Consider the following 60,765-nt stretch of genomic DNA (forward strand, 5'->3'; position numbering starts at 1 on the left):
TTAGGCGGCCTGCATAATCTAGTCGTTTCACTGAGTCCGACAGTTTAAAGGGCGTGTCGCCTGATCGTGTTCTGTGATTTCGCCAGATAATGAGGTACGTCAGCGGGCCTGCAACCAGACGATTAGCACGTATCATCAGTTCAGTCGTGCTGGGCTGTGAAGCTGGGACCTGTGTGTCAGTTCAGTCAGTCAGCAGCAGCAGCAGCAGCAGCAGCAACCACCGTATCATGATAACTGAAGCGACATCAAATTGAGTCAACTGTTATTTGTATAGTTACTTGAAACTGACTGCAACGATACTACAGTCATGATGACTCGACGTACGTTTGACGCAAACGACCGGGTTCGACGGGGGAAAGAAAAGTAGAGCCCGGGGAAAAAAAAGAAAGAAAAGAGAGAGAGAGAGAGCCAGAGGGCGGGAGGGGGGACGGGGCGGGGGCGGGGGGTGCCAGTGGAAGAGAGAGAAGAAACAATTAATAATAGTAACACCAACCGGCACTGTCACCGTGTCAGAGCTGCATCAGCAATGACAGACGCGACTTTATGAGGATAATAATAATAATGACGATGATAACTATAATAATAATAATAAAGGCACATTCAGGCCTGTGTACATCAGTGCTGACATTTCTGACTGAGCCTGAACCAGTTAAAAATAATGCCAGTGGACTGTGGCAGTGTGTGTGTGTGTGTGTGTGTGTGTGTGTGTGTGTGTGTGTGTGTGTGTGTGTGTGTGTGTGTGTGTGTGTGTGTGTGTGTGTGTGTGTGTGTGTGTGTGTGTGTGAGAGAGAGAGAGAGAGAGAGAGAGAGAGAGAGAGACTGAGTGTGTGTGTCAGTGTGTGTGTGTGAGACGGAGATTGAAAGAGTCTGTGTGTGTGTGTGTGTGTGTGTGTGTGTGTGTGTCGTGCGAGCGCGCGTCCGTCAGTACGTGCTTGCGTGCGTCGGTGGCAATCCGACAGCGGTGCTTGTACCCTTTCGATGGCATCGTGTTTCTCAGTGATATACCCAGGTCATTCTCGAGTCTTTCAGCCGACGGAACCGTGACCCATGAGTCAGTGTATGCCGGTGTCTGTGACTGAAGTGTGTGTGTGTGTGTGTGTGTGTGTGTGTGTGTGTGTGTCAGTGTGTGTGTGTGTGTGCGTGTACGTGCGTGTGAGTATGTGCGTGTGCCAGTGTGTGTATAGTGTATGTGCGGGCGCGCACTTGCGACGGCGTTTGTTTCTATAGTCAGTTTTGCCAGGCGCACGCACCCAGCCGGCGCGCGTGTACACCCACCGCGCACACACACACATTGACCGGCACACACACACACACGGACACACACACCGTGACACTGTCACACACACCGTCAGTGGCACGCACACACACACACTTACCCCACCCCCACCCCACAGACACATCACACACACGTACACACTCACACTCACACACACCCCGGCGGTGCACACATCTCACGTCAGTGGCACACGAACACACAGACACGTTGCCTAGGCGTGCGCACCTGCACCTCAGTTCAAGTTCCTCCGTCCCCCTCCCAGAGCGGCCTCCTCATACACATCGACACACACATCATTTTATCATGCAGGCTAGCATTTACTGCTACCGCTGGTTACTGACAACTGATGATGATCATTGATGCGGTGATGGTGATGATGATGATGCAGTGCATGACGACCGTAACAGCAGCAACAACGTCTGAACCACATCAGTCTCACTGAAAAGGCTGTGACGATCAAGGCTTGAATATATATATATATATATATATATATATATGGGATCAGTCAGGTTTTCGTTGCTTCGTATTTTCCCACTTGTTCTATTTCTTATGCATGTTTTTTTTTTTTTTTTTTAATGTTTTTGTTGATTGTTGCCTGTTTTATTTTATTTTTGTTTTTGTTGATTGTTTTTATTCTATTTTATTTCATTTGTTATTTGGTTTTGTGAGTTCGGTTGCATTGAAACAACTGAATCGATCCGAGAGCGAATTACACTGTGAATGATTTTAGGTTTCCCGCGGAACTCAAAAAATTTCAGCTATATATAGACTGCAGGAGTCTTGTGTCACAGAACCCGACTTGAAACGAGTTGTTTGAGTTGGTGAAATATCATTCACGACTGCGTGACACTGACGACCTGACTGCAAGTCTTTTCCCACGACCCCAACGTTCACAGCAAAATGACGTCAGCCCGCCGTCTGCTTTTCCCGGACGTGACGACATGTCTTCATTTACATGGAGAAAATGCTCACAGGCAGATCGCAGTCGACACATTGTTTTGTGACGTTTGAGGATGTTTGAATTAATGTATTCCTCTCAGAATGGCTAGCGAAGGAGCAAGGAGAAATGGACCCATGAAAATTCGGCTTACAGGTGAGTGGGATAGTCTTTTAATAGAACACAATCTTGACGTGGAAAGACGAACATTTTCAAACAAGCACTTGCACAGTTGCATCTCAACATGGCTGCCAAATAGTCGATCGATGGGCCAAGGCTTTTCATAGTGACACACAGATCTGTTTCTTAGAGTCGTTTTCTTAATTGTCGTGTGGTAGACTGCTTTACATGTTGAATTGTTTCGCTACTTTGTCTGAAGAGGACGGAACTTACCGACTAGATCGCGTGTAATCAATCATGTCAGTGAGAAAGTTGAGCGTGTTCGTTCACACGTCTGCTAGAATTGCCAGAATCTGAGAAAGCAAGTTAGCAACACCAAGGAATGTTTGAGGAGAACAGATAGCATATCCGTCTGGTATAGTATAACTTGTACAGAAACAAAGTAACTACTTTTCCTGCCCACCACCCAGGGCGGAGTGCTGATGAATGCCTTCAGCTTGACACCCCCTTCCTGACAAAACTAAAAATACATGCACACTCACAAACACACACACACACGCGCGCGCGCGCGCACGCACACACACACACACACACACACACACACACACACACACACACACACACACACACACACACATGCCCTTTTATTCACGTATACACACACACATACACACTCAAAGATAAGGTGTCATACACTCTTTCATAAGTATATTGTGTACTCATGTAGATGCGCACACACACACACACACACACACACACACACACACATTCACACACAGACTGACAGAGATATGGTGTCAAACAATGTACACTATCTCTTTCATGCATATTGTGTACTCGTGTACACACACACACACACACACACACACACACACTGACAGAGATATGGTGTCAAACAGTGTACCCTGTCTCTTTCATGCTTCTTGTGTACTTGTGTAGATGCGTGCGCGCGTGCACACACACACACACACACATACACACACACACACACACACACACACATACACATGGTGTCATACTATGTAGACCGTCTCTTTTATACACTTATTGTGTACTCCTGTAGATCTATAAATACACACACACACACACACACACACACACACACACACACACATACACATGTGTGTGCAGATTTGAAAGATATATATGTGTGTGTGTGTGTGTGTGTTGCTAAAAACATGTAAATAATGTACTTATGTAGACTCATGAATTTGACACATGAATGAATGACACACAAAGAGATGTCAAACATAAAAGTATGTATTGATGCATGCAATATATTCGTGGTGAAACATGCATGAACTCTCTTTTTGCTGGAGCTTTAGTATGTCCACAGTTTTTGTCTGCTTACACAGTCTCATTTTTGTCTGAATTTAAATGGGGAAACCTCTGATGAAGCTGAAAAGGATATTTGCAGCTGTATGTGAATCACAAGATCCTGAATTTTTCAAGCAGAATTATAGCTGGAGTGCCAGTTCTGAAGTCTCCCCTTTGTTGGTTATTCAGCTTTGACCATGCTCCTTGTTGTTAAACATGTTATACTTATATATTAATACAATAATAGTGCAAGTAATAGTTAATTCTGTCAGGGAATTCAGTATACCCGCGCATCAGTTCCCATATTGTTTCAGAATATGTTCTCACTGTTCCATCAAACATAATTATTTGAATTTGGAATAACTGATATATAATAGTGATCATAACAAATGAATTTTAGAATAATAGAAACAATTTAAAGTTTATGTGTTATTTTTTATTTGAATGATATATTCATGCTGAATATTTATTTTATTGAGATAGATTAGCAGAATGGAATTGTGTATTTAACTATTTTGTAGTAAAAGAGTAAATTCAGTGACACACACATGCACCCGACAAGCAAATACACCTCACACACTCTCTCTCTCTCACACACACACACACACACACACACACACACACACACACACATACACACACACAAACACACACAAACACACGGAGTGATGCACAGTCTTATCGCAGTACATTTGTCCGCATGTGCATTTATAGAAAATGTTACTTTTTTTCCTATGCTCTTGTGCAAATGCTGAGATAGCCAGTGATTTGTACACCCATGTATACCCATGTATACATGTACACATCTTTGTATATTATTTTTTATTTCAATCATATTCATGAAGCAGTCTGTTAGACCAAGCTGACAAATTTATCATTTTATGCATTCAGTAAAATAATGACATTAACAGTCCAAAGAAGGTGAAAAGATTAAATAAAGGAAACCAAAAATTGGTCTTCCATACTCATACAGTCATAATCATAACCAGTTGTTTGTATGCACATGCTGTCACATACTCAACACACATGTGTATAGAAACACATTGTGACTCAAACAAATTACATATATTTGCATATACTTTATGGAAAATGACTACAGAAGTCTAGTATTGGAAGTCTATATCAGAACATGTGTATGATTTGGTAATACATGTATATCATGTGTGTGTGTAAGTGTGTGTGTGTGTGATCACACTTTTGTTTAGAATAAGATGTGGCAGTCTGATCTGTTGGGAAAAGGGAAGAGAATAGAAGAAAATATTTTGAAAATATGTCAGAGTGAAGACTTGGAATGAGAGACTTGGAGAGAGAGAGAGAGAGAGGGGGGGGGGGGGGGGGGGAGAGAGAGAGAGTACTGTCTACAAAATTTATCATGTGGAACCAGTTTTGGGTCCACAATGGCTGGTCTTTTCACAAACAAGTCATTACCTCCTGGTTGATAAATCAAACGGGTACATAACCACCTAGCCAGTCTGCTTGAACATGATCAAAGGAGCAGTCACAGTTTGCAAGGCTTTTTGTTTGGAGGGGAAAGCCAGCTAATACCTGAGAGGGATCTGTGTATGTCTGTGCTCTGTCTGACCCTGTTTGAGTGTATGTTGAAGGGTTTCCCATAATCTGGTGACCGGCAGCCTGCAGAACTTTATGTTCACTGTGTATTACTGGAAAGGTCAGGATAGATACCACACATAGACTGGCTGTTGTTCTGTTTGCTACTTGGTTAGTACTGCATATGTTTGAGTTTTTGTGGGAACAGCATAGGATAGATCAGACAGTATAATCATTATGAAGCTAAAGGTATGTGACTGCACGCATGTACATGTGCTTGATGAGCAGTCTTGAAATGCTACACATATGTTGATACATTTGCACCAGTGCATGTGTGAGCGCATCCACACATCAGTTTGGTTTTCTGAAATCTTCAAGTTGATCAGTATCCTTAGTCAAGTTTAAAGTCTGTTTTTTGTTGTTGTTGCTGTTGTTTTTCTTCTTTTGTTTTTATTATGTTATTTTAGGGATGGTTGAAGCATGAGGGGTGGTGGTGGAAGCACCGATTCATTGACAATGACAAATATATGCATGTAGTGTCAACTGATCAAGTGTCCCGAAACTTTCACACATAAATCATTCAGTGTCAGATGAGATTGAAGACCAAGTAGACCCTGTGTCCAAGTACCAGTACAAAAGACTCTGGTCTGTCTCAAAGCCAGGTGGAAGTTTGTTACAGGTTTCCTTTTATGCTAGGATTTGCTGGGTCACTGGGAGGCTTGTTGAAGTGTTGTGTAGGGATTCAATATGAGAGTCCCTTGGAATGAGGAGATGGCAAACAAGTGTCTGCAGTACTTCAACTTGTTGTAGGAGTGTGGTGGACTTGCATAAGCAAACACTGTCCAAGGCACTTGTAATAAAATATTGTCATGTTGACCTCCACCCTTTCATTTTGTAGAGCACTTGGTTTTGTCAGGTAAAATGTCAGTTTTGATGTTCTGTCACATTGTTAAAAAAAAAAAAAAAAAGAAAGAAAGAAAGAAAAAAAGTTACGTCTTGATTAATCACAAGAATTATCAAATATGATCAGAATTGGACTGCATTGTCAGCGTATTTTGGGACACAAGTTGTGTGGTTTACTGTTATCAGCCACTTGTACTCCAGAAGCCTTTTCTGGAGGTCTTAGTAATGTGAAGCTATGATTAAAGCATTATCTTAAAGTGCATTATTGCCACTAAATACCAGTGAGTAGAAATATAGAACATGTCCATTGACTAAATCAATGTAGGATCAGAAAATGATTATGCTGAACAATGCTTTTAACTAAATTAGTGTAAGAAAAAATTAACTTGCGAATAATGTTGTCTGAACAGTCTTGAAAACAGTGTTCTCTAAAGAGTCTTTCGTCAATCTCACATTTTCCCAAAGCATAAGAATAAAAAAAAAAAAAAAACATAATCAGAAACAATGTGTAATATTTTTCCTGTAATTTACTAATTATCTGTAGGACAACTGACAAATTTTAAGGGATTTCCATTAATTTTGTTCCAGCCTTTTGCATAATATACTGTGTATAAAGTTACATGCACAGATTTGTGCAATTACAAAGTTCTAATACAGTCCTAGACTCTCTCTCTCTCTCTCTCTCTCTCTCTCTCTCTCTCTCTCGTTGTGTCACACATAGGCACATTCTCTCTCTCTCTCTCTCTCTCTCTCTCTCTCTCTCTCTCTCTCTCTCTCTCTCTCACACACACACACACACACATACACACCTCTGATATATTTTAAAAAAATTTAATTTGTTCATGTTGTCAAACTTGTCTTATGGCTGTGCCATGTATTGATGTAATTTATTTTTTAAACAAGACTGTTTAAATCAAATCATTACATGCTACGCATTAAGATTTTCTGCTGAAATACCATGTGTTATGTATTTATGAAAATTATATGAGAACTACTCAACTAGAAAGATTTGCATGTCAAAAGCTTAGGCTTATTTTTTTAGTGTTGCCAGTGTATTGTAACAGACAATCACCAAAATTTGTGTTCAGGTTAGCACTTCTAATAATAGCCATAATAAAGGTAATGTTCGCAATTTTCTGTCTTGATATCAATTTGAACCCAAATTGTTTCATGCCCTTTGAATTTTGAATTGTGTGTTGCATTGTGAAATCTGTGTATGAGGCAGACTGGAAAGTTTTGAACAACAGTGAGAAACACAATGAGTTCTACCTGCAACCTGAGACAAACACAGGAACTATGATACAGAGTCTGTCATTCTATGATGTTGTTGTATGAGGACAGATGTATTGTACTTGCACAGACTGACAGAGGCATTTGTAAACATGTGCATCTGCTCAAACATACACACATACTGATACAGAGAACATGATAGGAAAACAAATGTTTGTTCGTTCTTTAGTTTAACGTCTTTTCACTGTAAGTGATATTAGAGGAGGGTAGGAAAAAAATCGAGTGGGTGGAGGGGGTGGGGAAATTACTGTGTACGAAAGTGTGTGTTACATATAGAAAATGATTGATTTAAGTTTTGTTAAAAAAAAAGCAAAAAAAAAGCATAACAGTATAACATATTTCTAATGAAAACTAACAACTATATAACAGTGAACCAACTGAAAACAGAAATGTCAAATTTATCAGATCACATAGAAAAGATTGATATATTTGTCAGAAAGTTGCATAACAAGAGACATGTTCAAATGACCAAGAATGAAATTAATCATGAGGGCAGGTCAGGCATGCTCAGGGTTTTTCCAGGGCTTTAGACAGACAGTCTCTTCCTCTGTTCCCAGCAGAAGCAAGCTGATTGACACAGGAATGCAGACAGGTAGCTCCACATTGTCTGGACTGTTGTGGCTTATCAGCCACAGGGCCCAGGGTGGGTGATCAATTTTGATCAGTGGGATAGCTGACTACAGTAAAGTCGATGGAAAGTCGCTGTCTCAGTATCTATCACTATCGTATCAGCATGTCATCTTCACATTTATTCAAGCTCTTGTTTCTGTGTGTTTGTGTGTTATAGTGTGAGAATATGTGTGTGTGTATGTGTGTGTTTGCATATGCATGCTTGAGCACAAGAATGTGTGAGACGATGTAGTTGGCAAGTGCATTTGAATGCATGACTCTGTGTGTGTGTGTGTGTGTGTGTGTGTGTGTGTGTATGGGTGCTCATGCATTTCCTGTAGCATGGTGCATTTATAGTTACAAGTGTTCATGTGTGCTTTAGTGTGTGTATACATGTCCAAATTATAAGAAATGGGAGATGGAGATCATCTAGTAGAAGCCAGTAGAACTAGAATTCTGACTTTATTTCAGTGTTTATGCATTGGTCAGGCATCTGCTTTCAAATGCACTCATTTTATAAAGAAAGATTTTTAAAAGAAAGTATGGTGTAGCTTATATTTGGATCAGTGTGCACTTGGATGCCTCCTTGAATTGAAACTGAAACTGACGTTGAATTGTACAAAGTGAATGTACTTCCACCCACCAGATACTAGCTTATTGAATGCCAGTGCATCAAAGGTTTTGGCTGCATTGCTGTCCAGTGTTGGCTTTATTATAGCCTGGAGGAAAATATTCAGTCACATTGATCTCCACATTCCACAGCTGTGACTGAGACCCAGACTGTTGGTGGAGTTGACATGCAGTGGGTTGTCTTGCAATTGACAGCCTACACTAGTTACAGGCACATGATATATTTTTTATCACATATACATCATATGTAATATATATCATGATTTTTTTTTTGTAATTTTAATCAATGTTGAAATCATGACCTGCCAGTTTTCAGTGAAGGTGCAGGCCTTGATTTATTGTAGAGTGGGAAAGAAAGGGGGAAAAAATGGGTGTGCTTGTAAAATGTCAGTGTACTCACGCATGTACACAAGCACCCCGACAATTCCCCTGCTTCGCACGCGTGCGCGCGCGCGCACACACACACACACACACACACACACACACACACACATTTCCATTTCCATTTCCATGGTACTAATTATTTTCTTAATTTCTTTTTCTTTTTTTTTCTTTTTGTTCCTCTCACTTAACCATGCATGTGAATGCAAGGTGTCATGCTTGTTCGCCGCTTTACCTTGTGAGCACAGGGGATTGGCATTCGAAGCATGGAGCGGAGGAGGTCTATGTAAATTAATTCTATCCAATGATGTGTGAGCTGGATTTGAAAAGGCATTGCTAAGTAGACCCCACTAGTACTTCAAAAGGATCAGTTGAAATTGTTTAAACATGCAAGAGACATGTTGGTGGGGGTAATTTAATTTTTTTAAGAGGGAGTTGGTAGAGTTACTTGGTTTTCATGTCAGTAAAAGATGAACAGTTTCCAGATTCAAGAATGGTTCTTTGGTTTTATATATATATATATATATATATATATATATATATATATATATTCCCCCCCACCCCCACCCCCCCAGTGTTCTCTGTCCCATCCTTGTTTGCTCATCTGTGTGGGTGTGAATGTCACTGGATATTTGATTACTTGTAACCTTTGACAAAGCTTGACTGTTGCCATGTTGGCAGAATATGCTCTGAATTATAGAGTGATAATGCCATTTTGTGGACATTTCTCCCTGAGTATGACTGTGACTATGGCTATGACTCATAATGAGAACTCTTTAAAGGCATTCCATGATGCTGGCTGTCAATGACTGAATGAGTGTGGTTTTTATGACTGTATTGGCTATAATCTATTACCAATAAAACCTGTCTTATCTTCAGATTACCTCTTTAAGTCTTTATTTCAAGGGGGTAAAAAGAGAAGAGAAATTGTCAGCACTTCATTCACTTGGAATTTCAAAAGAAAACAGAGTAAATATCAAAAGAAACATGGAGGTTTAATATTTATGGTTAAGACATGACAACATGAGTGTTTAAATGTACTTGTTGCCAATGTTGTGGCAGTGGTTGCAAAATTTCCCTGTGTTTAAAAAAAAAGATATCATAGACCATCATAGACCATGTTTCAGTGTACTTGTCGCCAAAGTTGCGGCAGTGGTTACAAATTTCGCTGTGTTCAGTTTGACAGATCTGATTAATTGGTGTGGGCAGGAAACGAAGAAAGTGGGAGATGAGTTCAGGATGAGGAAGGGTAGGGGGAGGAGTGACTCTGTTTGTGTTCAGTCATAAAACAAAGTTGGGGACAGGATTAGCATTGAAGAGGGGAAGAAAGGTGGAGAAAATAGTGTACAGTGAAAGACACTGACTTCTTTTAACACATGAGTCCAAAAAGATCTGCATAATGACAGTAAGAGACAGTTTGAAGTTTTGAGTTTCCAGACTTGAATATTATGCAAAGTTAACGGAAGTTATTTAAACAATTTTTTTTTCTATTTTAACTGCTGCTTAAGTTGAGGACCACTGACGAATTTCCAGAGTTGTTTTTGTTTTTGTTTTTTTCTTGGGAGCATGGTGAAATAATGCTGAATTTCCAGCAAACAGTGGTGTTGTGCAATGTAATGACCACAAATCAAAACCAGAAGTGCATTCTTGCATGTGCAGAACTTTGCAGTGAAAAAACAGTTACTGTTTATAAGCCACTTCGAATAACTGTCAGTTTTTGTATAAAACATAGGGTTTTTTTTCAGACACATTTTTGAAGCTGTTTCAGTGTTTGTGGTGCACTCATACCTTGAACAGTCGTTTGTGTATTCGATGAGAGGACACTGATACAGCATGTCCAGCCTGCATTATTTCAATTATATCTCAATGTTTTAACATCTTTTGGCAACAGAGTTTACATACTTTTATGAAGTGATCCTTTATTTTTTGTGAAGTCTGTATTTTTATGTTCAGAATTTAGTATTCACTGTAAACTACCTTGTAAGCGCTCACCCTTTCTTTGCACAAATCTCACCCTGATGTAAGGGGTGGGTGGGTGCAGGGAACGTTACCCTTTGTGTGAGCCCTTACTTTAGTTCAGGTGTCCTATTTTTTATTTCTATATCATATGATCAATGATATTTACCTCTGCACCCCTATGTAAAGCAACGTAATAGCAGCAAACTGAATTATCATTAGTTCATGATTTGTTTTGGGAGGAGGGGATCTTTTTTTTTTTTCTTTTCTCTTTTAAATGGTGGGTGGGCATTTACAAGGTATTTGCCACATAGGTTTTAGCCCAAAATAGGGTGTGGGCTTTTACCTTATACTGGGAGTTTACAAGGTGCTAGATAGATTGCAGTACTTTCAAATTCAACCCTTTCTGCAATGAGAGAACTGAGTACACACACCCACACACACACACCCACACACACACACACACACACACACACACACACACACACACACACACACACACACACATTTTGATGAACAAATATGTTGCCAAATCCACTGAAATGAAAAATATCACAAACACATGCAAAGGTATTTATAACTAAAGCTGAAGTTCAAGTTGAAGCTGAGGACCCCATTTAATCTGACTTATTAGAACAATGATTAGTTATGGCCAGATCATGTTGATAATTATATATTTTAAACTTCCTGTGTTGGATTTAAATGGACATCACACATGATATACAATGGGCTTGTCTCCACTTTTTTTCTTCGTCTGTATGCTTTTTATTGTAAATATGGTTTGATATTGATGTTTTTTGTTATTTTTGTTATAAATACGTTGATATATATATATATATATATATGCTTTTGTATTTTGCAGTTTTGTGTGCCAAGAACATTGCCAAGAAGGACTTTTTTCGTAAGTATTTTTGTATCCTGTATTTCAAATTTTAGTTGGGTGTATCTAGTGTTATATGATGGCTCTGTTGAGAATGATCAGTTTAACAGAAAATAGTCTGAATGGCAGTGGTGTGTGTGTGTGTGTGTGTGTCTGTATCCATGCATGGCTCTACATCCCATACTTGTGTTTTCAGTGGCAGCATCTTAGATACCAGTCAGTGCATATTATCTCCTGTCTGGACTGCATTCCTTTCTCAGTGCTGCCTGCTTTTCATTACCACATGAAGGGCGAGGAATGTTAACTGCTTTTGCTGTGTCTCTCTGCAGTGCCCATACAAGAAATAAACAGTGGTCACTGTGTGTATGGGAGGTGTGTGTGTGTAATGTGTGTGTGTGTGTGTGTGTGTGTTCACATGCACATTTATGTGGGTGGGTGTGGTTTGACTGAGGAGGGAGGAGGAGGTGGGAATGTTAGTTTGCATTTGCTGCATATAAATGTTTACATCATTAATTGCATCTTTATCTTGTCTACCAAATTAAATTCATGGTGGTATTTTAAATTTTATTTGCTGTTCTGCCACTTCAGTATAAAAATTCTCTGTGTTTGTGTGTGTGTGTGTGTGTGTGTGTGTTTTGCTTTCTGTATAGGTTTGCCTGATCCATTTGCCAAGATCAGTGTTGATGGTTCTGGTCAGTGCCATTCCACAGAAACCTGCAAGAATACCCTTGATCCAAAATGGAATCAGCATTACGATCTGTAAGTAATACCACTTTACTGAAAACACAGTGCAGCTTAGAATGACCTCGTATTGAGCTGTTGCAAGATAGAACCTTATTTTGAATGTGGTCAGAATGATTAAGTTAATATTTTATTTGTGTTTCTACCTAACTTAGAAATGACAAAATTTGTTATAGGCACAATATGACTATAACATATGAATGCTTGTTTGTTTTTAATGTATGTTAAATATATGGTTGAAAACCACTCTGCAAAATCTTATGCTATAATACATGTTTATATATACATTACAGTTTCCATGCTCAGTTGATATCAAAAGGCTACAGCAATAACATATTGTTTTAAACATTTTATTGATTTGGAATGAAATATTTGGTATTAAACTTAAGTGGACTGCTTTCAGTGAGTATATTCTTGAACAGTCAATACATATAATTTTTATTTATAACTCTTCTTGAAATTCACACTAATCGTTTGTCACCAAGAAGTATTTCTGAGAAATTGTCATGCATACACACACAGTGCTACATGCACATACTTGCACACTTGCTCATACACACACACAATGCTGTGCAATGCAACACATTGCATTGAGACACAGAGAGACCCAAACATGAAAAGGAATGCAGACTCAGACCACCAAAGGAAAGGAAAAACAGGGAAGAGGGGTGGGGGGTACCTGGGTATATGCAGAGCAGGAAAAAGAGACAGGAAAAGCTATCCAGTATAGAGAGGCTGTAGGGATTGGTTTGCTTTCGGGGTTGTTTTTTCTTTTTTTTTTTCATGCATACCAGAGCAATGTTATCTGAAACTGATGCGTCTTTCATGAAAGAAGAGGTGTTCTGTTTTTCTGTTGTTCTTGTCTGAAGCTACTTGTCAGCAGAGCATGCTTGTTTTGTCTGCTGTGTGTCTGCAGTGCCCTTCCAGTTTTGTCCAGGACTGGGAAGAGGGGTTGCTTGTTTTGAGCCTTATGTGAATGTGTGTGTGTGTGTGTTTGGTGTTTTTTGTTGTCATTGTTTGTTTTTGTTTTCAGACTGTTATATCATTTGTTGCATTTCATTTGATGATTACTGTGAATTTGATTAATCAAGGATAGATTGATTTTGATTGATATCGTTAACGGTATGGCACTGAATCATTCATCATTATTAAGAATTTAACTGTTTGCAGCTGCAGTATTGGCATGATTATCACAGAGGCCCCTCTGCAAATTTAAAAAAAAAATTTTTTTTAAGTCGAAATAATTTAGGCATGGTACAGTTGCAGACACGCAGACAGATACAGGTACATTGGAAGTACCGGCATTCATAGCGTTCATTGACAGACAGATGGATAGATAAACAGACAGAATGAATGCTGTTGACCCCTTTTATGAACAGAGCATGCTTTAAACATTTGAGGAAGGACCACTGCCATCACCAAAGATAGGCTGAAGTGTTTTGGTTAAGAAGTAGACATGTAACTTGACAGGACAGCTCATAGCAGTGTCTTTTGTGTTAGACAGGCTGATGGTGATGCGTTTCATCAACATATCCAGTTACAGGGTGTGACTGTAGATAAACAGTTTCGAGAACCAGTGGTGTGTTGTCAGCGGTAGAGTAATAAATATGTGGGGGGTTGTAAGGAGCATGGATACAAGTTTATAGAAGGACTAATGTGCCCACACACGTAACTTGTCATACATGCACATGTACATTTTGCTCACCCACGCACACACATGCATGCATGTGTGCACATGCATACCTGCACACATCATTGTGTAAAATGGGCATTTTTTCACTGTTTGGATTCTCCCTCTGCCGCCATCCACTTGCACACTTACAAAGCAAACTGACGAAGCATGTGCATTAGTGTACTCTCTGTGACCTGTCCACCAATAAGTATGTAATATGTTTTCTTGAAGGAAAGTAAATGGAGAATATAATTATCATTAGTTCAATGTTGACAGGATGAGAAAACATCCAATCAGGGGAAGATAACTCAGATTTTAATACAACAACAACAATCAAACAAAACAAAACTTTTTTGAAAAAAAAAATCAAAGTTTGTTTATTTTATGGGTGGAAATGGTGCTAAAACATTAGCAAATGTATTAGACAAAACAACCAAGTGCAATTATGTTGTTTTCCTCCATCATGTTGTTTTAAACATAAACACTATACATAAACTCTAACATACATACACCCTCCCACCCAAACACTCACAAACGCTATCACACAATATTACTACACAAAAGCTCACTGTAAAGTGTAAGCAATATTTCTGTTTGAAGTTTTCATCTGGAGGGTTTCATAGTAAATGAAAACCCTAAAATGAAGGTTTCAAGCTAAAATATTTGTTTTTTATATACCCAGTTCTAATACGACCCTGCCTCCTTCATGTTGAAGTACCATATAGCATGTTATCATCATCAGGATAACCAGAATCACTTCTGTTGACCAAGAACAACATTACTTTCATTTTCTTTCACATTTTTGGTGTTGCTGTTGTCGATGTTGTGAGGAAAATCAACTACCTTTTCTGTACCATATGTCTTGGAATCCTACTCAACAGCTCTTCACTTTACAAGACACAATTTTTTGACAATAAAACCCACGAACAAACAAAAAACGCAACAAAATTGAGCCAAATTGAGCCAAAACTTGCTGAGATAATGCTTTTAACATATATCAAGGCAGGTAGCCACAATTTCAAGGAAGTAAGCATATTCAAATGACCGACTGGATTGTTGATAATGCAGTTACCCTTAAACCATATTATATCTGCAGTCAGAAGTGAAAGGCTTAAATGGCATGAATAGATTCATTGCTCTGAAAGTTTTGAGGAAAGGTTGGGAGGTTAGAGACATTATTTCGTGTCCATGTTGGGGCTTGCCCAGTAATGATAATCCTGGTGTTGGAAGGGTTTTCGTTTTTGGTTGTGTCAAATCTTAGCTGGCAGATAATATAATGATATTGTTGCATGCAGTGAGTGGACTGCATGGATTTGCAGAGTAATTTCAGAATCCTGTAGTGATGTACCACAGTTTCTCTAATATTGTCTCTATACATCAGTGACTCAACAGTAAAACTATTGGATATCTTCAGATCTGGGTATAAATACCAAGAGAGTAAAGCATATGAATATAAGGTCACACCAGAGATCTCCTCCATGTAAACGGACAAGACAATCCAATCTGGAAAGAGATATTGTTCTGCCCGATTAGACTCTCCCAAAAGACTCAGTATCATGGAGGAAAAGAATATTTAACATGATGAAGGAAAAGAATATTGAACAGTTCATCTGTACAGTGCCCCAGTGACACAGATTTGAGGGAGAAGAAGAAAGCACTTCAAAATGAAAGTTAATTTCTAGAATAGTGAAGATATGCTGTGATTGTGCAGTTGTGTAATTAAGCATTTTGTCATGGACTGTGAATGGTTTGAAATCTTGTCCTTGCACTGTGATTTTCCATGCTCATGTGTCTAGAATTTTGTTGTGTGTTTCAGTACTGAAATATATATATAATATAGGCTTCAGTTATTGGTTTCACAGAAATGTTGAGAGATAAGAGTTACACATGTATTGCAACAATTCTTTACCCAGCCATGTTAGGTTGTGGGTGGCAGTTCAGTTTGTAGTGGAAGGGAAACAACCCCATCAGAGCAAGTTTTTTGACCTGGAGAGACTTGCTTGTCTGTGAAAGGAAGGACAACTCATCAAGGAATATTGCTTCATGGTACTGTGCTTATTCCCCTTACTGGCCTAAGCATAAACAGTATTGATCCATTCTGCATTCCAGAATCACATTTGAAAAAGGTTAAAGAAGTATTTGAACACTGATATATTTTTCTTTTTTGAAGAGCCTTTTACACACACACACACACACATACACATACACATACACACACACACACACACACACACACACACACACACACACACACACACAGAGTTAACACTTTCAGAGATAAACAATTTTTTTTTTTACATAATGTGACCCAAATTCTCATACATACACATTATTTCCACAGCATATGCACACACACCTCAGATGCAGATTCACAGCATATGCACACACACACACACACATACACACACACACACACACACACACACACACACTGAGTAACATGTATTTATGATTCATTATAAAATCATTCTCTTGGACTCATGTTGCAGAGAGTCAAACAACACCAGCTTAGAAAAGCAAGAGCATTGTCACCCCTTCCCGCCACACATATGTGCGAAACTTCCATAGTCTGCATGTTATTCATTTCCACACCCACACGAATTGAGTAATTCACCGTTATACTTTTAGAAACTACCGCATGATAACAGCTAGATGCCATCTGTAAATAGCGTTCGATATTTTTACAGCTTGATCACTGTCTGCACAAAATCCTGTATTGTACTTTAGGTCAGTAGGTTTATAAAGTGTACAGAAAATGAAAAGAGTTGAAAGCAAGACATTATTACCATTGATCATGTTGATGTGTTAGTATTGTACCAGAAAATGAGGCAGTGCCATATTCTGAACTTTGTGGTATTGCTGAATGGTTATAGGTGTTCCTGTGTTGTATTGTAATTTGATAGATATGTGTATTGTATATTTTTTGTATTTAGAAAGAGTGCCTGAAAGTTTTTTGTTACATGTTTTCCCAGTTTAGTTGTTTTGTTGTTGTTGTTTAATTTTCAGCCAAATGTTTAGCCATTATATACTTGAAAACTCTCTTTACAACCAAAAAAGAACAAGATCCTTGTTCTCTCTCTCCCTATTACTCCCGTATTACATATGCACACACATATGTGTTCGCACACACTCACACACACACACGCGCGCATGCGCATGCGTACACATACAACACACACACGCACACACACTCACACACACACACACACACACACACACACACACACACATGCGCATGCGTACACACACAACACGCACACACACACACACACACATATTCATGGGCATAACTGCCATAAGCCTTTTGTCTCTTAATATATTTCACATTTACCTTTAACCCTTTCACCGCCAGTCAGTTTAGAGTGCAAATTAACCTTGTGCAGGAACCACAGAAAAGATGGTGTCTAAGAATAGTTGGGGATTCCCCTGTGATGTGTAGAAAAAAAATGGCCAATCCTACCACTGAAAATTAAGAGCATTAGGTTAATGCACAAAAGGCCCATCATCTGGTTGCATTTCAGTAACATGGGTGGTTTACCTAGCTGGTGCCGAAATGCGACCATGGTGGTGAAAGGAATAAAGTTGTGTATTTTCCTTGCTAATGGTGTCAACATGTATACATGTTATTATTATTATTATTATTATTATTATTATTATTATATTATGTAAAAATGTGTACACAGATAGTGAAATACACAAACAGTTAAGCTTATGCATGCAAACAACTAACTATATGCATGACACACTGACACTCTCACTTTACTGTCTCTTTCACTCAGAAAATAAGTGCACCTGAACCTGTTTTGTAGCTTTTATATTGTCTAGCTAGTCGTGTAATTCTCTAGAGACACTCAAAGCCAATCAAGAAATTGAGACTTTTCTCAGCTTTTTTTTTTCTATTTTCTTTTTTTTTTTCTTTCCTTTTTTTTTTTTTTTTTTTTTTTTTTTTTTGTCACTCCAGCCAGTGTTCCATATTATAATATTTTTGTGGTTGCAGTTATGTTGGGCACAAGGACTCCATCACCATCAGTGTGTGGAACCACAAGAAAATCCACAAGAAGCAAGGGGCTGGCTTTCTGGGATGTGTGCGCATCATGTCCAATGCCATCCAACAGCTGAAAGACACAGGATGTGAGTAGTCACTGTTTTTTCTTCTTTTTTCGAATTTGTAGATCTGTGTTAAAGAAGATGGAGATGATCTAACACCAGCTCTGAGTGAACTCTCGTGTGACTGTGGATATCTGAACTCTGCATTACTTTTGGTTGTCTTTTCAACAGAATTTGTTGCTTGAATCCCATTGAAAGTCTTATTTCGTCAACAACAAAGAAATGAAAATGAAGATAAAACAACAAAAACAAAACAAACAAAAAAACACCATGCAGAGTTCAGACATCCAAAGAAAACAGAAGTCAAATGAGAGTTCACTCAGAGCTGATGGAAGCAGGTAGAGGGGGGAAGTCAACAAGGAAAGGCAGGAACAGTAAAGCTAAACATACACTATGAAAAAAAAAAATTAACATGATGATGACACAAAGCAGACTGCCTGCATGGATGTGGGGCACTTTTTGCTGCTGTTTTGGGTGGTGGTTCTTTTTTTTAAATTCAAACAAAGCAAACAACATGGCATGCTTTGGCATGTTTTGGTTGTAATTAAACATCGTACCACTCTTGTGGAGGATCAAAGGGCATGTTGAGCACTCTTTGGAATTGTTAAGGTTTTGTTCCAGTTCCTCTTTTGTTAGAACTGCTTTTCTTCCTTTTTTTTTTTTGTCATTTCATAGTGGTTTGCTTTTTCAGTTCTATTTTCTGTGTGTGTATTTGACTGTTATTGTTCAGTGGTTGAGGGGACTGTGGTATGTGTCAGTGGCTGGTGGGAGTTGCTGGGGCAGACTCCACAGGAGATAAATTATGTCACCATATCAGCCATATCATTGGATGATTTTTTCTGACTACTTAAAAAAAACTCAGTTGACTTCAAGGGTGTTACTGTTATTGAGGCCATCAGCACAGGACTGCATAAAATTCCACACCTTCCTGTCAGTAGGAATACACTGACTTGTCTGTTTCTATATCACACCTGAGGCACTGATAAAGTGTGAAATAGTCAGTGAGACAAAAGTGTTTGAGATATTATCTAGTTAATGGTGTAGGCACTAGCATTTCACTTATTGTATTTAACAGACAATACAGCGATACTTTTTTCCCCGTCTTCAGCCATGTTTCTTTTATATAGGCATCAAATGTTCAACTAAAATCTGTCAGAATGAAGTTTTGAATCAGATTCACATCACAACGAGGTTGATGTCTGAACTGGAAGTATGCGAGCAAATATCACAGAGTGAGTCGAAGAAGCTGACAGAAGTTTAAACTCAATTCTAGCAATTATCTTCGGTAGAGCAACAAAGTTTCTCCAGTCACTGGATTTAGTATATATCTGTCAACCGATGCTTGCAAGTCACACCTGCAGCATTTGTGGGAGCAGTGAGTATCTGAAGAAGACTATTATTTCACAAAAAAAGGAAGACTTCACTGGGCATCACTGTATGAAGTGGTTAAAGTCTGTCAGGGGTTTTATCAGCCTGTCAACAATTTTTCCTGAAAACAATCAAGAATAGATTCAAGAAGACTGAGATTGACTGAACTGACAAGCCAGTATATGACACAAATGAAGTAAAAGTTATGATGATGATGTCAGAACCTCATTATCAACCATTGTTGAAGACAAAAACTTGGTGGACATAAACATCAACCCATCACTGTAAGAGTTAGGCGTTCGGGAAGCATAAGACTGTGAGGAATTTTTAGCAGCTGATAGTGTCATGTAATATATATATGAGTGTGTGTTCCCAGTAATGGCAAAGTGCTGGTGGCAGTGTTTACATTTACATTACCTTAGGCTATCTGTTGGGTACAGCTGCCATGTACCACTGCCTGGTAAGATCTGAAGGACTACAAAAGTGTTTTTCTTGGTTATACAAAAATAGATATAATTATGGTCTCACTTGGCAGTTGGTAAGAAATGACAGAAAGTAGAAAACGACTGGAAATGACAGTAAGTAGAAACCAGCAACAAAGATAATACGAATTATGAGAACAGAGCAAGCAACAGAAAAGAGGTATTTTTTAGTGCAGGAAAGTGGTTTTTGTTTATAATTGATTTATGCCCCCAGCGTCACCTCATTCAGTGAGCCATGTTGTTTTTGAATAGTCCAGATTGGAGAAAGTGCATTAAAAATTACCATCTCTGAACTAGACTGTGAGACTTATACAGCAATAAAGATCTGTATCCCTAAAGTTGACCTTCCTATTTGACTCCAGAGTCATAAGTGGTACCAGATTTTTATCATATTAACCATTTTTTCAGATTAATTAGCATAACCTGTGAAGAAGTTTCAGGTTGACTGGAGTGATGGCCTAGAGGTAACATGTCTGCCTAGGAAGTCAGAGAATTGAGCACACTGGTTTGAATCCCAGCACAGTCGCCAGTATTTTCTCCCCGTCCACTAGACCTTGAGTGGTGGTCTGGATGCTAGTCATTCAGATGAAATGATAAACCGAGGCCCCATGTGCAGCATGGACTTAGCGCATGTAAAAAGAATCCGTAGCAACAAAAGGGTTGTCCCTGGCAAAATTCTGTAGAAAAATCCACTTTGATAGGAAAACTAATAAAATTGCAGGCAAAAAAAAAAAGTACAAAAAAATGGGTGGCGCTCTGAGTGTAGCGACGTGCTTTCCCTGAGCAGAGCAGCCCAAATTTCACACAGAGAAATCTGTTGTGACAAAAAAGAGTAATACAATACAATAATTGTAGCATATCAATGAGATGCAATTTTTCTGTGACTGTCTTTTTGGCTCACATGTGTAAACAAAGAGTCTGTGATACAACCCTGATTCAGTTCTGTATGTGTGTATTGTATACATGTATGAGTGTGTAGCCGTAGTAAAATTTAACAAATTCATTTCCTTTAGAAATGCTTTGTCAACCCCAAATTTGAATGAATCAGAAAAAAAAGAAAAAGGAAAAAACAAACAAAACCAAAAACAGCAACCAAAAAACACACACATACAAATTAAAGGGATGTGGTTCTTCCAGATTAAACCATTTTTTGGATCATGAAAACTTATTTTGTTCAGCCTGTAGATCTGCAAAATTTTCTGTGGTTGTTTCTAGTTTGTTGCTTGATTAGCGAAAATCTCACTTAGCATGTGAGTTGTTTCTTGTCTACATTAAAAAGAAAAGAAAACAGATTTGTGGATTGACCACACAGAATGACATATGTTTGGACATATATAAAATACAACTATGAATTGTTTGGATATTAGTGAAGTGTTGATCATCGAAGCTAGACATGTTTAAATAATAAATGTGTACTCTTCATAATTTCCAAACGTTTACTGACATGGCATTTGGCAGCAAGGCTTGGACCTGAAGTGTTGAGTCTGGCATCAGGAGTGTTTCTTTGGTAATATACAACAGAGTGGCTATTTATGATACAGGCCTGGAGTACATGGCCAAGCAGCCTTGTATCAAACCCAGGTAAAGGTGGAAGGGAAGAGCAACAAGCTATACTGTTTATACAGTTCTATAACAGTGCATAGCACAGTGGGGCAGTCTTTGCAGCAGTCAGTGGTTGCTGCCTTTTGCTCCCAAGTCATTGACTGGGAAGCATGAAAAGTTCACTGCCTGGGTAACCAGCCTTACTAATGCTCTGGGGTGAGGAGCAGGCTGCTGTCTGAAACAATTTGTTAAGAGTGCTGGTAATGAGTGCAAAGGTGCTGAGCATGCACCTTTTACTATTCCTATATTTTTCACTTCACCACGTTTCACCGACCTATTCCCTTCATCCTTTCTTTGGGCTACCTTTCATTATGCAAGTGTAAACTTTTTGACTTCCTTTATGGGGAGATACAGCTAGCAGCATGTATGTTGTTTTCTTCGTTGCACATGCAGTGAAGGGGAAAATCCTTTTGGTAAGATTTAGTGAGTGTGCACCTGGTTGCTCAGTCAGTAACCTACAACACTACAGGAAAAAAACACAAGTGTATCACAGATGTGCTGACTGTGCATTTACACATTTGCTTTGTGAATGGTAACATTTATGCTGTTCTGTGTGCTTGTGCATGAAAGTAAGTGCACACTCGCACGTTTCCGTGTGCACTGCTTCCACGTGCGCAAACTCATCTGTACAGCTTCTCCTCCCTGATCTGTTTATCTTGTTGATGGCAACATTTTTTTCTTTCACTCCTTCACTCTTGTTCATTCTTTCTTTCTTTTTTTTGCTTGTACTTTTGTTTGTTATTTCATTGTGCACAGCCTCTCTTTCTTTCTTTCTCTCTCTCTCTCTCTCTCTCTCTCTCTCTGTTACTTCTGTTCTTTTCATCTTTTTTTTTTCATCTTCCCCTTCCCTGCCCTTATCCTGTTCTTTGTTTTATTATTCTCACCTAGTCTAGCTCCCTACCTGAGAAGTAGAGTGACATGGAAGTAGTAAGAGCAACACTGAACACTGTCTGGAACATGAAATTGGAGCTTGCAGGAGGGAAAGGATGAGGGGAGTATGGGATGTGTAGGGTGGAGGGAGGACAGAGCTTAATTGTTTCCAGGTCTGGGACTGTTGGCGCCCTCCTGTACGTATATTTTGGCAGCCTCCAGTGTTACCCCCTCACAGGCTTACACACTGGTGGGCTGCTTGTAAGGTTGGGTTTTTTTTTTTCTCCCTCTAGTCCCAGGCTTCCCCACCTTTTCTGCTGTTCACCACCTCCTGCTTCATTCTGATTTGGCCTGCTGTTGTGGAGTCTGCACTTCTCACGCAGTGGGCCACTGCCGTACTACTACTACACCTCCATCAGGAGGTGCCAACAGACAGAGCTGTTTTCAAACCAGTCTGGCTGGCATTCCAGCCTGCTGTGAAAATCTCACAGGGTGATGTTTTTTTTGTTGTTTTTTTCTGTCAGCCATCCAAAGTGTGGGCTTTTGTAACTGCACATGAGTCAATCACGTTTGATTATGGCTCAAAGCACTTCTACATACAGACAGCAGCACACGTGTGAGAGATGTGTGGCATCATACTATTATTGCTGATAGGCAGCTGTGTTTGTGATTGTGGTGTGGGAAAATCTGTAGTCTGAGTTCAAGGTCAGTCAGATAAGTTCAGATGCCTTCCCAATACACACCGGTGATGTTTGAATTTTAAAATTGTGGCAGCCCGGTTTTTTTATTTTATTTTGTGGCAAACAGAGAAACTTGCATTTGTTGAGAGAGACGGTTTTGTTTGAAAGCATGGCATATTGCTGACAAAGCATCTCCCAAGCCAGAGAAACAGAAGATAATTGGACAAGACCAGCCTATCCTGTCAGATGCTCTTTGTGTCTGTTTGGAAACTTGAGTGTTTGTTTTCCTTTTTCTTTTCTTTTTAATTCGTCGAGTGGAGTACTTCTTGCCTTTCCAGAATGTATTGCTTTCTTAAAGTCATTGTGCCAAAGTGGACACAAATCAGCCCATTCTGTTCTTGATTGTATCATGCTGTTATCATAGAGTGGAACAGCCAGTGATGACAGTGAAATTGGACATTGTTTATTGAACTCTGAAAACATTGGGACATTGTTTATTGAACTCTGAAAACATTGAAACCAACAGATTGATTTATGTTAGATTTGGCTGTAAATCTGTATAGATTATATCAGCATTTCAACAGCCCTGTCTCTCCAAACTGAGAAGTTTACATTAAAAGATACATTCCATGACATAGAACTGCAACATGCGGTTTAGTTTGTGTCTTTTCTGAGAACACACATACTTGAGACAGAATGAAACCGCCTTAACCTTCAGTGAAGCCAAGACATGTGACTGAGTAGAGCAGCCAGACGTCAGTTTCAAGGCTTGACTCCCCACCAGTACATTGACTGCAGGAGCTGGCCGTTGGGTGCAGCAGTCCCTGTAAATGAATGGTGCTGGAAATCTCCACCCGCTGTGTCAAAGGAGGACCCAGCATGGCAGTCATCAAGTTTCAGCGTCGCTTGAGTGTGCCGCAACTGTCTGTTTCAGTCCAACGGCTGGACCTGCAGCGTCAAAGCTCCGATGACACAGAGACGGTGCGTGGGCAGATTGTTATCTCCCTCATCTCCAGGGATCGAGGTGGATCTGGCCCAATGGTCACCGATGCAACTGGGATATCTCATGCCATTCCATATGACCCCAATGAGCTACCTGATGGGTAAGTCTTGCTGATCGAACTTCATTTGTTTATATCATCTTTTTCGCCTGTTGTCCATGGACATCTTCCCTGCGTTTATTGCCATCATTTGTGTTATCATTGAGTGTTCCCCTCTGCTGCACAGGAAGGAGTTAGAGAAAACAGATAAAAGATCTTGCAGTCGCCATTAGATGAATAAAGGAAGAAAGAGGTAGAAAAACGCTGTACATACAGTTGAAGGAGCAATTTTATTTTAGCATGTTGCACACAGATGCAGTTAATACTATGCAGACTTCCTATTTCTTATCAATAAACTGACTCACTGTCTGTCAAGTCTGTCTCTTTTTCTTTGCTTACCAACCCTGTTCCCCTTGGACTTCAGCAGTCATTGTGTGTCAGTCAGTCAAAATGTTTCTTTTTCTTTGTTTACCAAGTTTGTCCCCATTGCACTTCAGTTCTCTGTCAGTCCATGTATTTCTTTCACTGTCAGACTCTCTCCCTCTCTGAGTGAATGCACACACACACACACACACACACACACACACACAGATAAAGTATCCCACACCTTGATCCACGTTCACCACTTTGCCTCTACAACTGGTTGTATGAGTGGTTTTTTTTGTGTTTTTATATGTTATGTATGTGGTTGATTTAAATGAAAATCTTACATAAGACACTTCAGTTTTAGCTTATCCTCTACTCCATTTATATTCATCTAAAACATTTGATCTACACAGAAAGATGATGATGGTACTCAGTGTTTCTGCTACCCTCTTTCTTTATGTTCTGTCTGGGATTTGAACATGCATGTCTGTGTGTGTATCTGTTCACATCTCTAAGTGTTATCTTTGAATTTGAGTAATTTTTGTTGTTGTTTTTATTTTTTTATTTTTTTTTAGTTTGTTTTTCAGGAAACTTGGTTTGATGTTGTTTTTTTAATGTCAGTTATGAAATATCAGCACTTCAGATGCTTGTAAATTTTGGATGATATTTTCCACTGTTTAAATTGTATATTAAATTATTATATATTCACAGTCTTCTCTGTTTGTTTGTTTGTTGTTGTTTTTTTGTTGTTTGTTTTTTTTAATTTGATTTTAAAAAGAAATAACAATATAGAACATTATAAATGTGACCATTAACTTTTTTCTTTTTGTTTCATTTCCCTATTATTTATTTATTCATTATCATATTAGATTTCTGACCCAATTTTGCTTCCAGTCTGCTATTAACTGTGATAGGTTCCTAAATCAAAGTGAGATGATAGGTTTAAAAATAGTTCTTTGACTTTAAGGCTTGTGGGGAATAATTAATACCACAAAGGGTGTGGAAGGGGGGGAATGCAGGACCCCCCCAACCCCCTCCACCCACACTAAAAACAGGCATATTAGAGACCACCCTGATAACAAACATCTGATTAAGTGCAGGCACATGCATTGCACATTTACTGGTTCAGAATAAGGTTACCAGAGCAAAGGAGAAAACCGTATGCGGGTGTGAGAATGAATAGAAGTTCAAGATGATTATACTGGATTTTAGGAAAATAACAGAAAACAAAACAAAAAGATCTCTGTCTGTCTCTCTCTCTCTCTCTAAAGGTCTATCCACCCCTCTTATCCTTTCAGCAAAAACTCATGAACCAAGCTCTGCACTGAATTGTTCACCACACACAAGCACCCCCACATCCTCTTAACCTTTCAGCAAAAACACATGAAGCAAGCATTGCACTGAATCAGTTAACCACACACTAACACCACACCACAGGATGTTGTTAGATTATTCAACATACTGTAACCATTTACTACCTTTTTAGTAATTTTGCTTAATGGTAATTCACAGCATTTGGTTAAATCATAGCATGAGGGTGGCATGTCACATTATATATTGATATCCACATACAGCTTTGTCATGTACATAATGCACAGTCACATGCCACATATACGATGCTCTTGCACACACACACACACACACACAGACATACACACAAACATACACACCCACACGCACACACTCACACACACATATGTGCTTGCTCGTGCACTCTCTCTCTCTCTCAGCTAAAATTAAGCACCCCCCTTTTAACTTTTTACCCTATTTCCATCATTGCCTCTCTACCAACCCACCACCACACCTGTACCCCTTTACCTTCCTTCCCTCCACACAAACATACAGGCACACTGTATGTCCTTTGCTAAACATATCCATTTCCTCTACTTTAACCTGAAATCACTCGACCCCCACCTTTTACCTTTATTCCCTCCTTCCACACCCAAACACACACTTTCTCTTTTTCCATATGCTTCCCTCAGATGTTTTTTTTATTTTATTTTTATTTGAAAATCAAAATCAAGTGGAGAAACATGTTGAAGTGTTTTAGCGTGACCAATCATCTAAACAGAGTGTCAAAGCAGCAATCTTACTTGGGTTTCCTATGTGTAGAGCAATTGTCAGGCAAGCAAGATGTGTGAACATGATATGCTAAAAAAAAAGTGAGATTTATTTGGGCTGGAATTGAGTGTTGGCTATGGCTGCTTGTGTTGAGGAAAGTGTTAGAGCAGCAAGCACTCAGGTGCCCCTGATGGTGCAAAAACATCTGAGATGTTGCATGTCAGATAAACCTCGTTCCACAATGCCCGGCATTGTTGATAGGATACACTGGCCTGAAAGCAGTAAATGTCAGAGAAAACAGCCTGCTGATGGCGTCAGGGCGATAGACAAAAACAGTTCCCCCCTTCAGCTGAATGCCTTGCTTTCAGGGGGAAAGTTTGGTATCAACTTTGGTGAAAATTTGTATATGATCTGGGATCAGCGTGGACTAGTGTTGCATGAGACTGCCATTGTCTGAAGCCAGCATTCGCCTCCTCTCATCAAGGCTGGCAGACATGATTTCATCTGACTCCAGTATTTCCTTTCAGAGCCTGGAGAAGGGGTTGCATTCAGTATCACTTGTATAAGATGGGGCGTTTAAGTGTTATGATTTGGGGAACAGGGGATGAATAGGCCTTTCAGAAGTCATACATAAGTTGGATTGATTCTATACCTGTTTCTTAAGTTTCAGGTCATGTATTCTGAAACCTGAAGGTTCCCCTCACTCACACCTCCTTCCATTTTGTTTTGTTATTTTCCCATGTTTTACATTGCAGCCAGTACTCAGTGCGAGAGTGAAACATTTGTATATATAAAAAAAATAAAAAAAAAAAAAGGTTGAATTTGATATGTTTTCGTTTTCTTTTGCAGACACTTTTTCCAGCCAACAATTAAGAACAGTTCAAATTTTGCAATTAACTGTAACTAAGGCTGCCTGCCTGGGTATTCTGCTCATGAAATTCAGAGTGCAACCTTCATCATGTATTATCTACATGCATTTTTGTCATATTTCTAAAGGCAGGTTTGCTAGTGAGCAATAATTGTATACACCAATAATTGATGTCGGTCTGTCTCTCAGAGACAGGTGTGCCCCCTTAGGCTTGTAATACATTATTTATGTGTTACATTTGCTGCATCTGTATGATATTTGCTGAATGTTCTGCACAGAAGCCCATATCAGCTGTGGCATCTCCATCCAGAAAATGTAACTGCATTTTTCTTGACTGTCAGCTTCAAATTGTGTGTGTGTGTGTGTGTGTATTTATGCCTGCATATGTTTGTGTGTGTGTGTGTGTGTGTGTGTGTGTGTGTGTGTGTGTGTGTATGCCTGTATGTGTGTGTGTGTGTGTGTGTACATATGTGTGGATGTGAATGCATGTGTGTGCAAATGGATGTCAATTTTTTTCCAGAATCACACTGATTTACCCCTTGAAATCTTAACATTGGAGGCAGGCTTCCCTTTAAAAAAAAATGGTGTTTAGAATACTCTGAGAACAAATTTTTAAAAGCTTACGTTAGAAGCCCAAATAAAAAGAAACTGAAATATATTAGGCCTTTCACTTCTGACTGCAGATATTCCCGTGCTTTAGAGGTAACTGCGTTATCAACAGTCCAGCCAGTCATTTGAATATGCTTACTTCCTTGTAAATGGTGACTGCCTTGATGCTTGTTTGAAGCAATATCTCAGCAAAGTTCACAGTTATTAAAGAAACAACAGCCGCAGGCTCTTCTTCAGGCAAATGAATAAGTCTTGTCACTAACTCATTTCATTTGCCTGAAGACCTTGTGGCTTGATACATCGCTTCTTTTATCTCATGTAAGTCAACTTGTACCAAGATTCTTTTAGTCTACCTCTTACAATATCTCAGCAAGTTTAGGCTCAGTTTGGATGCAGTTTTTTTGTTTTTTTAAATTAAAAAAAAAAAGAAAAAAAAGAAGAAAAGTTGTTGAGGGTATTAACATGGCTTCCAGGGCATATGGCACAGAAGAGATGGCTAGAATTGTATTTGATTTTCCTTGCTGCTTATGGGAAGGATGAACACTCCTAGGCCACTCATATTAATTCAGTCTTGCAGTAAGCTGTGTGAAGCTGAGCTTTTCCATATGATCAGTTTCCCCATGACCAAGTTTTTGTTGTGCAGGTGGGAAGAGAGGCGCTCAGCTAGTGGCAGGGTACACTATGTGAATCATGTCACAAGGACCACACAGTGGGAAAGGCCCACCAGGTAAGATTCAGCAAAACAAACCCATCTCATGATGGTGGTCAAGGTGTAAAGTGGGTTTTTTTTTTAATTTAAATTTGGTTGGTTGGTTGATGTATATTTTTTTAATCAGCTTTTCTGAGTAAAACATTTAAAAAAAAAAAGTATTACCTCAACGAGAGTCACTCAGAAGGGCCATAATTAACTGCATTGAAATTTTTTTTGTAGATAAGATGCCTAATATGTCTTTGACCTTTGGCAAAAGTGACATGGAATTTTCATGTTTTGAGATTTCTTAGTTGTATATTTATAGTTTTATCAATGTTCAAAGTCAGTCTGACTGTTCAGAGAATGGCAGATTTTCTAGCTGCAATGTGACCTGTAACATTTGATTTCAGGCAGTTAGCACTAAATTGATACTTCTGTGTCAAAAGGGCCAGAGTATTTGTGTGTTAGGAAGTATCTCTGTGTGTTGTATGCATGTGTGGGGGTAGGGGTAAAGTAAATGTTTACTCTGTAAAAGATGTATTATGTTTCCATGATAGATTTTAAGTTGACCACCCTCTGCTGTCCCACTTATTTTTGTGTGTATATGTATGCCTTTGGAATTCTTTGGAGGATATGGTGTTTTTGTTTTTGTCGTTTCTTTTTTCTGGTGGAGATAGAGGTAAAACTGAAAAACTAACATTTTCTTTATTTACATAGTTATATTCAGTCACCCCAGCTTTGATTGTGTCCGTGCAATAACCACCAATCCTGGATTCATTTTCATCAAGCTGTAAGCACCAGCTGTTGCAGCGAGCTGTTAGTATCAATTGACAGTGAGATCATGTAGCAGAGTAGACTTGGCATTTCTGTGGGGCCACTTTGTCACAGATCACTTCGGTTTTTCTACCCTTCTCACAGTTTACTGAAGCACGTTTGCTGTATTTTTTCAAGGTCTGTTTTAATGAAAGCAATTAAGTTGTTCCAGTTTGGAGGTAAGACTGAACTTGATGTTCTTCATACATCTCCATATCTCACCCCAACTCAGTATTTAAAGTGAAGAGCGGTTTTGGTATCTTATCTGTTACATTTAGTAATAGGGATAATTTAATGCAAACAGTTAAAGTTTATCTGTTATGGTTAGTATTATAGATAAGTTAGGTTAGTAAATGTTGACATCTTATTTTCTTGTGTTTTTCTTCTTTTTTTTTTTTTTTGTTTGTTATATTTTGCATGTCTTGCTTCTTTGTTTGTCTTGAAGACAGTGGTTGTTAACCATTTTCAGGCCTGCTTCTGAGTGCCCCCGACCACAGAGCATGGTGAGTCCTCGGTCAGACAGCAGTCTCATGTCCCCCTCCTCCCCCAGCAGTGAGAGCAGCTCTCGTATGCAAGGCAGCAGTAGCAGTAGTCTGGCCAACAGCAGTTCAGCACCTTCCATGGGTAGCACAAGTGGTGGTGGCTCATCCAGCATGGCAGCGCATCAGTTTGTTCGGCGGAGGTCCACGCGACATCGGAACTACCTCAGTCGAGCCCAGTTGCATGACATGATGGAGCTACCTGACGGCTATGGTGAGTGGGGCTTTGTTGCATTTTGGAAATTTGTGATTTGGATGGGTGGCGAAATTTGTGATTTGGATGGACAGTTCTTCATCTTTTGCTTTGTGTGTGCATATATTTGTGCATGTGTGTGTGTTTTCTTCTGTTTTTGAATGTGTGTGTGTGTGTGTGTGTGTTTACATGTGGGCATGTGAGAGACTGATACATTCTGAATTTCATAATTTGAATCTTGTCTCGCATGAAATGGTTTTCATTTGTAAATTTCACAGGACATACCAATTTGTTTGAGGTGCTCTATTATCAAGTTTCGGACTGTAGTGCATGACTTACTTTGATTTATTTTGTTACTTGTTTTTTCATGTATTTATTTATTATTTCTGATATTTGCTTATTGCATCTCATGAATTATGAAATTCTTTCGTGTAATGTATAGAAGGATTTAGTTGAAATGTTCCACTAAAAGCCATTGTGTTTGTTTTCCCAGAGCAACGCACAACACAACAGGGCCAAATTTATTTCCTGCACACGCGAACCGGGGTCAGCACGTGGCATGATCCAAGAGTACCAAGGTCTGTATCACTGATTTGTGTTCTGTGAAAACGCACTTTCTCTCTTCCTTTAGTGCACTCAGAGTTCTGCATTTCTTTATGTGGTTTTGACTGTTCAGTTCTTCCTCTTTATTGGCATTTTCCTTCCAGCAGAACTTCCTGTTTGTGAATCTGCGAGTTCTGCTCAAAGAAAAGCTTGAAATTGAATTGTTAATGTTTTGTTGTTTATTTTCCCTTTTCTACTTGCAGTCATGCTGGTCTTAATTTATTTTGTGGTTGTGATCAATATCTGTCCCCCACCCCTTTCTTTTTCTCTTAAAATTTGGAAAAAAAGATTGTAAAAAGGGATCCCTGACACATGTTTGTGTCTTTGTCTCGGTGTGCTTGTATGCATGCATATATCTGTATGTGACAGCACTTTTGTGCAAGCAAACTGATGGTTTTATTCAGCTGGGACAGAAGGGCATATCTTTTGAACATTACATTGATGAACTTTTGTCATTCAACCTTGACAGTGGTTCAAGGTCAAGAACATGGTTTTTACACTTTCTTATTTCAGAACTGTTTGAAACTTGACAGACAAAGCACTAAAAGGTATGCCCAGACCTTTCCAATCACCTCATTTTTATGTCAGGATCATAGAATGTATATTTTTTATCTTCATATTGTATAATGATCTTTTCCTGCAGTTTTAAACAGTCACTTTCAACTTGGTTCACACTGATGTATCAGAAGTCTCTATTTCTGTCAGAAATGATCCACTGTTTTGACCTTGTTTCAAGGTCACAGATAAATTTCAAACAGAATAGCAAAAATGTGAAGAGTTTTGTTTTTGTATCACTGTGTCATGATTTCCATTAAAAAATTTTTTTTAAATCCCAGCAATCATGCACATAGGTCACAATCTTATTGCCTTGGGGTCTCTCACCCAGTGAGCTATAATCACATTTGTGTTTATAACTGTTTTACACATGGCTCAGTGAAACATCAAGGACATGCATATCCACTTGTCATGTATACCCGCACACCTCTGCACCACACACATACACAGATATACACGTGTGCACACATGTTTTGTGTGCACTTGTATGCACACACAGACATGGAAAAGTGAATCTTGCCCTCTAAACCTAAACTTTGCTGTACACACTTATTCCAAACCTGTTGCCCCTCTTCATTCCAGCCTGTATGCCCTATGCACATGATTTTTTGTTGTTGTTGTTTACAGAGAAAATTAAGACCAAACTCAGTGTTTTGATATGCTTTACCATCTAAACATGGTGACTTAGCATATGTTTGATATAGGCTTCTGATATCACAGTCAATAGGAAAGCAAAATGTGTAAGCATGATGGACGTAAATAAGTGAGATATCATATATTTTGGCTGGAAAAACAGTGTTGGGTTTTGGTTTTCGCATTCAGGTTGTTGGAAACTAGCTCTTGTGTGCTCTTAAAGGTACAAAAACACTCCAGAACGTGAATATTTGATAAACTCTTCAGAACCATTGAAACATAAAGAAATGATTGTTTTAAGCTGTCAGTATTTGCATATTTTCAAATGTCTGTCTCTGTAAAGATAGTGATCCAGACTGTATCAGTGTATGTTTGCATGTTTTAAAATGTCAGTTTTTTTGGGTTTTTTTGTTTTTTTTTTAAAGATTATGATCCAGAGAGTGAAACTTACTTGGGGAAAAGGGTATGATGAAATTGTACTCTCTCTCTCTCTCTCTCTCTCTGTGTGTGTGTGTGTGTGTGTGTGTGTGTGTGTGTGTGTGTGTGTTTTATATGTTGAGATTTCTTTGGCAGACTTATATTTCAAAATGTGAATAACAAATCAGATGGCTGTCTGTCTGAGTAAACAGGAGAATAGCAGTGTACAAACAAAGAAGTAAATGATAAAGATAAGGGGAAGAGAGAGAAAAAGAGAGAGAGAGAATGTAGACAGGTTCATGGTGAATGATTCGGAGTATAGAAGTGGAAAAGTATTTATATGACTTAACTATGTTATATTCCTGCCTGTCCTCATATTCTGCTCTAGGATCTTGAACATAAAATTTTATAATTGAAAGTGCCCTCTTGGTGTTTCAAGATTTTTTTTCTCTGCCTTTTTTGTCACAATTTTCCCTTGTTTATTATTATGCAACACTTTATATGCAAAACTGCAGTACTGATGGACCTGTACTCGTGCACAAGAGAGAGTTCATTGAACATGAAATTGATAGCACAAGGCTCAGCATGATGGCTTAATGGAGGTTGTTGCAGTCATTTTGGTACTCCTGTAACTTTCAGGAGTATGGACTGCACATTCTGTGGAAGTAAAGCTGCACATAGATCCATGGACGTTTTTGTGGGGAGAGGGTCTGGGGGGCTAGTTATAAATAACAGAGAAAGTGATATGGTAGATTAATCCAGTCATACTGTTAGCTGGGATAATAATTCTGTTGTGGTAATTGGGGCTTCATTTGGTCTACTTAATCACAGTGCCATTGCAAGATAACAAATAGCCTGCAGGCCATTATGAGGATAAATGACAGTTGTCTGCGTGTCATGGTAGGGGGTCTGTATGGCCTGTGTGAAGGATGAAAAATACCTTCCTTGTGTTCTTGGCAAGTGTTCTTGGGCAGCACACATAAATCATGTAGACATACATATATATGTCACCAAGATCTGCCAAGTGGAGAACCTTGCCCAGAACAGTTCTGAGAGACTGGAAATTCTGTATCATATGTCAAGGAGAATAGAGCCGTGTATATAGCCCGTCACCTGAGCTTTGTTTGCCAAACAGTGGTTCCTTTGTGTTGCATTGTCTTACTTGTCAACAGAGATTTTGTTGTGCGAAAATTAGCCTGCTCGCCCCAGGGGAGGGCACATCGCCACCAAGCAACACCAGCCTTTTTGTTTTTCCTATCTGCACATGCATTTTTCTAAGGTAAAGAGCGGGTTTTTTGGTTTGTTTTTAATAGAAATTTGCCCTGCACAGCTTTCTTGGTGTGTGGGTCCTTTCTGTGATGACATGCCACACATGGGAGTTCAGTTTCCTGTCTTATCCAAGAAAATAAACTTACATAGGACACATAAGATCAGCACTCAAACTCCGGACCATCATCTCCTCCTCAGGTGCTGCTGTATCCACCAAGACACCATTCCACATGGAGTTGATGGTGTTGATGCTCAGTGGGTAGCCCTGTGTGTTGAATGGGGTGTGGTTCTGGAGAACAAAGGGAAGAGGGGAAGAAAGAGCAGAGTTGTTAGCATTTAGAGAGTTTGTCAGACCTTATGGTGCAGAACTGGTGGTGAGTCTGCTGGGGCCATCTGGTGTTTGCCCTGCCACCTCCTGTGAGCAGGAAAATGTCAATCCACCCATTTATATACCAACACCAGTTTGATTATTTCCAGAAATAGCAAGAGCATTTTCAATGTTTATGTAATGAACTGTGTGTGTGTGTGTGTGTGTTTGTGCGTGTGTGTGTGTAAGTAAGACTAGTAGATGTGAAGTGTGGAAGAGAGCAGGATGAGGGTGTGAAAGGGACATTAGACAATTGTGTGTTATCAGTGTGGCATAATTTATTGACAGATAGGTCTAGTTGAATATATTTTGGCAATCTCACTATATATCAAGGGTTTGTATGATTTTCAGGGGCAAAGGAAATTGTTCATTAATCAGTTATATCATGCTCACAAAATTGTCTGCAGCTGTGCTTTGGTAAAAAGTTAGGAATGGTGTTACAGGTTTTGGTCACAGGACATTTTATTTGTCAGGAGTTTTTCTGCAGAGAAAGTTAGTGTTACAATGAAATTAATGAATATGATTTTTGACATCAAAATAAAATGGTGTTAGATAGGAATGAATAATTAGCTTGCATTGATTTGATTACCATGGTATCCAGACTTGTATTAGTTGGACCCACCATATGTAAAAAAAACAAGACTTCACACGCATGAGAGATGATGATAGAGATGGGGAGCAGCAGTGTTTCTTTTAATTGGAACATTCATGCAGCAGCTCAGCAGGTCTGTGCTTATATGTTATTTCTGTGAAACTTGTCACTCATGGTCTTGTGCTGTGGATGTCTGAGCACAAAACTTTGCTGCACACATAGTGACAGGCAGATAAAATAATTTCCAGACTAAGGTGTCCATTATGACTTACACACCAGTTCTGCTTTCTGACCAAGATGTTGGATGATGGGGGAAATGCACTTCCGCTTTCAGTGAAAGGATGGCTCATTGCTGCTCTGATAAGCAGCTGGAAACCAAATACAGTTGCAGATTACCTCCAGTTGTGCTGCCTGACTTGAAAAATGCAGCAGGAGTAATGTGGCTGGTGATAGGAAAGATAATAAACAATGATCAGACTGTGTGTTTGAAATGGTGGTCTGTTGTGTTTTTGATAGTTTGAGTCTCTCAAATGATTTCATGCTGAGATTTTTTTTTCATTTTGTTGTATGACTGAAAAGAGCATCACTGAAGATAGTTAAGCTCTTAGAAAATATATGTACATTACTGCATGTCATGTTATATTATGCCACACATCAGACATGTTTGGTAGTTGAATATCAGAGAGTACAGATCCATAAGTGTATGGAGGATTTGCTAAGAAGTGTTTCATGCACAGCCTGTAATTTATAAACTAAACAGATTCTGTGGAAGAAAAAAAGAAAAAGGAAAGAATATCCAAGAGCTTAAACTTTTATTTCATAACATTAAAAGTTATAAAGGAAATCTCAGCAAAGCAGCTATGATGCATGTTTGATTTTTGTCAAAATAGGCAGGATTTCATATTCTTTTATTTACATTTAGTGTTTCTATAGACATTATAGTGCTTGTTCTCTTCATTGTGTGTCAAAAAGATTGTGAAGAAGTTGCTTCACATTCATGTATCTATTGTGTGATTACATATGCCACAACAGAGTCAGAAAGAGAAAAAAAACAGACAACTTTCTTCAGAAAGAGAAAAATACAAACAACTTTCTCTTCCATTCATCAACCACACCCGCCCTGTCACTGATTGATCAATCAGACTTCAGTTGAAGACAAAAGAGAAAGACGGCAGGGAGGAAGGCTGCCAACAGACACAGAGATTGTTTCGGAGGCAGACAAACGGAAAACCAGAGCTGAGATGCTAATCCAGAGGATAAAAGAGAGAAAGAACAAACAAGCAAAAAAAGAAGAAGAAAAAAAACCCCAAACAACTAAGAACAAACAAGCAAAAAAAGAAGAAGAAAAAAACAACAACTAAGAACAAACAAGTAAAAAAAGAAGAAAAAACTAAGAACCTCCCCACCCTAAAAAAACACAAAAACACATGCTAAAAACTACACTAGGAATTGATAGCTTCAAGCTGATGCGTGTGAAAAGAACACAAGACGTAAGAACAGATGTTTCAGGTGGGGATGTGGGGCGTGGAGCAAAGCAAAAAATGTTTTTTTTTTTTTTTGTTTTTTTTTTTTTTTGTGACTGCCTCTCAGATGGATGACTCACAGACTTTTAAAACCAAACATGCACATTGGTGCATATGCGCGTGCACACACACACACATGCACATTGCTTGACATTTGTAAGCGTATATATGCATTTTTATGCAAGCACACACACACAAATACAACACACACAAACACGCACACGCACACACACGCATGCATGCACTCACATGCATATGCACATGCACATATGTACTTACTAACACATGCGTACATGTGTGTGCACATACATACACACATGCACATTACATGTACACACACATGCACATGTGCACAGACAAGCATGCTTGCATACAGACATGCAAATACACATGCATGCATCCACACGCATGCGTGTGTGCACACACACACACACACACACACACACACACACACACACACACCATTGCAAAAGAAAACACACATTGTAATCAGCAGTTGTGAAATATTAATTTCAGATGAATAATAAACTCCCCATACCTGTGGAAGGGGAGGAAGTTTGCTTCCTGACACTACAGCAGAAAGAAGGAACATGTCTATCTGTAGTGGAACAAGGGGTTGAAAACTGAACCTGGCAAATTTCTCATGGACAGATATGCCCTCTCTGTTGATCTTCAGGACCTACATCACCTCTTCCCCTCTCCCCAACCCTCACCCCTGGTTCTAAGATTGAGTTTTTCTTTGCAAGCATCAGCTTGTAGCATGGCAGGCGGCATGCTGTCAACAGACATACACTATCAGGCCTATCAGAGGCTCCAGTCTATGCATTGTTTCCAGTGCAGTGTTCTTAAAATAGCTTGCACCAAATGCCAAGAGGGGAGATGGGTAGTTACCAGGCTCTGGCTGCTTTTATTTTTGTGTTATTCACTTTCTTCTTCATGGGGTTTTTTCCCCCTCTCTCCTTCTTGCCCTTGGTGTGTGTGTGTGTGTGTGTGTGTGTGTGTTTGTGTGTGTGTTTGTGCTGTTACCTGGGGGAGAGGTAGGGAGGGGATTGTACTTGTCTGTCCGTGAGCTGTTTCAAGGTTATGATGAAGTGTTAACCTGTGGCATAGGTGAAAAAATAAAATGATAATCTTGAAATAAACATGTTTTTGGAACAGTTGTTTTCTTTTCTGATGGTCAGCTAAAAGTGTTTGTGCTCAGTGCAGTTATTGTTTACATAATGGTTTACTTAAAGGGACAGTCTAGCCCAGGAAACAAAGAAAATATGGATGGAGGGGACAGAGGAAGGTCGAGCATGATTGTTTCTTTTTCCTACTTGTGTTTTTGATGTGTATACACCTTCATGCCAAAGGAAAGGTTCATAAACAGATTGGAGACTTTTCTTTCATTCTTTTGTTTGATTGAAGTTTCTTAGATTTTTACTATATACATTTTATTTTCCTTTTTGAGCGAGCTGAGCTATGCTGGCATACAACTGTGTCATTTATTCAAATAAAGGGGGGGTGGGGAGGGGGGGGGGGTGCGAAGCTGATGGTATATTGGCAGGTCTGCTGATATTTATGTACATAGGGTATTACAGGGTATTGTTTTCTTTCTTTTCCAACAAACATGCATGAAAATAAGTACAGAGAGAGCAAAGGGGAATCAGAGTTTTCCAGATTTTACACTAGTCTGTTGTCCAATAATTTGCAGTACTAATAACAAGTACTATTGTGTTGAATTCCTATGTCTGTGACAAAGGCAGTCAGTCTGAGTAAAACATATAAATGAAAGACATGTTTTAGCTCCTATGCCTTAAATCTCCAAGCAGTGGTTTTAGACCCATAATAGACTATAAAATGTTTTAAAAGTTAGCCTAACACCCAAACTGTTGATGATTATTTAATGTTTAGTAGTTTTGTGTGTAAACATTTTTCTCCTTTTTTGAGTGAGAAAAAGGAGAAAAAAAAAAGAATTGAACCTTTTATCGGTTCTGAGTGTTTGAAAGTGAACAGATGACATGTGTGTAAACATTTTTCTCCATTTTTGAGTGAGAAAAAGAAAAGAAAAAGAAAAAGAAACAGAATTGAACCTTTTATTGGTTCTGAGTGTTTGAGAGTGAACAGATGACATGTCCTTAATTATGAAACATTGTTGTAACATTCTTGGAGATAAGGCTGCAAGTTGCCAGCCAGCTTTGAGAAACTATTCTGTTTGAAACCGGATAGCTAGCTCACTCCCCAACTCCCATCCTCTCATCATCGCCTTCCTCTCTCCCTCCCAGCCCCTCACCCACAAACCCCTTCCATTCATATCCGATGCATCTTTTTTTCTTTTCTTTTTTTTTTTTTAAACAGATAATGTGATCTTCATCTGTGTCTTGCCTGATGGCTTTTCCTCCAGGCAGACAGACACATATGCATGAAGAGCTGGGCAAGTGAAATTGTATGGGGACCAGACAGGTTTTATCTGATGGCAGCTGCTCTTGGGCCAGTGCCAGATTGATTGTAACACCTGCGCAGGCTGTTAGTAAACTTCCCCCTATGCATGCATGGTCTTGTCTACTTGGGATTTTAAACAAAGAAAAAATCTGATGGGTAGGGGGATGGGACAAAGGTGGGAGGGGGTAGAATGAGGGTTGAGTGGGGGTTGTGGGCAGGTGGTGGTGGCTACATTAGGGACTAATCTTTTTTTCTTTCTTTCTTTTTTTCAATGAACTGGTGACAAACAAGTAGGTGAATGGGTTGATCAGTGGGTTGGTGACTTGTGTGTGGATGGGTCTTTAAAGCTGTAAGCAGCATTGCTTTATTTCCTTTTTATATGAAATAAATACTGTGTTTAAAGAGATGTATCTTCCTTAGCCATTTTAAACCTATAAGTTTGTGTTTTATAAAAAGCAGGAGTTGACTTTTAACAAGCATTGTAAATGTTAAAATTCTAGCCTTTTACTATCCGATTACAGGATAATCATGTTATAAATGATTTCTTTTTATTTTGTAGTAACATGAAGAACTTAAGAAAGACCTAAATTAGCACAAATTTGTACCAGGATAACAAATTGCATCATCTCTCCGTCTCTGTCTCTGTCTCTCGGTCTGTCTTGATCTCAGTCTCTCTCTCTCTCCCTTTCTCTCTCAAAAATTAAAGAAGAAATTAAGAATGTTCAGTTGAATGCCAGCCGACAGAAGATTAATGCAGGTTTTGTGTCACATGTACATCTGAAGCTTGTGCGTCTGTGTGTCTGTGAAAATAATCATTTTTCTTTTTCCTTTTTTCAATTTGAAAAATAACAGACCATCATTATGTGGCAAGGAAAATGAAAAAAATATTAAGTGTTGGGTTATAAATAGCAGAAACCAGAGATACAACAAATGACTGTGATGACCACTCTCGCCAGGTGTAGACACATTCTGGGGAATCTCTCAAGAACTGTTATTTCAAAGTGAGATGTCAGCATTGGAAAACTTAATCTCTCTCTCTCTCTCTCTCTCTCTCTCTCTCTCTCTCTCTCTCTCTCTCTCTCAAAGGAGCATTATTGAATTAGCACATCAAATTGTAAATAAGTACAAAGTAGTGTTGTTGTCAGTAGCAGTGGCAAGGTCAGAAGGCAGCAGTTTCTTTTCTTCAAGGACAGTAAGTCTGATGGAAGGATTTTAATGGACATGCTCTTATCTTTATCTTGTTAGATCGCATGTTATATGTATCTTGTTAGTTCCTATGCTACTCTAATTTGCAAACCGGTCGGACATGCTGTTTTAATGAAAATACTGAAGTATTTTAAAAGTCTACATTTACATGAGCTACGATGCAGTTAATAAAACATTGCACTGCATTGCATGATTAGATTGATCATTAAGCAGAGAAGATACTATTAAAACCAGTAAAATGAAAGTAACTGCTGAATACAGACACATGATCCACTCCACACACACAGGAACTGGCTAGGTAAAGAAATATGACCTACCAAAGAATGAGTAACATGGTCTACCATGCTAGTTAGAGTCCATTGAACCTGAAATGCTTAAAGTCTCTCACTTCAATGTCCGAAAAAGGCACTGACAGAATTATTCAGTGAACAATTCAGTTCTCTGTGATGTCATCAATATTGGTCTTGGAATAGTCTGTGTTGTTTGCAGCAGCAGCTTCATTTTTTATACCCTAACAGCATCTTCATTGATCTTGTTGCTGATTGCTCAGTGGTATATATGGTGGTTACAACACATTGCTTGCTTACAGTCCAGCCACACATGAAGTGACTTATTGCAGAACTTTAAAAATGTAAATCATCACTTCTTAGGTTGTTTCAGGTTAGCCAAACACATTCAAAATGCTGCTTGCTTCAGTCTCCTAAAAAACAAAAAAAACAAAAAGTCAGCTTGTAGGCTGTAAGTTACAGCCGATTTTTTTGATAGCAACCAGTAGAAAAGGTTTTTCATGTCTGTATCTCCTGTGTTGTGTACTAAAAAAGCAGCGGATGGGCAAGTCAGCCAGTTTGTTTATACTTCCACCTTTTGAAAATAAATGTATATTCCTTTTATTTGTTTATTCATTTACTCATTCTCTTTACCTATATGTTTTTCAACAGAGAGGCTTCCAACTTAGAACTGCGGGACGAAGACTTGGGGCCCATGCCAGAAGGCTGGGAGACGCGACGCACGAGCAGTGGCCGTGTGTACTATGTGGACCACAACAACCGCACCACGCAGTTCACTGACCCCAGATTGTCCCACAACTTACACGTCATACAGGAGAAGCTGTAAGTTGTTTTTTTCCTAGTTGTTCTTCTTATTCTTCTTCGTTTGTGGGATGCAACTCCCACGTTCACTCGTATGTATATGAGTGGACTTTTATGTGTATGACTGTTTTTACCCTGCCATGTAGGCAGCCATACTCTTTTTTCAGGGGGTATTTTCTAGTTGTTCATTTTTGAAAGAAAAAAAATTTGAGTGCCTTTACGTCAGTACCAGGACTCCTGCCCCTACTTTTGTGTGTTCAGGTTGATTTAAAGTAAGTTCCATGTATTCCTCTGCTGTAGTTCATGTATATGTTTCACCTATTTTGAAATTAGTTTATATATAAAGGATTATTAAAATGGTTTGATTATTGTACTATTTTGTGTAATGTTCACATTTCATGGCTGAAAAATAAGATTTAAATACATCCATGAAACATGAAAATTCCGGATTACAGTATGTTAAATATATCAATCAGAAAAGAGCAGATCACCACTGGAAAGATTGATAAAAGATAGATTTATTTGATTGACTGATTTGATTGGTTTTTCTGTTGCTACCACTTTAGCAGTAGACTTTGATTACATTTTTCATTACTGCTGTTTGTCCACAGGCGCACAGGTAACAAAGAAAATGAGATTCCCCTTCACCAGAAACACAAACGAGACCTTGTGCAGAAGATGAAAGTACTCAGACATGAGTTCCAGTCCTTGCAGCCTCAAACTGGTCACTGTCGACTGGAGGTCTCCAGGGAAGAAATATTTGAAGTGAGTTCCTATGATATGACAAAGGGTGCAGATTTGTGTGGTGTGGTGAATATGTGTTTGTGCATGGGTATGCATTTATTGCACATAAGGGACTATGCATGTGTGTGATTTACACTTGTTGGTATGCAGATTGATATGTCTGTCTGTCTGTCTGTCTCTCTCTCTCTCTCTCTCTCTCTCTCTCTCTCTCTCTCTCTCTCTATATATATATATATATATATATATATATATATATGAATGTATCATTTTTTTCTGCGAATTTATATATCCTTGATTTCTGCTCTTTTTTTTCCTTCTTTTTAAAAAAATTCAAAACTGTTTTGTTTGTGTGTTGATACTCCTGTTTTTATCATTTTTCTTCCTACCACTCATTGTTTTTGTCCTTGGCAGTTAGCATTTAGTTCAAAAGTCCCACATTATTTTTTTATTGTTTAAATAAGATGGGTCAGTTTTTGTATTCCTCTTTTTCTTTTCAGGATTCCTATCGACAAGTGATGAAGATGCGTTCCAAGGAACTGAGAAAACGTTTGATGGTGAAGTTTCATGGAGAGGAGGGGCTGGACTATGGGGGTGTAGCAAGGTTTGTAATAAGAAATGCTGACAAATGCTATCAATTATTAGTGATACTTTGAATTAATGGTCACAGTTTAACCACAGGCTTTGTTTTTTTTTCTTCGTTCTTTTAGCCTGGTATCACTTGATCACAGCTAAAAAATTGTGCGTCGTGGAAAATGTTCACCTGCATTTTTTAAAACATATTTGCAGTATTAAAAAAAAGAACAAAAAAAGGTTTTCTTTGTTGAGAAAAGAAAGTTGCCAACTAGATAAACAAAGAGGTAAACTAATGTTGTGCCATTGATCTAGTCGTGCAGTATCATTTAAAATCAGTAAATGTAACGGATGGATTGGCAAGGTTCATGGACTTAATTTTTATTCTGTTTGTCTAATTTGAAATTTAGGAAGTGCGGAGATGAGGGCGGGGCAGATGAGGATTTATGATGAAAGAATTGTTTATTGTGCTTGATAAGGAAGCCAGATGCTTATGATTTATATGAATTTCAAAACTACATGACCTGTAATTTTTTTTTTCAGAGAGTGGTTCTATTTGCTGTCTCATGAGATGCTGAATCCATACTATGGATTGTTCCAATACTCCAGAGAGGACATATACACACTCCAGATCAACCCAGACTCTGGTGTGAATCCTGTAAGTGGTTTGAAGTATATTGTTTGCTGTACTGTTTCCACAGACTGTCATTTCTGTTGTCAACTGGTCATGTCCAGTAAAGTTTTTTTTCTTCTCATTTGTTGTAACTGGAAGCTTAATGGAAATATACAGAGTTCATAACTGATTAAAAATTGAAGTATTAGTATGTTTGGGAATAATTTCCGTTTTGTTATGTAGGCATTGGTAATCCTGGAAAACGGATCAGAATCTTCATAAAAATATGGATAGCAGTGTGAGAATTTCACAAATCTGCCTAACAAATGTGCAGTTTAGGTGGATGTTGACATAAGATTCCTCAGATGCATAGGCTGCATCTGCTTTGACCGCGCCATAGGCCATGCTCTGGGAGCCCTCAAGGAGCCACCGATATCGGGGTTACAAGACAATTGATGATGAATGATACTGGGAGTGGTTATGGTGCTGTTGTGGAGGTCTGTTTTGGTTTAGGACTATGTGACATGGCTGTATTCAGTGCTTCATCTCATATGTTCCAAATTCAGCAAGACCCAAAAGATAAGACAAATGAAGGAACAGTCCCAAAGTGGATGACCCTGAACTGTGTTGTCCCAGTATTCCTGTTTGAGTCCATATAACATTTAACACTTTGTAGTAGCTAGCCATGGACCAAAAAATCCCTCCTTTTATGGGGCTCAAACGCTTGTCCTCCTATTTGTCAGTCCACAACTGATAACTATTTCTTCAAGGCGGCTGGTATTTATTCCTCTATTTCAAAGTTAGTATTGCAGGAGGGAGATGTTTTATGAAGAATGTTTTTTTGGGTTTTTTCTCTCATATGACATCTAGTCTCTAGTAATTACTTAAGTCTTTGTGTTGCTGTTGCAGGAGCATTTATCATACTTCCATTTTGTGGGCCGTGTGATTGGGATGGCAATATTTCACGGTCACTATCTGGATGGAGGTTTCACCATGCCTTTCTACAAACAGCTGTTGGGAAAACCAGTCACACTGGAAGATCTGGAAAGTGTTGACCCTGAACTTCACCGCAGTCTGTGCTGGATGTTGTAAGTTATTTTGTTTTGGGTACTGTGTCTTGATTGTGCAGTAAAAAATTGGTTATATTGAATAACTTGAAAAATTGGTGATGTGTCAAGTTATAAATATTTTGCTTTTGGGTTTAAGACATGACTTGAATTCAGCTGAAGTAAATTTTTGCAGGATCAGTTTTGGATTTGGCTTTTGAAAATGGTGTTGACTTATTTGTATAATTGTGAATGCAATTTAGAAAATGAGGGTAAAATACATGTTGGGGCAGGAATGGGACATTTGAGGATTGGGTTTGTTAAAAGAAAAGGTAGTGGGATAATTTCTTTTGTTTCTGTGACAAGTAGGTAGTTTTATATACAATCACTGAGAGAGGCTGAAGGAAGACAATGGTTGTAAGAAAAAGAAAAAAGACTAAACATTTATGATATTTTTGGTGTACCCTGATTTATAGAATGCAAACAACAACAACAACAACAAAAAAAAGCAGCACAGAAGCTTCATACTGCTCGTTAATTATATAGCAAAAAATCCAAGAGAAGCATGTTTCTTTGTAAGGACACTGTCTTGTTAAAAGTTACGTTTTTTGTACAACTATAGTTCTTGCCATTTTTAATTTTGATTCTAGTTGACCACACAGTTTTTGTTTTTGTTTTCCTGGTTGCAGGGAAAATAATATTGAGAATGTGTTGGAACATACGTTTTCTGTTGAGCACAACTCCTTTGGCAAGCTGCGTGAGTATGAGCTCAAACCTGGTGGCAATGACATCAAAGTCACTGAAGACAACAAGCGGGAATATGTCAAGTGAGTCTTATTTGGGCATTGCCAATCAAAGTCTTTGTGTCTTGTTGGTGATTGTTTCTTTAGACTTTTTCTGAAGTCTTTTTTTATATGAAAAATGTACTTGTATGTTTTGTCAAGTGAGTCTTATTTGGGCATTGCAAATCAAAGTCTTTGTGTCTTGTTGGTGATTGTTTCTTTAGACTTTTTCTGAAGTCTTTTTTTATATGAAAAATGTACAAAATGTACTTATATGTTTTGTATTAACCAGTCAAAAAGCTTCACCATATTCTGCATGACATACTTGTTAAATGGAATTTTCGGTATGTGCTAGCACTCGTGCCTTTTCAGAACTCACATTATAGTTGATATTGTTTCCCATGAAGCTTTTTGCCGAAGATGTATACTGAAAGTTGGCTGTATTTTTATTCAGTGAGGTCAGATTAGTGTAATTGCAGTGTACCCTTGAAATTTTTCCATGCAGATGCTCAAGACATGGATATGAGTATATGCATACACATTAATGTGTTCCTTCACTCTTTCAACACACAATAACATTTTCCCATTTTTTCCAGGTTGTATGTTCAGTGGCGTTTCATGAGAGGTATTGAAGCTCAGTTCCTTGCCTTGCAAAAAGGGTTCAATGAAATCATTCCACAACATCTCCTTCGCACCTTTGATGAAAGGGAGTTGGAGGTAAGTTCTGCTGTTGGGTGGCCGTGCATGAGAGAAATGAGGTGATGATGTGCATATTTTGTCACTCTTTTTGAAAAAAAAAGACAGCATTTGTCATCTCTGTTTTGTGAGTGCACCATGTTTGTTGATTCACATAACAATATGTATCCAGTGCCATTAATCAGCATCTAAAATCAAGGTAGTCTTTCCCAAAGGTGAGGGTTACCTAATTTCTGTTTGATGATTTGTTTTCTGTACATTATTGACTGTAGAGTTCACAGACACCATCTAATGTATCACACAAAATGTCTTTATCAGTTAGTGGTTTCTTGTTCTGGCAGCTGATGATTGGAGGACTGGGCAAGATCGACCTTGATGACTGGAAGAAACACACTCGTCTCAAGCACTGTACATGGGAGACCAACATTGTACGCTGGTTCTGGCGCGCTGTTGACAGCTTTGATGACGAGATGAGAGCTCGCTTGTTACAGTTTGTGACAGGCAGTTCTCGAGTCCCGTTACAGGGCTTCAAAGCATTGCAAGGTATGGGGATGTTGTTCAAGCAGTTGACGACTTCACAGCATTTATTTTTGTGGAGGTGGAAGGAGGGAGGTATATAATATGAATATTATTTTGTTTGTGTGCTTGGTGAGCTGACTAACTGATGTTGCAAGACTGGCATCAGAACTTTGCAAGGTACACGATGTTACAATTTAAATGGGCCCAATATGGATCATATGGCAGTTTGCAGGTTCTGTAGAACTCTAATACACACAGCATGCCTGTGTAATTTGTCTAATTCACATGGTACTGTCACATTGTTAACATTTGCTATGGCACTGTGCAGGTTCCACAGGTGCTGCAGGTCCCAGGCTGTTCACCATCCATCAGGTGGACATCAGCACGAACAATCTCCCCAAGGCTCACACATGGTAACTTGTTCTGGATACCATCTGTTTCATACATCTGTTTAGAAATTCCCATTTTCTTCGTCATGCTTCTACATGCTTTTTCTCAGTTTCTTTTATTCTTCAGGTAACATTTTTCATTAAATCGTTTTAAACGCATTATTTGTGAAAGATGAAAATGTGAAAGTGAATATGTGTGTATGAATCTGCGTATTCATTCCTTTTTATCTAAAGTTACGAAAGGAAAAAAATGTTTTGTTTTTTGTAAGTAGATTGCCACTTCTGCTGTTTGTAATTATTGTTCTTCGTCTGCTGTTGTTTGAATTTTTAAAAGTGCTACAGCTTTGAAATATAATCTTTTTTCTCTGTGTTGAACAGTTTTAACCGTCTGGACATCCCCCCATACGAGTCCTACGAAAAGTTCCTGTCCAAGCTGACGTGTGCGGTAGAAGAGACATGTGGGTTTGCTGTGGAGTGACCTCAGAACTGTGGCTTTTATGGCACATCACTGCTGTTGACATTCCCAAAACCAAGACCACGAACTACACTTAGACAGACAGGCAGACCTTGTGGGTGTTGCTGAGAAGTCAGTCAGTCTGTTTGAACATGCTCATGGAGCTCAGGTGTTTGGACACTGAAGATAGACGGGAATATTCTGGTGGTGTCATTTGAGGTGCTGAAGGCATTGTTATCCTTTCTCTCTGTCTTACCTCTCTGTCTTTCCTGTGCCTCCGTATTCTGTGGCAAGATGTATTCCATGGAGCGACCACTTTTCTGAGGGGAGGCGGGCTGCGTCCTTCGTTGACTTCATGAGAGACGGAATATGTGATGACCGTGTTGCAAGTGAATCAACGAAACGCAAAAGTATCACCAGACTGACAATACTTACCAGCAGTGAGGGCATCAGGGATTTTGGACTTGCAGCATGTGTGGCAAGGGAGATAATGTACTCTTCGCTTCAGGAACAAGAAAATGCATGTGAGAGGTGAATGTGGTACAACTCCTAAGAACAACAGTTCCAACACAAGTTTTAAATCTGTGCTCACTACACCAAATCACATTGTAACACAGGTGTGAAATTAATGACTGGACTTTCACATTGGTACACTGTCAGCAGCTCAAAACAGCTGATCCAGTTAATGGAGCTGTTCACAAGTGGGCCCAGGTTCTGATTGTGTGGGAATTCTGTGGCACAATGACAGTATGTTTTCACGCACAAAAATCCTGTTCAGACCAAGGGAACTGGCGCTTGTCTGACTTGAATGTAAATCCATGGTTCCACTTCAAGTGCCCCTTGTCCCGCTGCTTTTGTGAGCAGCAGGTTTTGCATGAATGGAGACTGATGTTGTGAACATGAATAGCTGCAGTTCATTTTAGTTTGCAGATTCCTGCTTTTCTTGACTTATGTAATTGATTTATATTGTGCCAAGACTTGTTTTGATTCCTACCCCTTCTCCCACCCATCCCCAGTGTAAATGAAACATTTTAGTGTGTGTGTGTGTTTTGGTTATGTGCATATTTTAATGCAGGGTTTTAAACTTGTATTTCCTAAATTTGAAGATGGGGAGTAAGGGCACAAAAAATAACAACAAAAACAACAAAAAACCAAACACAACCAAACAAAAAACACACCAAAAAACTAACAAACAAAAGAAACAGAGTGATTGGATGGCAGCATCAACATTAGGGCTTGTCAGAAGGCACTGATGTGTACCGTTATCACTGTTGGTCACTGCATTGCTGATGTAGGATAAAAATGTTTGTCAAAATATTGCACAGGCAGACAAAATAAGAGAATCTTATCTCCCTTCTTACCAAGTAAGAAATGGCAGAAAAAGCCTTGTTGTGTGTATGTTTTCTTTCCTTCTGAAAAAACCCCCCATGATATCCAGGAAAATGCTGGACTGACTTTGGTGCAGCTTAGTTCACTGGAGGCATAATTTGAGAAAGCCTTTATACGTTCATACACATTCTAGTTAGCCATTGAACTAAGTCAGTGGAGTTAGCTTGCTTCACCAGCTTAGTGTGTGGAAAGTTTACATGTATTCTGTTAGGCCCCAAAACACACTGTCGAAGAGTGTCAAGATCTGCTTCTGTATCTTTGCTAATGAATCGAAAACATTCACAGAGTCTGACCATACTGTTCAGTCTGTTGCATTTATACAGTCAGTGGGTTGGGAATCCTAGTCTAAACCCCTTCATGCTGAAATATTTGTTTAGGTCATAAATATTTAATCTGCATCCTTGGATCTTAGGGGAAAATGTGAAAAGAAGAGAGTGGCACGTTCTAGTTTATTATTGAAAGTGAATACTGAGAATGAGATATTGATAGTGAAAGTAGGTAATGGCACTCCTTACAATATTCACAAAGGAAAGTGTCATGCAGTTAATGTGGAATTTGAAGGGTGGTGGTGAATAATAAGATATTGACCTTGAAAGTAGATAATGACACTCCTTAAAAAAGGAAAGTATGTTGCAGTAAAAGTGGAATTTGAAGGGGGTTGGGGGCTTTCCCCAAATTTTAATGATTGGAAATATTTATTGCTGGGAAGTATACTAAATATTGTCAGACAATTTCATGGAGATTTACTTAATGATCAGTATCTCAGACATAAACAGGAGTTACATAGTTTCTTGTTGTTTTTTTCAGTCAGTGATGCTCATTAAAACACATTTTTTAGATGAGCTGGTAGGAGAAAACTAGACCCAGGACATATAAGCATGTTCCAGCCATTTGTTTAATGAAGGGGGCAGATAAAAAAAACACAACAACAACAACAGTGGACATAATTTCTTCCCTCTTCTCTTTCAGCAATTGTGAGTGATATAATGGAATCTTATTTGAACCATCATGTGCTTACAGGCATGAATGTCTGCACACTTTTCTTTTCACAGGTTGCTGGAGCATTGGCTCCCAAGTGTGTGCCTTGCTTTTTTAAATGTCACAAGTGAAATAACTGCACCATAGTTGTTGTTTTTCTGATTTCTTCTTTTTTCTATTCTACTCTCACATATCTCATCTGCTGTTGCCTATGCAAACCTATTTGATACTATTTTGTGATGATTTTTTCTTTATACTTCTAGTTCTAACATCTGCCTTTAATCCACTTGGATAAAAAGAGCATGTTTGGGTACATATGCTTAATTTGCCATATTAGAAAATTACATGCACATTTTGAATGTCAACATACATAATTGAAATCAGAAATGTCATAGCCTTGCGATTTGAAAAGGAAGAAATCATCCCCCATTGTATGTTGGGGAGTCCTCCTCGCAAGGTATCAACTCTCAGCTTGTCTTTTCACCCAACTCAAATTAAGAAGTGAAAATGGATAGCCAGAGCATGTGAAAACAGTCTGCTTTGGAAGAAAGCTGAAGTGTAATAAAATGCAGGCAAATTATTTTTATTCATATTCTCTTTTGACTTTCCACTCCACTCTTGAATTTCAGCTGGCTGGAAAGTCTTAGATACACTGAAAAATTCTGTAACAAATGTAGGTCTTGTTTTTTGGTGTGTTTTTTTTTGTTTGTTTTGTTTGTGTAAACTTAGATTGGAACTTTTTTTTTCCTTTTTAATAATGAAGGTCTAGTCTTTTACAGTCAAATGAACATTACGTGGGTCAGTGTTCAAATCCCTTGCCAGTCAAGCTTTTGGGTTTTCTAGAGTTCAGCTGAAAACTGAAATGTTTTTGTAACTATTCCAAACACTTAAGGATGCAGACATTTTTTTCTCTTCCATTATTTTGTTTAATGGCTCAGTTCTTAACGTCTTTTGAAAAAAGACAAACAAAAAACCAGACTGATATGATTTTCTCCAGAAACCAAGAAAAAAAAAGAAGAAGAAGAAAAGAAAAGATATATATATGATCACCTGTGTGGATCTTTGGGAAATTATTTAAGTTGATAAAAACAAGAGAAGTGGTGTTTCCACTACCAGCTCAATTCCGTGTTCCTTTGCCTTATTGATGATGATTCTCAATGTTTTTCTTCACAATTGACAAGTAAAGCTGGAATGGAGAGAGTGGAAGGCAAACATGTTTTCGCATAGTCTGAGAATTTGTTCCTGTTGTTGACATTTCGTGTAAGTTTCTGCCATGGTCGTAGTTGTCATAGTTGTATCACCATTATGTAGTATTGTGCGTGTGCGTTTGGAATGAAGAGTTCTCTGAAAACAACAGATACCTTGTGAATACTGTACAGAACAGCAGACTTGTATGCATTGATTTGGTTAGTGTGACTAACACAGTAATTTGTACTTCTGTACAGTGTCTTTTGGGACATAGATCTCTGCCTTTTCTATAGTTCTGTGTGTGCAGTAAACACAGTGTTTGTCTGTTTCAAGTACCTGTTCCAAGTATAATTGGGCAGATTTGTGAGAGAGGCTGTGAACATGTGATATTAGTCGATGCATACCTCTTAATGCACAGATGAATAATATTGATTGTTAAGTAAGAAGTAATAATTCTGTTTACACAAAAATTCTAGACAAGACCATGACAGACTTTTGGTGCATTTGCCAAACAACCTGTTGTTAAATCTTGATACGTTTCATACACTTTTATGGTTCTAGTTCCATGTCCTTTTCTTGTAGTATGCGGGTATCCTTCAGATCTTGCCTATTCATCTATTATATGATAAGTATGCATTCCTTATTTGGCAAGAAAACAAAATTCAGATTGGTTTATGGCTTCCTGACAAATTATGTTATCCCCCCAAACATCTGCATTCAGCCCCTCCTTTCTTTAATGCCCCTTGTCCCTGACAGACGCTTGAGTGCACAAAACATAGCCCGAGCTAGATGGCAAAAGGGATACACTATTTTCGTCCAGCTGTGTCAGGGGTATCTCCTCCACAAGTTTGATACACTTTGATATTTTTGCTTCTTCAAAAGGCATTGAGTTGGATATTATTCTTGGATATTGCTTGCATTTGCTTCTGATCTTTGTTTGCATGAGAGCAAGACACATGCTTACTTACATATAGCTGAGTTGGGTAGAGGCAAGTTTCGACCCATCTTCCCCTTTTTATTATTTTTCAAAATGAAACCGTAAACCACCTTTTTTTTTTCTTTGGCCATTTATGTATGCCAGCATATTATTGTATGATAGTGTATATGAAGTGTTTGACTGTGTGAGGGTTTTTCTTTTCTTCCACTCTTGTCGCTTCATTTTAATGTATGATTGTGTATTCTCACCATTAGTGTGTTTGTGTATTCATGTATATGCTAATTTATGATTTTCAAAATTGAAGGTAACTTCTGCTTAGATAAAAAAAAAAAATTAAAAAAAAAAATCTGCTCCAAAGATTACCAAGCTGAAGTTGATAATTTATTTGGGGAAAAAAATTATTGTAGTATTGTTGGTAGGAGTCCGTGGTTTCTTTTCAATTCATGGATTAGAAATGTCAGTCTAAAAAAAAACCACCAAAAAACATTATGATGTGCTCCCGTTTCTGTACCTACTAATGTCGTTTGAAAAGAAATTTGCAGTTGTTGCTGTACATTATCAAACCAGACGTAGCATTCTTACATTATCTACAATCCAAGCTGCTTGAATAATGTAACTGAAATATAAATATATATATGATCACTTTATCAGAACAAAGTATTTCAGAAAGAGAAAAAGAAAGTGGATTTAAGAAGTATAATATATGGGGATTGGAAATGGATTATTTTTATTCCGTCCTTTGGAAACATTCTGTATCGGAGAGAATATATTATTGGATGCATAGAAATCCCAAGGTGCTACTGCTAATTGTCAGGATTATTATGTATTGTGTATTTTAAATCAGTGATTGATTGAAGGTCTGATTTTCTTGTAATTCTGGAACTAGCGGAAGCGACTAAGTTTGGCCTTTTTCTTTTGCCTCACTTTTAGTTTGACCATGCTTGTGTCAATTTGTAAACTTAGTTTCAGATAATGTACAAAACTAAATTATTTCTCCTGTGATATTCAGCTTCTAACATTTGTGCCTTCACAGCTTTAACAAATGTTCAGAAGAGTTCCTTGTATGCATCATGAAATTCTGTAAACTGTTATAAGGAAATCTCTAGTAATTCCACTTAAACCGTTATGTTTCACCCATCCAAAAAAAAAAAAAATTTTTTTTTTTTTAAAGAAAGAAACAAAGTAGAATAGTGAATAATTGGTATGTATTGAAAATTATACATAATGAAAAGAGAAATAACATGGCATGTGTCTAGTAACAGAAAACCTCAGTGTTTTAGAAAATCCAACTGATATGCCTAGTTCATCGATTACTTTGTTGTTGGATAACATATTTCTTGCCAACTGATGTTTTAGCTCAGAAGCACTCTGTCCAAATATCCTTGTTAAAAAGGTGTATCTGCTAATTGCATACCCATTTTGAAATGGATGGTATTCAGCCATGAACTCCATCCTGTTTTGGATCCCATTTTCTTGTTCCCATAGCACTTGAATCGATTGCAATTTTTCTTGAATTGTTGCATACTTTTATGTTGTGTCTGCATTTCCTAAAAAAAATTCTGTTGTCCCCACCATACACAAATTTCACGGAGGATCTTGTGATGTTTAGTGCAACATTGATATCACAGGGACAGTTACCTCACTTCATTAAGGGTCTGATTCAACTGCTGTCATGTTTGGGTGCCAAACCCAGCTCCATTTACTTCTGGAAGTACACTTTAACTGAAATTGCATGGAGAAGTAAAGGCCCGTGTTGTCACGTCAGTTCAGATGAAGAAATGAAATCAGATGGGCAGTGGTTCTTGAACAGGGTGGTTGGGGGTTAAAGATAGTCATCTCTTCCTCAACCTGCTGTTGTTTTTTTCTTTGTTTCCCACCCCACCCCTTTGCTGTAAGCTTATATGGCAATAATTTTAACCTCATTTCCTGTCCAGTATGTGCTCAGTTTTTCCCAATCCACCTCATTGTCTCACTGAGCTGAGCTGGGTAGTTCAGCCCAAAAGGTATTGTGTGCATGATGACAGATGATATGAACAAGGGCACTTCCTTAGAGTTGTCTGCAGCTGAGTATGGTTGCATTTGTATTTGTACTTGAGGTTGAATGTGAGAATGCAGTATTTTGTACGGATCAATAAATATGCCAATATCCAATACAATGCAATGAGTATTTCATTTTGAAGGTTTCAATTCTCACCTTCCAGTAAAACCAAGGGCCCCATAAATGATATACAACTGAAACAGTAAAGACGAATAAATCTGCACAGAAAAGGAAAATGGCATTCCAAACGAAGTGTGCTGTCATCTGAAACAGCTTTCTCACAGTTCCAGTTTTGTAATATAATTAAGTTTTGTATGTGTTTTTAAATACCTAAATAAATTATACAATCTTTAACACCTGAGACTCTACACAAAACTGTCACTCCAAAGACCAACAGAAACATGTGACAAACTAAAAATTCATCTTATATCATGTTAGCATATTGAATACCAAAGCACAAATGCAAGAAATACAGTCATCAACAGTGCATGCCCAAAGCATTAGTACGTGCACAAGACTTAACTAGCACCAGTCAAGAATTTTGCAGGGAAGGAGAAGAAAAAAAAAAAAGCTGTTATGTTCATGCATACAATTGGGGGAATGTAAGTGCTGGAAGTTTCAAAGAGCCATTCAATCACCAGTTCAGTTGAAAGTTGTTACCTGGAACTATGTTTTAACAGTCAAAAAACAAACACACACACACACACAAAAATGCACTGCAACAAGGACTGCTTGCCCACACTGTCACTGTCAGAGCAAGGTCAAGCTTGAAAAAAACCCTTTTCAGCAGCACTGACTAACATTTTATAAATTACCCCCATTTTATCAGTGTTTTGGTGTTTAATTCAATAAACCTAAACAATTTATATAATTTTGAACTAAGAAAATAACATGTCTAGGTTTTGGTGTGTGGCCATTCTGAGAGTCCAAACACTTAGTTAAAAACAACGAACATGGTAATATTTTTGTTTCTGTAATTTTTGGTGTGTGGCCATTCTGAGAGTCCAAACACTTAGTTAAAAACAACAAACATGGTAATATTTTTGTTTCTGTAATTTTGTCTCGGGTTTGGTTTGAGTCCATTCAATGAGTCTTTACACTGTTAAAAGCATGACAATATTCTTGTTTCAAGTCTCAAATTTACCTTGAAGGCACAAGCAAATACAAGTGAAACAAACAAGAGTGAACATAATACAGCATTCAGTAAATCAAAGAACCCACTATACCACCTTTCCTACCCAAGCAGAAACCTTTTTCTAACATAGTGCTCTGAATATGAAAAGATAAAAATTCAGTATTTTTTTTCCAAATACACATTAACTCAAAAATGCCTTTTTACCACTGCTTCTGTTAAACTTACCTTTGATGGGAACTATGCAAAAAGAAATTCACCCATTTAATTCTTTATATTTATACATAGTTATTAAGTCTTACAGATTAAACATGAAAAGACAAAGCTATACTGAATTCTCTACATAATCCACTATCACATCATGGCACAATTTTGTGTCAAGGAGGAGGCTGGATCTCATTAACTGAACCCAGTCAGCATGCAGCCAAAACCACAGATAGGTCTGTGCATCACACACACACTGCTATTCATACTTCCACAAACAAAGGAAACATGCTGGAACACAAGCCATCCTGCACCATATAAAAAAAAAAAGTTATCACACTGCTTCAGTAGCAACATACCTGCCATGCTGAAATAGCATGTATGAACAGATTAAATAAATTTTCAGTAAAGGTTAAGAATTAATAGATTAAAAAACAAAAACAAAAACCCAAAAAACATAAAGCCATACACACCCTTCTGCTCCTGACTTTTAGGTCTTGAAGAAATAAGAGGATGAAAAGGTAAAGACCACTCAGGTATCTGTCAGTTTGGCATGGTCTTTACTCTTCATCTTTTCTTTCATTTCTAGATATGAACTGATTGAAAAGAATTTCTTTTTTTTTTTTTTTCTAGTTTTACCCTTCATCCTCTTTTCCATCATTTCTAGATATGAGCTGGCTGAACAGAATTTTTTTTTTTTAATTTCTAGTTTGTAAACTCCTTATCATTATGTCATTCCCTCCAAAATCATTCCCTGTCCATTTTTGTGGTCATTAGAACACGGTAAATGTTTATCTTCATATATAAGGTGAACAAAGGAAAAGACATGCACACAAGTACATTAAAACAACTACTGACCAACAAATGACAACTAAAATACTCAAGCAGGTACACAAAACTGATTTTAAGTTACAGAAGTGTAAGTTTATCCCCATTAGCTGTAACTTTGAAAAAAAAAATCTTATTCTATGCATAAAGCATAGTCAACCCACTCGTAATATTTTCAAGCCAAATTTGGAAAGAATCGCAATTTTCATCTTAATAAAACATGACCGAAACATAATCGTTACATCTAATATACTACCATTAATTCGTTCCATCCTTAATTTCAACATGCCAATACATTCATCCATTTTGGGTACTGCAGTGATTTCAGAGCATTTCAAAATATTTCTGGTTAGAAGAAGAGAATACACCTGACCAAAATTCTGAGGACACAGTTTGTCAGAATTACATACATTTCAAAGTTTATGATACTGAAGCCAGCAATCTAAATCTGCCACGTAAAGATTATTGAAAGAAGTGACAAAGTAGAGGCATATTTTTCACTATTCATTAACACTTTTACCACCAAGTTTCTGTGTGAAAAACACTCCGCAGCACCAAATATTTTGGAAACAATGCTCTCAGTCACAGACTTCATGTCAAAACAACACAGTGGACTTGTTCACTTCAAACTTGGTCAGGGGGCAAAGGTTAGTCATTGTTCTATTAGCGGTAAAAATGGTCTTATCAACATGACCCCTGGATGTCAACAAAAGTCACCCATGGCGGTGCACTGTCTAGTAAACTTCTTCTTCTTCTGCGTTCACTCGTATGCACATGAGTGGGCTTTTACATGTATGACCATTTTTACCCCGCCATGTAGGCAGCCATACTCCATTTTCGGGGGTGTGCATGCTGGGTATGTTCTTGTTTCCATAACCCACCGAACGCTGACATGGATTACAGGATCTTTAACGTGCGTATTTGATCTTCTGCTTGCATATACACACGAAGGGGGTTCAGGCACTAGCAGGTCTGCACATATGCTGACCTGGGAGATCGTAAAAATCTCCACCCTTTACCCACCAGGCGCCGTCACCGTGATTCGAACCCGGGACCCTCAGATTGACAGTCCAACGCTTTAACCACTCGGCTATTGTACAGTGGCGGTGCACTGTCTAGTAAACAAAAGTTGCCAGTGGTGGTGAAAGAGTTAAGCAGCACTTGTTCTTACTGTGGAACTTGAACAGTTTCTGTGATGGCTGAACAGTCCAATCCTGAAGCAATAGTCTGTTGGAAACCTATGTCCGAAAACTGAGTGGATATGGACTGGCAGCAGCCTTGTCACTGATTCACTCTGGTGATAAATTAGACTGTATGCTGTGTTGCATTTATGATATGCCATACTTCTCTGCTAATCAACATAGGCAAATTATACCACCTGGCTGGCATGACATACCTAAAATATAACTAACTGACAAACCACAAAATTAATATGTGCAAAATTCAATCTCCACTGAACTAAGAAAAAAAGAATCATCCTACTTTACTTCTTCTTCTTCTTCTTCTGCGTTCGTGGGCTGCAACTCCCACGTTCACTCGTATGCACACGAGTGGGCTTTTACATGTATGACCGTTTTTACCCCGCCATGTAGGCAGCCATACTCTGTTTTCGGGGGTAACTATACTTCCATTTCTAACATTAAACCAAAATGGGTCACCTGCCTATTACTTAATCATGATTATATATATTATATATATATATATATATATATAGCCTACAATGAACACAAAATAATTTTGCTGATGCCACAGCAGAACAAACCCAGGTGTAGCTGCATTTCTCAGGATTCATAACCAATAGTACAGTGGGAATGCCACCAGAATGATGTGCAAGAAAAACTTTTTTTTCCATTACAAAGTCTGTAGAACAATCTGTTTTCATAGGTAAATAAATGATGAACATTTGACATTATTGCTAACAGTCTATCCTAACATACAGTGTCATATCAGGTCTGCCCAAGAAAGTAGAAATTCAATGCATAAACATGGACACAGAAAAATCAAACTGTGTTACCAGATTAAAGTGACCCTCCCCAGCCCACCCACCTCCCCCCCAAAAAGATCAGACTGCATATCACGTAGAAATCTGCTGTGATATTACAATGAAATGCGATGTGTTGAGTTAAAATCATTTTTGTTCAAGTCAAAACACTGAACATGTAAGTATCAAAGCTTTGGAGTTACATTCACAGCTTCCACCGCAGATGTCTTGATTGAAACAAGCAAGCATAAACAACAGAATTTATTATATAGCACAATGTAAACACAGATATGAAAATATATTATTGCTCATTCAAATACCGTGCTATACAACTGCTGATCATGCAAATTATCCAATAAAATGGCAAAATGAAGTACTTGATTGCATTCAATCATTGTTCAAAACAAACCAGTGACACTGTTAAATAAAAACTCAATATACAGTCAAGTGTCTCAAACATTAAAAAAAACAAAAACAAACAAACATATAAATACACATATAAAACAGGAAAAATTGCTGAGACTTACCCCTAAAAAGCAGTGAACCTAATTTTTTCCCAGTGAAAGAGATAATAAGGATGTAAGTGAATATCAAAAGATGAGCCATCACACAAACAGAAAATGGTTTCCAGTTTAGACTTTTGTACAACTAAAAGCACCAATCAGACAACTAAAAGAACCAATCAGTGTTATCCTCTGAAGTACTTTATCACAAGATAATATGAATTCAAATTAAGTCAGTGTCACACAAAATGTGTAACAGGTACCCTTCAATTTCACTAGCTGATGCACCTTTTCTTCAATGCATTCCTATAAACTCTACGCAACCTTCTTACTGCAGTGCAATCTGGCAAAAAATTAAAATATATACAAAGAAATAACAAAACTGAATTATAAAATAATTCTCAAGAATGCTATACAAAACAGTGGAAAAAAAAACTGAATCATATTTCTGGGGATAAGATCAGGCTGAAAGGCAGACACACATATCATTTTTGCAGTAAAGCTTATTCACAAATGCACTCAAATATATGTGTATTCTTACACAAAATACCAAGAATCTTAAGCAAACGTTGTGTTCCACTTTTGAGAACCTCACTGGTCTCCTCCCCCCCCCAACCCCCACCCCCCCACCCCTTCCTTAAAACACAGAACATACATTGTAAAATGGCACAGCCACTAAAAAACAGATTTTGGCAAGACTGTGATCCACAGCATTTAAACTACACAGTGTATGTACAAAGACAAAATCAAGATTAATCCTTTCACTGCTCTACCAACTCAGAGCCAACCACTGCCACTATTCCGTTCCATAAGAATCCCACTGTGACACAAAAACATAAGAATCCCACTGTGACACAATCAAATAAATAAATACATCTATCACCAAATTTGCATAATGTAGGAAAGAGACTGCAGACTGAAAACAAAACAAACAAAACAAGAGAGGCAAGGCCTTCAAGACTCACTTGTGATACACTTAAAAAAAAAAAATCCATGCTTTTTATGTATTAAGTATAATTTCAAAATGTAATGTTTAAGATGAGAAAGATCAGTTTAAAGCAAATTAAGTCCCCTAGCATTAATTACAGAGTAATTTCCCTTTTTTACTATCTGCACCAAAACGTTTGCAAAATAAATATAACTTTCATGCTTAGCAAAAGAAGTTCCTGTTTGAACAAAAAATGATAATAATGACTGCTCTTGTTGTTGGGTCAGAATATCTGATCAAAGTGCCAAGTTTAGAGAATACAAAAAATATAAATATAACAGTAAATGCAGTTTGCATATAATTAGACTTCATTATTTATTTTTTGTTGTGCCCATCCCAGAGGTGCAATATTGTTTTAAACAACATGACTGGAAAGAACTGAATTTTTCCTATTTTTATGCCAAATTTGGTGTCAACTGACAAAGTATTTGCAGAGAAAATGTCAATGTTAAAGTTTACCATGGACACACAGACACACACACACAGACAACCGAACACCGAGTTAAAACATAGACTCACTTTGTTTACACAAGTGAGTAAAAAATGATGGGAAAAGGGAGGAGTAAGACAAAGTACTGGGGAAAAAAAATGGACTGACCAAATCATTCCAACAACCTCCCTCTTCCTGTGATGTCAGACTTTTTCTTCTGTCTAATAATGTATCCGTTCTGCTCAAAACCTTAAATCAACAAAACTTAATATCATATTACTTTGGTTAACATGACTACAAAGCATAACTGATCTAAATAAAGATCAATCCTACACACTTAACCAAGAAAAGAAAAAAAAAATTGACATGGTTCTAGAGATCAGTCTTACACCCTTAATTCATGAAAAAAAGCAAAACAAAAAGCAACCCGAAGTGTTTTTAAATCCAACTTTTATGACTTTTAATGAAACTGTTGTATCTGAAAGCCACAAAAAGAAAATACTGACATGGTTTTTTTTAAAGCTGTAACATAAAAAATAAAATAAGAAAATAAGAAAAAATTTAAAAGAATATGTATGAAACAAAATCAAAATTAAAAAAAAAAAAGAGATACGTGGGCTGGTCAGCTGATTGCTTGAAAATGTTTTCAGTGTACAAGCAGTGTAAAACCAGCGCTGTACTCTGCTGTGTGACTATGAAGGTGGTGACAAAAGGGTGACATTCATTTCTATCAAGCGTACACAAAAAAGAACTCTCACATTCAACAAACATTACTCAATACAAGTAACAATAAATGGATCAATTCAAATAGCAAGATATAACACTAACACCAGGAAGAATTTCTCAATGACAGCAAAATGACTAGTATATATCTATATCAAACAACAGTATACCTGTGTACCTAAAGACTTAGAGATATCAAACTCTACAGTTTACTTCAAAAAAAAAAAAAATTAGTGGAGGCATTAATTTACCAAAGTAACAAAAGATGAGGTGTTAACAGGTAAATAAACTGAGCATACTGTTATAGCACATCTCTCTCTCTCTCTCTCTCCCCATGTACACACATATACACACACACACACAATTATATATATATATATATATATATATATGCTAAAAATATATTCAGT

General features: G+C 38.1%; 1 protein-coding gene across 1 annotated transcript; it reads left to right on the top strand.

Moving 5' to 3' along the window:
* The first annotated feature begins 2,180 nt into the window (after positions 1–2,180).
* On the top strand, positions 2,181–54,674 carry LOC143281490 (E3 ubiquitin-protein ligase SMURF2-like). Its single transcript, XM_076586703.1, has 18 exons — positions 2,181–2,369; positions 11,830–11,868; positions 12,498–12,606; positions 18,258–18,391; positions 24,304–24,472; positions 28,957–29,040; positions 30,287–30,570; positions 31,043–31,127; positions 41,074–41,244; positions 41,835–41,988; positions 42,465–42,568; positions 43,081–43,195; positions 44,060–44,238; positions 44,886–45,023; positions 45,575–45,695; positions 46,016–46,217; positions 46,522–46,606; positions 46,961–54,674. Exons 1-18 carry the CDS (start codon positions 2,318–2,320, stop codon positions 47,058–47,060), a joined length of 2,325 nt encoding a protein of 774 aa, XP_076442818.1. The 5' UTR covers positions 2,181–2,317; the 3' UTR covers positions 47,061–54,674.
* The last annotated feature ends 6,091 nt before the right edge of the window (positions 54,675–60,765 follow it).

Source organism: Babylonia areolata, chromosome 1 (genome assembly GCF_041734735.1).
Source record: "Babylonia areolata isolate BAREFJ2019XMU chromosome 1, ASM4173473v1, whole genome shotgun sequence".
Lineage (NCBI taxonomy): Eukaryota > Metazoa > Mollusca > Gastropoda > Neogastropoda > Buccinidae > Babylonia > Babylonia areolata.

Bases quoted from the DNA above. Each gene is read 5' to 3' on its own strand.
- LOC143281490 (XM_076586703.1), top strand. From the start codon at position 2,318: ATGGCTAGCGAAGGAGCAAGGAGAAATGGACCCATGAAAATTCGGCTT. The intron at 42,569-43,080 runs GTTTGTAATAAG...TTTTTTTTTCAG, and splicing joins GACTATGGGGGTGTAGCAAG to AGAGTGGTTCTATTTGCTGT. The intron at 43,196-44,059 runs GTAAGTGGTTTG...TTGCTGTTGCAG, and splicing joins CAGACTCTGGTGTGAATCCT to GAGCATTTATCATACTTCCA.